At 39.4% G+C, this 72,089-nt stretch overlaps 2 protein-coding genes and 1 long non-coding RNA gene across 6 annotated transcripts; all 3 read left to right on the forward strand.

Annotated features, from left to right (window-relative positions):
- Positions 1-46,489: 46,489 nt before the first annotated feature.
- On the forward strand, positions 46,490-49,754 carry LOC110714808. The gene is made up of 2 exons (XM_021893361.1): positions 46,490-46,611; positions 47,185-49,754. The coding sequence occupies exon 2, from the start codon at positions 47,193-47,195 to the stop codon at positions 49,752-49,754; it is 2,562 nt and encodes an 853-aa protein (XP_021749053.1). The 5' UTR covers positions 46,490-46,611; positions 47,185-47,192.
- LOC110714858 (serine/threonine-protein phosphatase 7 long form homolog) lies at positions 49,630-52,044 on the forward strand. Of its 2 annotated transcripts, XM_021893408.1 has the most exons (5): positions 49,630-49,750; positions 49,838-50,744; positions 50,818-50,905; positions 50,996-51,427; positions 51,509-52,044. In XM_021893408.1, exons 2-5 carry the CDS (start codon positions 49,843-49,845, stop codon positions 51,950-51,952), a joined length of 1,866 nt encoding a protein of 621 aa, XP_021749100.1. In that variant the 5' UTR covers positions 49,630-49,750; positions 49,838-49,842; the 3' UTR covers positions 51,953-52,044. The 2 variants fall into 2 exon arrangements, with proteins under 2 accessions (XP_021749100.1, XP_021749106.1); XM_021893414.1 differs by lacking the exon at positions 49,630-49,750 and having other exon boundaries at positions 49,811-50,744.
- A 407-nt stretch (positions 52,045-52,451) lies between these two features.
- LOC110714869 lies at positions 52,452-59,088 on the forward strand. 3 transcript variants are annotated; one of them, XR_002510166.1, is made up of 4 exons: positions 52,452-52,673; positions 53,472-53,862; positions 56,643-56,699; positions 58,384-59,088. It is a non-coding gene; the product is annotated as an uncharacterized LOC110714869 (long non-coding RNA). The 3 variants fall into 3 exon arrangements; XR_002510165.1 differs by having other exon boundaries at positions 58,752-59,088; XR_002510164.1 differs by having other exon boundaries at positions 56,643-59,088.
- Positions 59,089-72,089: the final 13,001 nt, after the last annotated feature.

Consider the following 72,089-nt stretch of genomic DNA (forward strand, 5'->3'; position numbering starts at 1 on the left):
GTTTATTCAGACGACTCAATAAGAGTGCCTCGAAGTGAGCTGTCGGAACACCCTGACAGCCCTTCCTATCTTCCTCCTACCCCCACCTATTACCATTCGCCCACCTCTAGTAGAACTCCCAGTGATGGAATCCTGGGGGAGGCGGATGAAGAATATCAACCCGGGCCTTCTGGACAGGCGCCGGAAGAGAGTCTAGGGGAGGACCCCACTGGCACCAGTCGGCGATCCCTAGCTCTAATGAGAGCTCTGATGATGAGTCGGCCTCGTCATCTTCTTCAGAGAATGCCTCCATAACTTCAGAGGAGGCTAGATCAAAAATATATTCTGCCAGAGAGTCCCTGGCAGTGGATAGGGGGGAAAGCTAGGCCGAGCCGAGCGCTTACAGGCGCTTGGAGAGAGACCCCTACTATCAGCATGTTCCGCCAGGCAGGCAGAGCGCCATGGCATCCGGCCTTGCCAATTTTAGGCGCAAGGTCGTCATAGGCTATGGCTACACTTTGTCGGTCCCTAACGAGGGCGACACCATAACCTGGCCGAGCCTGGCCAACTATCAGGACAAAGCATTCGGCTGCTATGAAGCGGCCTTCCAGGCTGGCCTCCGCTTCCCTCTCCATCCGGCCGTGGAGAGGATCTTGGACGGATACCAACTGGGTATCTGACAACTTGTACCCAACTCCTGGATCAATATTCTGGGGTACGTTGCCGCCTGTGAGATGCTGCAGGTGGAGGCGAGCTTTGAAGCGTTCGCCCACATGCATTATCTGAGCAGGGCGCCTGCTAGGGGCGGTGAGGGCTGGTACACCTTGACCACTTGCAAGGGGTACATGATGGCTGTTGGCAAAGAGAACAAGTGGAAAGACTGGAGGACTAAGTTTTACATAGTCAAGTCTGCCGACAGCTGCCTGAACCAAAATTATAACAGGTGGAATAAGGATCCACCTCTCCTAGCAGGCAGGAGCGCATTGCCGCCTATTCCCAGGCGGGCAAAGGAGGAGATCATGGACGCGGGGTTGTTTACCGTGTCCGTGTGGACAAATGATGAGGGGGACAAGGAGGTCACCCCTCAATGCTATCTCCCTTTGTACAAGTGGTTTGAAGAAGGAACATTCTTAGCCGCCTGTGGGATAAGTTCTGAAATGCCAAGAGGTAGTCGGCCGTCTGTTTTATATGCAATTTACTTTTTCTCTTCAGTACCTGTTTAATGGTGCTAACACTTGTTCATTTTTGCAGACAAAGCAATGGAAAATCTCTCGGCCACAAGGAAGCCGGTTGTATCTGCTGCTCGATACAGGTCGAATGTCCTAAACAGGGCAGAAGCAACCACTCACACCAAAGTGGATGAGCAGAGGACTGGCGGCACCTCCAAGGTAGGAAATTGTTATACTTTCATTTCTGACCAATATTAAATTTGCCCAAATGATTTCTAATTTGCCTTTATCTTGTGTTGATGTAGGGTGCGCCTTCCAAATCTCCTTCAAAACCATCCGACCCTAAGGTCCAAAAGACAAGGGCGGGTGATGTGAGCGCATCCGGCAAGGGCGGCCGGAAGCACATTGTTCATAAGCCCAAGAAGGGCCCAGACGCCTCTTCTCTCGAAGCTGAAAAGGAGATCAGCAAACCGGATGCCCAGAGGGCATCGAAGGGTGGCTTCAAGCAACCCACCGCTGCTGTCGGCTCAGCAGGAGAGAAGAGGAGTCTGGGGACAGTGAAGGAACCGAAGGACGACGGTAAAAACCATTCTTCTTTATTGTTCTTCCATTTAGATATACTTGTGTTATTTTTCTAACTTTCTTTCCTTCTCAGTTCCTGTGCAGAGGCCGACTGCAATCCAGATAGCCAAGTCCATGCTGAGGGAGGTTGATCCTGATGACAAGGCGTCTGTCAGAAGAGTCGGAACCCTGGACTTGGATGGCATCCTAGGGAACCTCTGCGAGGTATGAGTCTTAACTTAAGCAATTCTCTCTTTTTTTTAATATCTTTTTTTTTTGCTCAAGTCTTTATCCGCCTGGTTTTAACCATTCGGCTATTTTTGCAGGCCATGATGCGCGTCCAAGGGCTTAGGCAACCCCTCAAGGAGAAATCCAAAGAGGTAACAGCCGCTAAAGCTCGGGCCGAGTCCGCTTTGGATCGAGCTCAATTTGATATTGCTCAGAATGAGTATCTGACGCTTGATATGATGTATTCGCAGGCGGAAGCCAATATGCAGGTGAAGAAGGACCTGGACTCGGCCCGCCTGCGCATCACTTCCCTTAAGAAAGAGATTACAACTCTTAAGGAGAACCTCGAGCCTCTTTAAGATGCCAAAGAAGAGGCCGAGAGAGCCAAGCAGAAGGTGGGCCGCCTGGAGCAGCGCCTCAGCAACCAGGAGCACCAGCTGAAGTCCAAGTTTGAGTCTGTGGCTGAGTAAGAGAGAGAGGCTCTTGTTAAGCAGATGATGAGTGACTATGATTCCATCATGCGGGACACTTGGGCGGCTGTGCAGCCGGACTCGGACTATCAGACTTGGAAATCCAAGTTTGATGAAGCCAGCAAAGCATTCGACGCTCGCCTGATTGAGGAGGCTGAGAATGCTGCGGCCGAGGAAAGTTCTGGGTCCGACTCTTCTGGGGGGTCGTCCTCTGGTGGCGAGGAGGAGGATCAGGCGGAGGAGCAAGAGAAAAATGATGAAGAGCAGCCGAGGGACAACAGGCCGGCTTCCAATGAAGAGGCTCTCCCTTGATCACTTGAGCTTATTATGTTTTCTGTTTCTACGGCCGAATGGCCAAGTACTTTGTTTTTCCGGCCTGCGTGCCGAGTATTTGTATTTTTATCGACCGAGGGGTCGGGTAATTTGACAATCTTTTTGGCTTTTCCAAATAACAATCTTAACCAATCGTCTGGTGACGATTGGTCTTTTTAATTTGAATCATTCGGCCATTTGGCTGAAGTTATTCATATTGTTGTCCTTTATGTTTTTGAATTTTTATTTTTCATTGCATGTTTTTGGCCAAGTATTATAACCTGTATACCATGCGAATGTCCTTGCCCCTGGACGGATGTCGAGTGGTTTCGGTTTATTGGATTGATTGACTTAGAAATTGTTGATACTTAGAAGAGTATTTATGGTTTCTAAGTCAATCAATCACTATGGTGATTGCCCCAAACCACGCGGCAGACGTCCATCCAGAATTGGCAAACATAAGTGTTCATTCGGCCATTGGCTCGAACTAAACTCAAATTTCCAACTTAGATAATTTGCTAAGGGGAAATCTCCGCCTGATCTGCCCCATAAGCAAAAACAGGCGCCTCCGGCCATAGTCCTCTTTCAGATTAAATGCTAAGTTTGTAACTTAACCAATTTTCTTTAAAAATAATTGTCCGCCTGTCTTGCCCCATGGGCAAGGATCAGGCGTCATCCGGCCAATAACCTCAATAAGTGCTAAGTAGTTAACTTAACTCGTATATTAATAAAATATTCCGCCTGTTTTGCCCCTGAGCAATAACAGGCGCATCCGGCTTCATGCCTCGCTTAGCCTCTACTTATGAAACAGTGACCATTTCTGAACTGCGCTAGGACAGATAGAAAATTCGGGTCTGTTAGATTTCACTTTCGATTAAAATAAACGACTGTGAATGTTGCCTTAGCATTCGGTAGGGCCGCTTGATATATTCTTAGAGCAATGTGCCACCCAAATGGGAGATGCTTCTCCTTGACGAATTCGCCCGAATGGACGTCGCCTGTTATCTGACTCATGTTGGAGCAGACTGTGACCATTCGGTCTCTTTTTGTTTATTAACATCCGGCCATGGGCCTCATCATGATTTTATCTGGCCTTAGGCCTCTTAAATGATTAAGTCAAGTGTAGGTATAAACTTAATGAATTTCGTAGGAACGACTGTTCTAAAACAATCGGCTCCTTCAGAAGGATTGGAGCGTCTCCTGTTGGGACAGACGCTCTACAAACGTATTGGTCGTCTATATTCAGGCGACACTAAAAAACTTAAATAAAAAGATAAGTTGGGAAATGAAGGCATATTCTCATTAACAAAACTTGAGATTACAAAATTGAGGTCTTTACATTCGTACTTAGAAGTAGTACTTTTTCAAGTTGTCTACATTCCTAGTTCTGGGCAACTGCCTTCCGTCTGGGTCTTCTAGGTGGTAGGTGCCGTCTCTTACTTCCTCATAGATTTGGTAGGGGCCTTCCCAATTTGGGGTTAGCTTTCCCTGTTCATTCGCCCTACCGACTGCCTCCATTTTCCGTAGCACAAAGTCCCCCACTTTGAGAGGACGCTTGTGTACTCTTTTGTTGTAAACCCGAGTCATTCTCAGACGGAATATCTCATGGCGCAAGGCAGCATTGCCCCTGCGCTCTGGTAGTGAGTCCAATGCTAGGCGCATGGCCTCCCAGTTCGCCTCTTCATCATACAACATGATTCGAAGAGTCAGCTCATAGTGCTCAATGGGCAGAATAGCTTCTGCTCCATACACCATAAGGAATGGGGTTTCTCCAGTTGCCCCTTTAGCATTCGTTTTGATGGACCAGAGGACGTGTGGTAATTCATCCGCCCAAAGGCCACCAGCCCGCTCAATTTTCTTTTTAATCCCGTCTGAGATTAACTTGTTGAAGGCTTCGACCTGGCCGTTTGCTTGCGGTCGGCCGACTGATGCAAAGAAACTTGAGACCCCCTGGTCTCCCAGCCAAGTCTTGATTTGAGGCGTCTCAAATTGAGGACCATTGTCAAAAACCATAGACATGGGCACCCCGAAACGAGTGATTATATTCCTCCAGATGAAGGAAATGACGTCTTTAGTCTTGATGTTTTTGACTGCCTCCGCCTCTACCCACTTGGTAAAGTAATCCACAGCCACCAATATATAGCGCTTGCCGCCTGGTGCAGTCGTATATGGCCCAATAATGTCCATGCCCCATTTGGCAAAGGGTATTGGGCTGTGGATGACCGTCAGGTTTGTAGCCGGACGATGGATGAGCTTTCCAAACTTTTGGCACTTGTCACATTTTTTTCACCATTTCCATGGCATCCGACTCCAGGGTTGGCCAGAAGTAAAGCCGCCTGGCCTTGGCCGCGAGGGATCTGCCGCCTATATGGGAGGCGCAGAATCCCGAATGCAACTCTTCGAGGACTTCCTTACCCTTTTCAGGGGTAACACACTTCAACAGGGGTTTAAAAAAGCCAGCCCTGAAGAGTTCTCCTTGTCGCAACTCGAAGTTAGCTGCTCGCTTTTTCAGAACAGCTGCCTCTTGTGGTGAGTCAGGGAGCGTGCCGTCTGCAAGATAGGCCCGGATGTTGTCCATCCAGGTTGAGCTTCGGTCAAGAATTCCAATGGGGTCTTCCTTAGATATACTTCTTTTTTCCATGACCTCCCAGAAAACTTACCGAGGCGTTTCACAGGAGGCGGATGATGCCAGCTTGGACAGAACATCCGCCTGATTGTTTGAAGACCTGGGCACTTGGGTTAGATGAAATTCTTTAAGTGACCCAACTTCACTCTTGACTGCGTGCAAATATTTTATCATGGTCGGATGAGTGGCCTCGTACATTCCATTAACCTGGAGTACGACCAGTTGAGAATCAGAGCAGACGGATATCTTCTTTGCCCCTGCCGCCTTGCAGTACCGGATGCCGGCCAGCAGGGCCTCATACTCGGCCTCATTGTTAGAGACCTGAAACTTGAGCCGTAGTGCGTATTCGTACTTATCTCCTTCAGGAGACTGACAGATAATCCCTGCACCACAGCCGTTCACAGTGGAGCTCCCATCCACAAACACTTTCAAAACCTGGTCTGTATTGTCCGGAACAACCGGCCTTGTCATTTTGACAATAAAGTCAGCGAATGCGTGTCCCTTTTATTGCCTTCCTTGGTTCGTAAGTGATTTCTAGTCCTTGCATTTCAATCGCCCATTTGAGCATTCGTCTAGAAGACTCCAAGGTTGTGAGTGGCCGCTTGATCGGCTGGTCAGTATAGACCACTACCGCATGTACCAAGAAGTAGGGTTTCAATTTCTTGATGGCCATGTAAAGGGCGAGACCAAATTTTTCAACCATGGGGTACCGAAGCTCAGCGTTCTTGAGAACATGGCTGATGAAATAGACCGGGAGCTCAGTGTCGTCTCTTTCAGCTAGGAGAACAGCGCTGAGGGCATGATCGGAGACGGCCAAGTACATGAAGAGCGTTTCTTTGGACAGAGGGCTAACAAGCCTCGGCAAAGAGTGCAAATGAGTCTTTATCTTTTGAAAGGCCGCCTCTGTGTCATCCCCCCATTCAAAGTTTGTCTTCTTTTTTATTGCCTGGAAAAAGTAGAGGCACTTGTCGCCTGACCGACTGAGGAATCTCCCCAGGGTCACCAAACAACCTGTTAGTTTTTGCACTTCCTTCACAGTACGGGGCGACTGCATGTCAATCACCGCTTGTATTTTCTCAAGGTTGGCCTCTATTCCCCTTTGGTCAATCAAAAATCCGAGAAACTTCCCAGACTCAACACCAAAGACACACTTTTTTGGGTTAAGCATGACCTTGTGCCGCCTGAGTGTGGCGAATGTTTCTAGGAGATCAGTAAGGTGATCCGCCTGTTGTTTGGATTTCACTATCATGTCATCGATGTACGCCTCTACATTACTTCCGATTTGATTAATGAAGACCGTATTAATCATTCGTTGGAAGGTAGCAGGCGCATTCTTCAAACCAAACGGCATCACCGTATAACAGAACAACCCCTGATCAGTGACGAATGTCGTCTTTTCTTGATCTGTTTTCCACAGGGGGATCTGATGGAAACCTGAATAGGCGTCCATGAAACTCATCAGGGCATGTCCGGCTGTTGAGTCGACCAGACTGTCGATCTTTGGCAATGGATAGCTATCCTTTGGACATGCCTTGTTGAGGTCTGTGTAGTCAACACACATCCGCCAAGTTCCATTCGGCTTTTTTACTAACACAACGTTAGCTACCCACTCAGGGAAATTGCACGGCCGAATGAACTTGGCATCTAACAGCTTTTTTACTCGGCAGCTGCCGCCTGACTTCTTTCTTCGCCGTGGTTTCTTTTCTTTTGCCGGATGGGCTTCTTTTTAGGATCCACGGCGAGTTTGTGGACAGCGAGATCCGGGCTGATGCCTGTCATCTCTTCCACTTTAAAGGCAAAGATGTCTTTGAATTCCCTCAGCAGCTGGTGAAGGCTTTCACCCAGCTTTGTAAAAGCAATCATCCCCACCTTAACAGTCCGCTCTAGACGGCTGTCGTCTAGAGGGATATCAATGTGTTCACCAGCAGGCTGGGGACGAAGATCATCCGACCGTTCCCTGGTAAGTGATTGCTATTGCTTTACTTTTTTTACCACCACCAGCTGATCAGTCTTTCTTTTCTTTCCGGCTGGTGGGGCCGACTAATATTCCTCGACATCGTCGAGGTTGATTGTTTGCTTGCCCCGACCGGATGCTACGGCCGCGGGCTTGACGTCCGAGAGGTAACACTCTCGAGCCGTCTTTTGGTCCCCATTAAGGGAACTGACTGTTCCATCATCCTTCTCATAATTGAGTAGCATGAGATCAGGGATGATGAGGGCCTTACACTCATTAAGAGTGGGACGGCCAAAGATGAGGTTGTAAGCCGTGAGCTCCTCAACCACTAGGAAACGGATGGTCATGTGCCGACCGTCTCCCCTGCTTCCCAGGCGGACAGGTAGGTCAATTCGTCCGACTGGGTGCACAAGTCCTCCCCCAAACCCAACTAGGGTGTGGGTGACCTCCATCATGCTATCCGGTTTGTACTTGAGATTGGATAAGCATTTGAGGCTGATGAGGTCAGAGGAGCTTCCTGTGTCAATCAGAATTCGGCCCACCAACTGGTTGGCGACCTTGCACTCAATGACAACAGGGTTATCATGCGGCCGACGGAGTTTGCCTCCGTCCTGCTCGGTGATGACAACTTTAGGGAAGGTGGATGCGCTTGATGCATCCCCCGTCCTCAACAGAATTGACCATCTTTCTTAGATGGTCCTTGGTACCCCGAATGGTTGGGCCACCACCGCCAAATCCGCCTGCTATGGTGTACACCGGCTCTTCATTAGTTTAGGCACTCACAGCAGGCTGGGGAGTCTTTTTCTTGGACTGCCCCGGATTTGCTTTTAAAGTCACTTTGGACTTCACATAGGACTTCAGTTGTCCTTTGTCGGCCAGACGGCCGAGCTCCCGCTTGAGACTAAAGCAGTCGTTCGTGTCATGGCCAACATCCTCATGGAAATGGCAATGCTTGTTCTTGTTCCGATTGAGCGGAACCTTTCATAGGAGTCGGCTTTTCAAGAGTTAGCCGATCCTTAATTTCCAAGAGGATGGAGCAGCAGTCCTTGTGGAATTCATACCTTGGGACGTACGGTTTCCACTCCTTTTTCTTCTTCTTGGCCGGTTGATCAGAGTTATCAATGGCCCAGACTTGCTTTTTTTTTTTCTCTCTTCTGGCTTAGGAGCCGGTTGAGCAAGCCGACGCTCTTTCTGCCGGTCGGACTTCTTATGGTCCGACTGCTTATTGGAGGAGCAGAGTTCGGTCGCCTGTATATAGGCTTCCGCCTCTCGCAAGGCTCCTTGCAGAGTAAAGATTTGTTTGCGGACGAGTTCGTACTTAAAAGTAGACCCGTCCTTCAGACCCTTGAAGAAGTCTGTGAAGGCGACCTCATCAGACAGCCCATGAATCAGGATTCGGACCAGATTGAACCGCCTGACGTAGGAACGCAAACCTTCTCTATCTCCTTGCTGTACATTGCCCAAGTCAAGACTTGTCTTTTTGGCAGGGATGTTCATAGAGAAGTTTGATGCAAGCAAGAACGCAAGCGTTTTGAAGTTATTTATGCATCCAGCCGGCAGGTTGCCAAACCACTGCTGGGCTATGCCCTTCAGGGTGGCTGGAAAGCAACGACACCATGCGGCATCATCCAACCTCAGTAAATACAATGAGGTGGGTGTATGCTAGCAAGTGGTCTTCTGGGTTGGAGGTCCTGTCATAGGCTCTAACCAGAACGTTTTTAACTTTAGCCGGCTGTACGGCTTCAGTTATTTCCCTAGAGAAAGCAGAGGGTTGATCTCCAAGGTGTTGCAGCCTAAGCTGCTAGTCCATCAGCTGATAGCCGTATGCCGTCTGTCCTCCATAGAGGGTAGGTTGCATGTAAGGTACAACTGGCGCCTAGTACAGTGGTTGTACCATGTACTGGGCGGACTGAATCACATGCGGCCCAGACTGAACCCTTTGGCTGCTTGCTGGGGTCTCATGTACAGACTGTGAACACCGCACAGAGGTATTCCGAAAGCTGTCATGATAATTCGACGTTGAAGCCGACTCTGATTGCTGGGTTCTCCTCTCCTCAATGTATTGCCGAGCGTCAGAGAACGTTTTCTTGCTACCATCCGGCTGTATGTGCCGGATGGGTTTTCTTGCGCCCGTTTCTGGGAAACGGAGCCAATTAAGGTCAAATTGAGGCCTGGCCTTCTCCTTAGGAGCAGGATGAGGAGTCGGCTGACGGTCCCTGACCGACTTCTGTTTCCCAGCTTGGGCTGGCTTCTTGGCCGACTGCTCCTTTCTAGGAGTAGGCGACTTCTTTTAGGCGAGCTGCTTGATTTCACCCCTGAGGCTGCTCAGGAGTGACATTAGCTCATCCTGAGTGACGGGAGTTGATCCTGCCGCCTGGGAAGGATCAACCGGCCGCCCCGAGGGCTTCTTTGGCTGACCAGCAGTTTTGCTTGGCCCTGCCTGGTCATGGTGGCGCTCCCGCCTCTCCTTACTGCAGATGTGCTTAGAGATGAGGGATCCATTTGGATCCACATAGGTTTCGACGTCAGCGTCGTCCCCTGAGTCATGGTCCGTTTGGACCAGTATATCATCTGGAGGCCGAATGGCCTATGGATTTGGTACAGGTTCTTGTGAAGCCATTTCAGAGGTACTCTCCCCACATTCGGCGCTAAATGTTTCGGGGGTTTTTGTCCCTTGGGAGAGTTACAACCCTGAAGCTGGATTCAACTTAGGATGCATGTACCTGCAAAGCAAACGGACTGCCGGATGGTCGGGGGTCCGCCTCCGAAGATTAAGTTAGTAAACGTTCGATAATAAAACGTGCGGAAATAAAGTTATCTGCTCGGATTCCAAGCTCAGGTAAAGTGTGATAAGTGACGTATTGTCTCGTATTGCGGATAAAGTTCTCTCTCTGTCTCTGTCCCGTCATAAATGACAGAATGTCCCTATTTATAGGGTCTTTTTGAAAAGTGTGCCCTCCTAGGATCTGGTGACCTAAGAATTAGGTCACGTCGTTTTGCGGCGCCTCGGGATTTGGGCCTTAGAAGGCCGCCATCCCAGGGCCAATACCTGAGTGACACGTGTCACTGTGCCCAAAAGGATTCTAAAGCACCTTTTGAGTGACACGTGTCGCCACTTGAATGGTCCCTGCTGGACCTTCAGTCCACGTAGGACGGAGAAGAGTCCAGCCTCCACGTGTCATCATTCCATAGGTCCAATTGGCACCTATGTGGAGGACACGTGGAGCTATCTGATTGGGCCACCTGGCCGGGTATAAAATACCCAAATCAGCTATTTACCATTTTTTAAAGAGGCCTAAGGCCGAATATTATTTTAAAAGAGGCCAATGGCCGGATATTATTAAATCAATAGAGGCCGACGGCCACAGTCTGCTCCAACATGAGTATGACCGTCTGCTCCAACATGAGTTAGATAACCGACGACGTCCAATTGGGCGAATTCGTCGAGGAGAAGCATCTCCTATTTGGGTGTCACATTACTCTTCTAATACATCAAACGGCCCTACGGAATTCTAAGGCAGCATTCGTAGTTGTTTGATTTAATCTAAAGAGAAATCCAAAAGGCCAAGAGTTTTTCAACTGTTCTAGTACAATTGGAAAAAGGTCAATGTTTCATGATAGAGGCTATCGAGGCATAAGGCCGGATGTGCCTGTTTTTGCTCTGGGGCAAGACAGGCGGAAAATTCTTTTTCAATCAAAAAGCTAAGTCTAAAAACTTAGCATTCTACGTATACGAGGCTTATGGACGGATGCGCCTTCTTTTGCTCTAAGGCAGGACAGGCAGACCATTTTCTTATTAAGAAAGCGAGCAAAAATACTTAGCAGATTATTTATACAAAAGAGAGGCCTCAAGCCGGTTGCGCCCGTTCTTTGTTCTAGAGCAAACCAGGCGGAATATTTTTCTTTAACAAATGAGCTAAGTTAAAAACTTAGCATCTTATTTTAACAAGGCCTATGGCCGGATGAAATCAGAGGATCGACTGCTCTTCATAGCCTTCTATCGCTTGGTTTAGGGAAATCACCATAGTGATTGATTGACTTAGAAACCATGCATATTTATCTAAGTATCAATCATTTCTAAGTCAATCAATCCAATCAACCGAAATCAGTCGACATCCGTCCAGGGGCAAGGATATTCGCATGGTATACAGGTTATAATTACTTAGCCAAAAACATGCAAAAACTAATTTTAAATAGAGCAAATATAAATAGAATCGGCCATACAGCCGGATGCTTCTTTAAAATTAAAACCAACCGCCACATGGGCGGCTAGGAATGTTAACTGGCAGAGCCAGAAAATTGTCAACTAACCCGACCCCTCGGTCGGTAAAGAAACATACAAATACTCGGCTCACATGCCGGAAGATCAAATACATGGCCATTTGGCCACAGAAGAAATTCATAAAAAGCTTAAGTAGCAGGGGAGAGGTTCTCAGCGTTGGCAGCCGTATCATCCGTATTTCCACCCGCCAACTGCTCAGCATTTTCACCATCCTCCTCGTCTCCCTGCTCGTCCCCAGATGTGCCCGATGAGGAGTTCGACTCTTCACCGTCAGCATCAGCCTTGGTCGCCTCCTCCTGAGCTTGTCGAAGAAGGTCAGCATTGAAATCCTTGTTGGCTTGAAAAAAATTGGATTTCCAAGTGCCATAATCGGCACCCGGCTGTACTGCCTCCCATGCCATTTGCATGATGGCTTCATAATCTTCCATCATTTGTTTGACAAGGGCCTCATTCTTCTCCTTGGCCCGGGACTCAAACTTGGCCTTCAGCTGCCACTCCTGGTTCGTCAGACGCTTCTCCAGGCGGCCAACATGCTCCTTGGCCCTCACGGCCTCTTGTAGAGGCTTAAGTTTTTCCTTAAGGCCTCTACTTTCGGCCTTAAGATCATTGGTTTTGGAGCGAGCCGAATCCAAGTCCTTCTTCACCTGTAGGCTGGCGTCCGCATGGGAATACATCATATCAAGGGTCAGTAGCTCATTTTGAGCAATTTCAAATTGAACTCGGTCTAAGGTGGACTCAGCTCGAGCATTAGCGACTGTTACCTCTTTGTACTTCTCTTGGAGAGGCTTCCTTAGCCTCTGAATGCGCAACATGGCTTGCATTGAAGTAGAGAGCCGAATGGTCAGGACCAGACGGATATGTACTTGAAAATAAATAAATTAAGCTAATTCTTTACCTCACATAGGTTCCCCAAGATGGCATCCAAGTTAAGGGTGCCGACTCCTCTCACGGACGCCTTGTCTTCCGGATCAAGCGCCCTCAACATCTCCTTGGCCATTTGGATGACTATCGGCCTTTGCGCAGGAACTACAAGATGAAAATTAGTTAAGAAAATTTTAAGGATCTATCTATGTGATAGTATTAAAGATAGAGGTGGTTTATACCATCCGGCTAAGCCTCCTCCTCTTTCCCGAGACGCCTCTTCTCTCCTGTTGAGCTGACACCAGTGGTGAGTTGCTTAAATCCACCCTTTGATGCCAGGTTGACATCCGGTTTGTTGACCTCCCTGTCAGCTTCGAGAGTAGAGTCGTCTCCTGTTTTCTTAGGTTTGTGAGCAATGTGCTTCTGGGAGTTGTCGGATGCACTCACATCACCCGCCTCAATCATTTGGATTTTTGGTTGGGATTGCTTAGAGGGAGAAGTTCTGGTGGAGCCACCCTGCATCAGCAAAAATAAAAGGCGTCAGAAAACATGCGGGTAAAATTGACCTTGCTAAAAAATACCAAGTATGACAAACAACTACCTTGCGTGCCCCGCCTGTTTTCTTCTCATCATTCGTTCGATTAAGGACGTTCAAGCGTTATTTTGCCGCAGAGACGGCAGTCGGCTTCCTTGATGCGGGGACTTTTTCCATAGCTTTGTCTGCACAAAAAGAAAGAGTGAGAATCTGCAAACAAGTATCGAAAAGCAATTTAAAGTTGCATAAATATCATACGGCCGACTACCTCTCGGCTTCTCAGAACTTAGCCCACAAGCGGCAAAGAACTCCCCGTCCTCTAACCATTTGTATAAGGGGATGTAGCTCTGAGGGAATACCTCTTTCTCCCCCTGCTCATTTGTCCGGACGGACACCTTGAACAACCCCCTATCAAAGATTTCCTCCTTGGCTCGCCTAGGGAGAGGCGGTAGAGCACTTTTGCCAGCCAGGAGGGGCGGATCCTTGTTCCACCTATTGTATTTCTGATTCAATCGGCTATCAGAGGAGTGGACTATGTAGAATTTTGTTCTCCAGTCCTTCCACTTGTTTTCCTTGCCGACTGCCATCATGTACCCCTTGCAGTGGACAAGGTGTACCAGCCTTCGCCGCCTTTAGCCGGCGCTCGGCTGAGTAGTGCATGTGGGCGAATGCCTCAAAGATGGGCTCCACCTCCAGCATTTCACATGAGGCAACATACCCGATGATATTAATCTAGGAATTCGGGACAAGTTCCCAGATACCTAGTTGGTATCCGTCCAATATTCTCTCTACGGCCGGATGGAGAGGGAAGCGTAGGCTGGCTTGTAGGTTCGCCTCATAGCAGCAGAATGCTTGGTCCTTATAGCTGCCCATGCTTGGCTAGGTTATGGTATCATCCTTGTTTAGCACAGACAAGGAAAAGCAATGGCCCATGACAGTCTTGCGCTTAAAATTAGCAAGGCCGGATGTCATAGAGGTCCGCTTGCTTAGCGAAACATGATGATAGTAGGGAGCACGTTCCAGGCGCCAAGAAGCACTCGGCTCGGCCCAACCTTCTCCCTTCTCCACTAACAAGAACTCCCTTGAAGTGCTTATCTTTGTTCTGGCCTCCTCTTAAGTAATGGAGGCATTCTCATAAGATGACGAGGCCAAATCGTCATCTGAACTCTCATTAGAGCTCGGGGACTCCCGACTGATGCCAGCAAGGTCCTCGCCCAATCTCTCTTCCGACGCCTGTTCTGAAGGCTCGGGTCTGTATTGGTTGTCGGCTTCCCACAATATGGTATCACTGGGGGTGCCGCATGAAGAAGGGGAAGAGTGATAACTTGGAGTTGGGGGAGGGTCAGATGAAGAGCTAGGGGGTTTTCAAAGACTTCATCGACAGGCACCCTAATGGAGCCGTCAGAATAAATAGTCGACCCCTCCGAATGGTAATAAGTGTCATCCGAATTATAAACCCTTGTTGTTTTCTTCGTTCTGGCCATAATGTCCTGCACAAACATAGAAACGGTCGGATTCGGGGAAGTTCGCAAAGCAGGATCTCTGACCAAGCAGTCGGCACCGCTAGTTCTAGATTCAACCGTCCTCGGTGACCGGCTGATCACTACCCTATGCCATGCCGCGTGCGTTTGGGAAACCATTTTTCAAAAAAAAACAAAGGAAAAATGTAAAGTAAGAGAAAAGAGCAGGCGATTACCTTAAAAGAAGGTAATAGGAGACGCTTGGTTTGCTGGAACAGACGGACAGAAAGCCGAGTTTCGGATGCTTGAAAAGTTAAGTCTTTGAGAGTCTTTGAAAGTCAGAAGTCCAGGGATTCTCCAAAGATTCCCAAAGGTGTGAATCCAATGGGGGGTCAAACCTTTCTATTTATAGAGGAGGTAAAACCCTAATTTTTCCCTCAATAGTAAATTTGAAATCCGGCCAGTCGGATCCTGACACCTGTCACAGGCGACACGTGGCAAGCGCGTATCCGCTGTGAGGGGTAAATGATTTGGGTATTTTTACCTTGCTAAATGGCCTAATCCGAGCCAACCACGTGCCACTGGAAGGGACGCCACCTTGGACCTCCAGATGGTGACACGTGGCATGCAGATTTAATCCCCTAGGAATGGCGACTTTCAAGGCCCAAATCCCAAGGGGCCCCTGCAAAAAACGGCGTTCCCTTTCCTAGGGCACGAAACCCTAGAAAGAGCACATATTCCTAGGACCCTATAAATAGGGAACATTCCCCTCATTTATGGGGATCTGATCTTTTGGACAACTTTTATGACATAACCTTGATTGAATACCAATCATTGTCTGAACTGTCACTCTCAAGAAATAGTACTAACTTAATCTTCGGAGGCGGACCACCGACCATCCGGCGGTCAGTTTATTTAGCAGGTACAGGCGCCCCTTGCTGGATCCAATCTTAGTGTTTTAACTCTTCCGGGGGACAAAAACCCCCGAAACACTAGGGGTATTTTTGGAAATATTGGCAATTTATTATTATTTGCGCGTCTCGTCATTTATTATTTTTGACTTGAATTCCGACGCTCGGTTTCGATGTTCTAAGCTCGAATTTCCGACGTCTAAATATTTAATACTCGGGCGACGAAGTAATTTCTTCTGAATTTATTCGTCGAGTCGGTTAGTTTACTGCAAAGGGTGTGACCCGAAGGGTTCAGTCAAGATTAAGCTAGAATATTAATTATACAATAATATTACTGATCGGAAGCGGCCTCCACCTAGACATTTTGAGCACTTGACCTTACTGAATATATTAGTTTTCTAATAATTCGAAACCCACTAACGGAATAGTACACTTGTTTGAAGGACACCATTCCTTTCATATCTTTTCTCGGTTTCAGGCTTGGGGATACTCGTACCTGCCTTTCTTAGCCCCTAAGGTGCTTGGGGCTACTCGTTTTCCTATGGTCGAGATTAAGAAGAGACGAGCTACTTTTGCCGATGACTTTTTCCAGAGGATTCAAACTACATGTTCTCTTTTCGTTTTTTTTTAATTGTACTCATTTTCTAACGATTTTTCATGTGGTTGTGTTTTATAGCTCGATCTCCGTCCTTGGAGTTTGATCGTCAGAGTCCCTGAGGCTATCCAGTCTAGCATGGTTCGTTGCCGTTTTCGGGCCCTCTATACGGGAATCTCAGTGTTCTAGAGGACCGACGCTTGGTTCTTAGGCGAGCGTGTTCTCTGGCAACTTTTGACCGAGGAAACTTTGGTTCATGCAGATCCCCCGATCTAGATGCTGCGTCCGGACCTGCTATCTATCGAGGATCGAGCTCAGGCGATCCTTGGTTATCCAGCGGAGCAGCTGGTGCTGCCGGATGCTTCTTATCCGACTCTCATAGCATCCAGGATAACTCCTTTTCCGGCTTTTGTTCTGGTTAGTACTCTAACTCTTTTTTCGCGTTTCAATTTATTTTTCGGAACTTTGACCCTTTTACCTTTTTTGTCACATGTATTTTTAGCGGGTCGAGCTAGGTGGTTGGGTGCCTCCTACATCAGAGATCACGTATACTGATGCTGTCAGATCGGTAATTCGTGAGACCCTTCCAGCGACCGAGAATGACGAGGGGATACTGTTTGTACCTGAGACGGTTGAGTCGGTATGCCTTTTTATATATATGTAATTAAATATTTCTATTAATACATTTGTTTACTAACTGTCCTTGTATTCTTGGAACAGGTTCTGCGGGAGACAGTGAACGTCATGGTGAGGACTTTACGTGCTTTCCGAGCTGCTTATCGGAGAGCCCTCGTGACTTTATCATGTCGTGATCATCAGATGGTCGCGGTAAGTTTTATTATATATATTTTTTTTTTTGCAACGAAGTTATTACATTTTATGTATTAATCTTCGTTTTGGATTTTGCAGGATGTGCAACAACCGTCTAGTAGTCGCCGAGCACTCTGATTCCTTTTGTACACATATATATATATTTTTTACAAATGTATATATGTTTTTTATATTTTTTTTTGTATCTATGTCATTATTATTATTTTTTTTGTTTCCATGTGTACATCAATGCGAAAAATTTTCGATGGAGAGAAAGGGTTCCCGACTTACCCCCCTCGAAAAAAAAACTAACTAAAAAAAAGGCAAAAAGAAGGAAAAAGAAAATAAGAAAATAAAAAAAAATAAAAAAAGAAAATAATGAAGTAGGAAAATAATAATAAAGAAAAGGAAAGGAAAGTAGGAAAATAATGAGGAAACAAGAAAATAAAAAGAAAATAAGAAAATAATAAAAGAAAATAGGAAAGTAGGCAAGAAAAGGGACACAAAGTGTTAGAAGGAAAGCGTATGATTCGTCTTAAGATCTCGTGAAGATTCCGTCATTATATGAGCCAAAACACGGAAATTAACCAAACTTACATGCCGAGTCAAGGGAGTCGCGCGCAACTTCGTGAGTTGCGCGCGCCACCTTTCAGTGAACTTTCCTTTAAGACGAATTTGCCAAAAATTTGCCCCTCTTGGGTCTATTTAAACATGGTTTTGTGTAGGCTTTTGATCATCTCGCATTCATTTGCTTAGTATCATATGAAATTAAAAAAAATTAATCTCTCTAAAATCTTATTCTCTCTCTTTTAATTTGAATAATGGTAAAGACCTTTGAACAACGTTTGAACTAGTGGGTCACTTCCCTTTCAACCGAGGACAAACTAGCTTTCAAAATTTACCACTTAGACCCTTTATTGAATTATATGCAACTAGTGGTTAACTATGATTTTCTTCATGCCGCAGTTAATCATGGGGACTCTAACCACCATCTTTTCTTGTTTAGAGGAAACGAAATTGTCCCCCTTCTTGGTGAGTTCGAGGCCTTGCTAGGTTTCCCTACAAACACTCTCCCTGTGACTTATTCGCCTACCTTGTCGGATCCCAAACCTATATTCCAAAGATTTTTTGGTTTGTCCGACAATGATATGACCACTATAGGAACTGAAGAAGGCGTGAAATTAATTCAATTTATTGAACACTTCATCTCCCCTCGTGACAACATGACTAAACAACTCTTTAAAATTCGTGCTTTATGTTATTGTCTTGTTGTTAATTGTTTACTTAGGACAGGCAAAAAGTACGGAGATTATTCGATGGTGTCCATAGTAGAGCAAATAGAGGGATGTCATTCACCCGCTCCTTTAGTTTTGGCGGAAACCGTTCTGTGCTTGAATCGCCTTAGAGGAGATCCTAACGAAAACGGTTTCACGGGAAGTCCACTCCTATTACACGTACGTTTTTTTTATTATTATTTTTTTAAATTTTCGGCGTTTATCAGCGTGTAGACACCCAAAAATGTCTCCCCAAAACCAAACCTAGTGATGAATACCTTTCATGTCATTTGATTATCGAACAAAGCGAAAGTGTGAAAAGTCTAGTGATGAGGATGTTTTTATTCAAATATCTTTATAATTTTGAAAATGTTTCTTTCTTACCCTATTTTTGAAAAACGTGTATTCCAATTTAGTTTGGTTCACGATATGGGTCCAATAATGATGTAGTTGGATGGGGCTTGAAAAGACCTTTCCAATAATATATTATAAGCCTAATTCCGATGAATAATGAGGAAGTTATGGCCAAAATACTAAACTGGGCTCGAACCGGATCTTACTTACGGCCCAATGATCACGTGAAGGGTCCAAAGGTCTAATCCTATTCCTAAACTAATTAGGATTAATTATAAGTTTCTATAAGTTTCTAAAAGATCTTAATTATCCTTTTTGAAAAGATAAGATTAGAATTTGAGTTAAATAAAAACTTTCCTTTTTTAAAACTTTCCTTTTTCTTAAATCCTAATTCTATTCGAATTTAAATATGTTCAAAGACAATTAGATATTATTTTCGTGCCTCATAATATTTATAAAAATTTTATATGGTTGGATAGATCTTGAAATTATTTTTCCAATGATATATTATAATATTAAATCTGAGCTATAACGAAAAAGATATGAATGAGATATGAAACTTTATCCAAAACTGACACCCTTCCACTATTTCGGCCATATCTTTTTATATACATAATATTTTAATCTGATTCTAATTGTGTTGGAAATTAGACTTCTGGATCAAAAGATATGATAAAAACAAAATCCGTAAAAACTGTTGTCCATCGAGTTTATTTCGATTCGAATTCGGATTGTTTTCTTATTCTTCAACCCTCTTTTTTCTCTATAAATAGAGGTCATACCTCCTCTTTTTCAATCATCAACTCTCGTCATGAATTTCTTGATTCTCTCTCTCTTTTTTAAGCCTAGCCTTTTACAAACACAATTCCTCAAACATTAGCACTAGACAGACCTAGCATAATTTGAAGTTGCCTTCGCCCTAGACGTGAAAGGTTTGATTTCTGAGGGTTTGGTCTTAAATCTAGACTAAATTTTCTTTAATTCCTTATTTCAATTATTTAATTTAATTCTTTGATTTTATATTTTCCTTGAAGTTACTAACGCGTGTATTTTGTTATTATAAAGAGATACGAGGCATCCAAGTAAGTGCTTTAATTGATTTATTGATATTATTCGTCATCAGGTGGCGCGCGCAACTTCTGGAGTTGCGCGAGCCTTTCGCACGCAACAAAATCAGTTGCGCGTGACATCCGCGTGCAACTTTTCCAGTTGAGCGCGACACCTGTGCTACGAGTTTCTCGAAAAAAAATTTCTTTCAAAAAATCGTATTGTTACCCCCCCAAGTGTGAAGATTTTTTCGTGATGTTCGAAAAAATTTGAACACTTAGAACAGTTTATTATTTCTAAATTACTCCCCCAAGTGTTATGTATTTTACCGTGTTATTCGGTAAAATACATAACACTTAGAATCTTTCAATTAAATGCTTAATTAAAAATGGTTGTATGAGTGAACGAGTTTTATCCGGATTTCATATGTAATATTTCTTTAGGCGATCAATGTTTATTAATTGGCAAATTTCATCTCCTCTATATCCATTAATCTGATGGCTCCTCCTGATAGGATTTCAATTACGCGGTAGGGACCTATCCAATTAGGTTTGAATTTCCCTCTTGGATCGGTTGGTGGACCCCTAACCTCCTTTAGTACAAAGTCTCCTTCTTTTATATTTCTAGGTTTAACTCTTTTATTGAAATGACGCGCAATGCACCTTTGGTAGACTTGTACATGATGCAAGTCTCTTAATCGTCGTCCATCGAGGAATAAATGCTCTTCATACCTTGCTCTTACCCATTCAACTACTGGTAGCTTACTTCAAGTACGATGTGTAGGGATGATATTTCCAGTTCGACTGGTTGAACTGCGCCCATTCCGAAAACTAAGGAATATGGATTTACTCCTATTGATGTCTGTATAGACGTTCTATAACCCCATAATGCGAAGTGTAGTTTATTCGACCAGTCTTTGTAATTTTCTGCCATTTTCTTAATGATGACTGTTAAATTTTTATTTGTCGACTCTACAGCTCTATTCATTTGAGGTCTGTATGGGGATGAGTGATGATGTTTTACTTTATAAAGAGTTAAGAGGGTCTCGACTTCAGCTTTGAATTGAGATCCCTGATCACTAATTAGTTCATGTGGAACTCCATATCTACAAAATATATTTCGTTCGAGAAACTTTGCGACATTTTTAGAAGTGATATTCACGTAAGAAGCAGCCTCAATCCACTTAGTAAAGTAATCAATGGAAACTAATACGTACTCGTGCCCTCCTGATCTTGTTGGAGAGACTTTTCCAATTATGTCAATTCCCCAAGTCGAAAAAGGCCAAGGGGAAGTGAGATTGTATAGTTCGGATGGTGGAAGGTGTTGTAAATTAGCAAACATTTGGCACTATGGACATTTTTTGACATATTGTATGCAATCATGTTCCATAGTGAACCAACAGTACCCTTGTCGTGAAATTATTTTTGAAAGCGTTTTACCATTCATGTGAGGTCCACAAACACCTTTGTGAGTATTTCCATAAGGTGTGTGGCTTCCGGTTGGCCTATACATAGTAAGATTTGACCATTGGGTCCTTTTTGGCATAATTGGCCATTTATTGGACCATATTGGGCCGCAAGTGTTCATAAGGCTCGGTTGTCTTTCGATGAAGTATTTTCAGGATATGTGCCATGAGTAATATATTGAAGTATATGATCATACCAAGGATTGTCTCCTTCAATGTCATTTATATCCTCTATTGCGTTGCAATACGCTGGTTCTTCTCTTCTATCAACGCATAATGACATCATATTTAAGTGATTTGGAATGTTGATAATTGAGGCTAATTTTGCTAGCGCATCGGCAAATTGATTGTCATCCCTTTTTTATTAGACGCACCGTCGAAGGACATTACCCATTTGTCATCTTGTGTCATGAGAATCTCTTTATCCGAAAGATGAGTAGTTTCTGCACGACTTGTTTAAATTGGATGCTGCGCCAGAAAGTCGGAAATCACTTTTCCTTTCATTGATTTTTCAGGAATATATTTTAGCTCAAATTCAACCAACATCACTAACCACTTAGATACCCTCCTTGTATGGGTGGTTGTTCAAACAAATACTTTATTGGATTTTGTTAAGAAATCACATGAGTATTGTGTGGTAACATATAATGTCGTAACTTTTTGGTTTCCCACACTAATGCTAGGCTTGTCTTTTCCAAGGTGCTATATTTTGTTTCGTATTGGATGGATTTCTTACTTATATAATATATTGCACGTTCGAATTTTTCTACCTCTTGTGCTAACATGGCCCCTGTGGTTGTGTCTGTAACTGTAATGTATAGCTTAAGAGGTAGTTTGGGTACTGGTGGTGCTAAAATTGGTGGACTTTTGAGATAATCTTTGATTTTCTCAAAGGCCACTTGGCATTGATCGTCCCATTCATGTTTCTCCTCGTTTTTCAATTTTTTAAATATTGGCTCACAAGTCATAGCCAATTTGTTGATAAATCGATTAATGTATTGTAATTTGCCAAGGAATCCTCTAATTTCTTTTATTGTTTGAGGGGGAGGCATGTCAACAATTGCCTTTATTTTAGAGGGATCGATCTCAATGTCATGTGTGCTTACTATGTATCCGAGTAACTTACCAGAAGTTACTCCGAAGGCGCATTTTTGTGGATTCAATCGCATTTTATATTCTTTTATGCGACTGACAAATTTGCGTAAAGCTTTTATATGTCCCATTCTATCTTTGGACTTCACGATCATATCATCCACATACACTTCTATTTTTGTATGCATCATATCATGCAAGAGAGTCGTAGCCGTTCTTTGGTAAGTAGCTCCTGCATTTTTTAAACCAAATGGCATGACTGTGTAGCACTACGTACCCCAAGTGGTAATAAAGCATGTCTTTTCTTCATCTTCTTTTGCCATTAAAAATTTGTTTGTAACCTGCATATCCATCCATAAAGGATAACATCGCATGTTCAGCCGTGTTATCTACCAATATATCAATATGTGGTAGAGGAAAATCGTCTTTAGGGCTAGCTTTATTAAGATCTCTGAAGTTGACACACATACGAACTCAACCATCCTTTTTAAGGACTGGAACGATGTTCGCTACCCATTCTAGGTAATTACATACACGAATAAAACCGACGTCCAACTATTTTTGTACTTCTTCTTTTATTTTTAATGCGACATCAGGTTTCATTCGTCGAAGTTTTTGTTTTACAGGTTTAGAAGTAGGGTTCAAGGGAATGGTATGTTTCGCGGTTTCCCTATCTATTCCAGGCATGTCCTTGTATGACCAAGCAAACACGTCTTCAAATTATTTGAGCGTCGATATGAGGGTCGATCTCTCTTCTAGATTTAGAGTTAAGCCAATTTTGACTTCTCTCTTTTTTTCGTTAGTTCCTATATTAACTATATCAGTTTCTTCAACGATAGAGTTCTTTTGTTCTCATTCATTCATTAATTCAACCAATTTATTAATGTTATCATCTTCATTAGATTGATTGTTATAGCATTCAAAAGATTCAAGAGAAGGCAAATACTCGGAAATAGAGCTCATATTATTAAAATCAAAAGAGAGTACATCAAGAGAAGAATCCTTTTTGGGATCATCGTCCTTAGAACTAGAAAATAAAGACTCACAAGGCCTAAATTTTAAGCTTCCCTAGAGTCTATAATAGATTCATCGTCCGATTCTTCAAACATCTTCCCTTCGCCTGTGACGATCTCCAGTTTATCGCCTTTGTGATTGATCCATTTGAAAGATTTCCTCCATCCATGCTCAAAAGTTTCGTTTGAAGGGGTGATCAACGAGGTTGGGTCTAAGGCTTCATCTTGAATGGCGTTTTGATTGGTCATTGTTGCGATATGATTTTGCTCTATTCCAAGTAGCAAGTTAAATGCTTGCCTATCATAGCACCCTAGAGTTGGGTGTTTTGATTTAACAATACTAAGATCGTCATCCAAGAAGTAGCAATCATGAAATATTTCAAATTCAGGCTTCTTGATTCCTTCCAAAACTAAGGGTTCCGGAAAGTCGTAGCATGGGTAATCTTCTCCCTCCCTAATGAATTGTCCATTAAGGGTTTGTTGATAGGATGGGAGTAAAGTGATTATCCCTTTCTTATTATTGTCTCTACGTGCTTTGTTTTTTGCATCGTGAGACTCCAATTCTTCTTTGGTTGGTTTATACCCCAATCCAAAGGAGAAGCTTTTCTTTGGGATAGGAAGTAAGAGAGATTTCTTCATTCCTATTCCAAGTCTTCTTCCATTTCAATTGTGAATATTGGCTCCACGGCAAATCCCCCCATGTCCTCTTCATCATTATCATGGTTTATTTCTAAGAGCGATTGATCATTTATTGCTATTTTGAGTAGAGAAGCATGTATAGTCATAGGAAGCCCTTGATAGTTCAACCTAATCATTTCATGAAGTGAGGATGGTATTGCACTAAGCTCATGTATCCAAGGACGTCTAAGTAAAAGGTTGAATGTAGGTTTTATGTCCATAACATGTAATTCAACCATCTTTTGAATTGGGCCTGTGGTAATTGATAGCTTATCAGTTCCACACACCGATTTTCTCGAACTGTCATAGGCCCTAATGCTTTATTTTGTTGATTGGAAATATTTTTTGGATTTAGGCCTAAGTATTTTGCCGTTCGTAATGGGCATACGTTTACAGCCGACACATTGTCTACCAAAGTTAGAGGGATATTGTATCCCTTGCATCCCACAGTTAAGTATAACGCATTGTTGTGGGTAGTGTCTTTTAAAGGCAAATCATCATTAATGAAAACGATTAACTTGTCGGATTTCTCGCTAGTAAGAAAGCTAACGAGGTCCTAAGAGTTTATGTCTGTGCTTACAGCCAAAGCTGTTAGAGCGTTCATAAGAGAATTCCTATGTTCTTTAGAAGTACTTAGGAGTTCCCAAATGCTAACATTCGCCTTGGATTGGAAAATTTGTTTGACCAATGGATCTTCCACCTCAAGTGGAGGTGGTATTGTATTTTGTGTTTGACCTTGAGTTTGATTTTGTATGGTCGAAGATCCATTTGGTGGTGGTGCTTGGTAGACTCGCCCAGAACGAGTTAAATGATCTATCTCATTTGGGGTTAGTCGTAGGACTCATAAACCAACTTTCTTCTAGAGGCTTTGGATGTGCCTCCATTTCAAGATGTTCCATGAGTTGTGCTTGATGCCATTGTTCATCCAAGGAGAGATTCGATAAATCTTGCGATTTCCCCAAGAAATGACCCAATCAAGCACTCCATTTGTTCCATTTTGTAAACAAGATGGAGGTGGGACGGCGGCATACTTAGAGACATATAAGTCTTGAAAGTCGTTGTCCCATAGTCCACATACTTCATTAGTTGCCCCTATGAGTATTGTGGATAGAGGTTGTCCTATGGGTGTGATATAGTCCAAAGGATTGAACGTATCACTTCCCATATGGTCTTCATGAATGTGAAACACCCCTAAGGGGGATGCATTATTGTTAGGTTTAGGCGTGGGAATTCTCCCATCGTCTACTAAATCTTGTATTTTGTGCTTTTAAATACAGCAACGTTTAGTATCGTGTCCAACGCCTCTATGATAAGCACAATAAGCACTACCATTCCATTGAGGAAACCTCCTTTCTAGTGGAATGGGTGGTGTTGGCCCTGTTGAGGCAAGTAAGCCTTTTTCATTTAAATTTTCTAACAATTCTTTATAACTTACAGGAAATGGAGTATATTTTCTCTCTTTTATCCATCTTTTTCTAGGATCATCATATCGATTTGTGTTATTGTATTGAGTGGAAGTCGCAAATACGTCAATAAAGGATGATGCATTATTATTCCCTTTCTTGTAGTTATTCTTAGGTTGATGATGATAATGAGGTTTGTTTTCTTTTTCTTTAGCAATATCATCTTCAATCCTTGTAGACACAGAATAGAGCATTTGAAAATTGTCTAGACCAAGGTAATTTTGTACTTTTCATGATAGTTGTCAATGAATTTTTGTACTAACTCGAGTTCAGGAGGTCTTTGAGCATGGTGGGCCGCCTTTTCTCGCCATCTACCATAGAAAGCAAGGAAACCTTCATCGTCACCTTCCTTAAGCATCTCGAGTTCACGTAAAGTTGACTTAAACTCTACGTTACTCTCGTATTTGGTGCTGAAAGCCGAAACTACATCTTCCCATGTTGCTTTAAATTTTGGATCTAGCCCATAGTACCACTCTCTCGCAGTTGGTTCTAGTGAAAAAGGGAAAGTCAAAGCATAAAGCTTAGTATCAACTCCCTTTAGTGCCATAGTGCCAGTAAAACACATTAAATGATTTTGTGGATTATTGGTCACCTTAAATATTGGCAAGTTCGTAGCTACGAACTTTTCTGGTAAAGCAAGTCTTGGGGGAGGAGCAAACTTTTCTGCGTCAAAGGTATGCAATGTCGTTCTAAGGTCAAAAAAGGCTTGGGTGTCCAAAGGTACCATACCTTAAGAAACGACGCATAAATCAATCACTCAACGTGTTGACCCATGACATCGCCCTCCCAACATTTTGTTGGTGATATGGGTGGGATGATTGTTATTGATTTTGGGATAGACGCCTAGTGTTGGCGACCCCTAGTCAATGAGCCAATCCCCAATGGTTAAAGTGTGTTATGCTTATGCGTGATGCAATGTTGCTTGTTTGGTTTTTACTCTTGTGCAAAAGGAAGATATTATGCGTTCAAGTTTCGCTCTCTAACTAGAGATTATCCAAGTTAATTCTCGTTACAACCCATAGGCAACCTAGTGTTGGATATCTTGGACCATAACTACGAATTAATCATGTAACCTCCAAATCCCCAGCGGAGTCGCCACTGTAAGGAGGGTGATCCTATTGTAAGGGGTACTCTCCTTAAATGCCCTTGGCCGCTTAAAAGCCTAGGACTTTACACTTGTTAGGGTGTAGTAGGATTTGAATTCCTGACTGTTTGGGGGACCTTAAATTAGAATTGATTCTATCATCACGCTTTTTTGTAAGAAACAAGTAGGAGTCGCCAATGAGTTTTAGGAAAAACTCATAAATCTCGTTCATGCCTTTCTTCCATGTGGAGTTCATGGAATAATTAGCACAAATCATAAGTTTACCCATGCCCAAATTGGTCTATAAACCAGAAATGAGTTCGGGAGCGAGGGTACTAAGATAACGTTCCTTTTAGAGGGGAATCGTCATCCTAGCCCTAGTACGGCCTCTACTAGCTCTTACTTTTTTACAATTTCATCACCAAACAATATATGCAACGCGATACCTAAAACTATGTTAGTCGATTTTATTTACAAACATTAATTCACGTAGGAATTATATTGCAAAGTCGTTATTCGTATTTAATAATATTTGTGAAAGAACAATAAATAAACAAGATTCGCCTTGGCTTTAGTGATCAACCAACAATTATTTGATTCAATTCTAATATTTATTTAACACAAGATACTATGTGGAATTGATTAACTAATTGTTTTAAAGGTGATCAAATAACACTAATTAATTAATTAAAGTCCTTTTAAACAAGAAAATGAAGGTGATTTAACTAAGTGCTCGGGAATTTACCACTTCTCTTTGCTAGATCTCCGTTTAGAACACTTATGGACACCTTCTTGTTGGGGAACCTCCACCGTAGTAACAAAGTAACGAAAGGGTGCGTGTTTAGGACAAGAAGGCTAGGTTCTACAAGTTCATAAGTTATTTTGCCAGAGTTTTAGGTTAATTTCTGTCTGTTGAAGCCTCGGTTTAAGCTCGTATTTATAGGGAATGATTAGGTTTAGGGTTTCGAGCATTCTACCGCAGTAGGTGTCGCGCGCAACAGAGAGAGTTGCGCGGTAACCTAGCGCAAGTTATAGAGTTGCGCTGCTATGTGTAGCGCAACTAAATGTCTTGCGCGCGACTTTATGTTAACATTCGATTTTATATTTTCCGTATAATTTCCAAATAATTACAAATCTTCCGCGGCGCAACTCTGGGTTGCGCTGGGTGTCACGCACAACCTAATTAGTTGCACGCGGCATCCCAGTGCGACTTTGTGAGATGCGCGCGGCTTTTTCTGCGGAAGCACTAAGTTTTAACCTAGGCGCTCCTAAATCCGTCATTATTAGGGTTTTAGCACGGGATTAAGCCTAATTATGATCAGGTTTAGTTAATTGGACCTTTGTTTTGGCTTTTCCTTCAATTTGGGATAGTCTTTTCTGTTTTGTGGCTTAACCAGTTATCCATAAGCATTCTTCACTTCTATCCAACATGAAGATGGTTTTATTTATCGTCATTGCACTTCCTGTCGGGACAAGAGGCCAAAAGTAGATGTCTACAGAACCCTAAAAAGATAAAAACCCTACAAATAACACCGCGACACGGCAAAAGCATGCCGCAAAACGGAAAGGATTCCCGTGACGCGGCAATACTTCCTGTGGTGTGGCACTTTTTCCCGTGACATGGTGGGGTTTTTGCGTCCAGATTCTTAAGCGTGTGGGAATGAAATGCGGAAAAGACATGGGAAAGCACCGTGACACGGTGAAAAATCCCATTTCACGGTACCATGCCCCGGTGCCACATCATCATCTCTTGTAATGTGGCAGTTTTAGTTAATTTGCGATAATTCCAGTTTTTTATGCATTTTTAAAATTATCATTACTTTTGATTCATAACTCGGAATAAGGCATATAATACATCATTGGAAATATTATCAAGTCTTCTTTCCAACCCAATTAGAATCAAGTCAAAATCATTTGTAGATTTTATGATATGGCCGTATTAGTAGAAGGGTGTTGGTTTTAGGACGAGTTTATTGTTTTGCTCATATCTTCTTCGTTTTAAATCGGAATTGGGCTTATTAAATATGTTGGAAATCTTATTTCAAGGCCTATACAAAAATAATAATTGGATTAAAATTATTAGGCCACTAAATCAGTTTCTCTCGGTTTTGTGATGCAGACACGAAAAGAGGAAAACATGGTATGGTTTAGGGAAATGGCTAGGAAATGGATTGGTTTGAAATGTATTGAATGAAAACATGGATTTAAGCACTCTAAAGGTTAAATACTCAACCTGACCAATAATGGCGGTGAAAGGTTATTCATCATCGGGTTTGGTTTCGGAGAGACATTTTTAGGTGTCTACATGCTCCCTCCATCTGGGTTTAAAATAGTCACATTGATAGTGTAAATTGAATTAGTAATGCGACAACTAAGTTTTGAAAGTTGAAATAGAAAGCATACCTTGGTCTTAATCGTCAGGTGGACCAACCCTTCTCCCTTTCAATGTCGACCAAACGTTCAATAGAGCTTGAGTTGAAAGTCCAGAATATTTGTCTTCTATGTATGTTTAATCTATTGGTGGTAAAAGTGGAGCTTCAAAGTTCTTCTGTTGATTTTTTTTTTAAAAAAAAGTAAACAATACTAAGTATTTAGGTTTCTTCAAAAAAAAAAAAGTAAGTATTTAGGTAAAAGATTTTTAATTAAAAGATACAAGTACATTTGGTTCATTGCCTTACGTTTTACCTTATCTAGTTTCAAAATCTAGGCAAAATATGATGTATTGTTCCAATGGTTCTATGCTAAGCTATGATGAATTGGTGATTGAGAACATTCTCATTTATATGAAAGGGTAAAAAATGAAAAGTGTAACTTCATGACTTTTAAAGAGGAGGACCCCAATTAATCACATTGGTAAAAAAAATTCGTGTATCAAGTTGCAAAAGAATACAGTCAACACGATTTTTCGTAATTATTTTAACAATTGTGGACCTATAATTAAAAAAATGTTATTGATTTTTTACAGTTTTGTCATTTGATGAGGTGATAACTTGTATTTTCTCCTTTTGCACCCCTAAATTATTTTTCCTCAATTTTTTTCAACTCACTAGTATTTAATTGGCTCCCTCTAGGATTTCTCCCGGTTTTCCTAGAATACCTTGTTAGGTTAATATTTTTTTTCCCTAATTACTGATTTTTAGGCTCAAGTGATGCCCCGAGTTATTATTACATTAATTCCATATCAAAATATTATTTATATTTAATTCTAGTAAAGTAACATATAATATAATTATATTTTTTTGAATAGTCATATAATTTAGTTAAAGCTTATTGACTAATACTTTAAATTTTAAACTTAATGGTGTGAGTTCAAATCTTGTGTAATTCATATTTATAAGCACATGAAATGAAAGACTCGATTAATCGAGTAGGACGCCACATGACATGTTGACTTGTTTAAGAACGCCTTTTAATATATTATCTAGATATAGATTGTAACAAGGACATTGATAACACACAAATATGTACCTTTAGCTTTGTCGTCCAAGGGAGTAGTGTAGAAAAGGATACACCAAAAAAAAATCCAAATACAAACCCAAGAAAAATTAGTAAGAACAATCCTCAACGTCTTATTTGGTTTTCTTACGTGACCATTGTACAAAGCAATAACACAAAAATTAATGGCTTACTAATAACGATTAAATTGGCTTTCATATACACTTAATAAGATTAATAAATAAAGTTACATGAAAAATCAACCTGCGCAAAATACTTTTCATTTTAATTTTAAGAAGTATAAATGATAGAATTGCAATTATAAATCCTTGACCCTCCCAACAATATATCCATGCTCATCCACCCAGCCCTGTAATTCACAAGGAAACCATTGTAATACATGATTTTGATATCATAAAAATAATTTGTATCACACTTTGATTATAACTTTTGCTCATATAATTTGATCAATAATATCTTGGAAAAATTGTCACCATTAATCCCAACTTTGCTCCATCCACCAATATTAATCCCAACTTCAGTTTATTCTCTATCACTTCCAACTTTGAAGCTTATTAATTTTTATTACCCCCAACTGGCCATCCAACCTGATGTAGGAGGTTACTAGACACGTTTCAACATGTAATAAATCCATTTTTTAAAAAAAAAATTAAATAAATAAAAATGCAAAAACAAAAAAATATTAAAAAAAAATTTACAAAAATAATTAAAACCCTAAACCGTACCCCAGCAGGTGGAAGCCCCTATTATCCTTGGCATGCGGCAGCCCCTATCATTTCCGGCGAGCAGCAACCCTTGCTATTTCCGGCAAGCCTCCTTTCTTCCCCACCGTTTCCGCTCCCTTCCCCCTCCCCTTTGTCTCTGCCTCCTTCCGCTCTAATATCGCCACCTTTCCCTTCGTTTTCGCCCTCTAATCCCTTCCCCGTCAGAATCTAACCATGTCTCTCCGATCCCTGCCAATTTTTGCCGCTTCGAATTTGATTTTCACTGCTTCCCCGTCGAAATCCGACCATAACCTCCCATCCCTTCCCATTCCGACATCCCCCACCCTTTCCCCACTGTTTTCACTCCTTGCATTCACTTCCTCGTTCAATTTCGACCACCCTAATGCCTTCTCCGTCGAATTCCGGCCTCCCCTCCTTTCCCCTCCCCGATTTTGGCCGCCTTTAAGGGTGGTTGATAATTTAATTGAGAATTTTATGAAAGATTCCTATAAAAGGTTTCATTAGGGCCTAATTTATGTCGAGTAGACCTTGTTGCTTTGTTGTAAAAATTAAAAATTGAATTTATAGGGAGGGACTTATGTCACCACAAACAGAGACTAAAGCAAGCGTTGGATTTAAAGCTTGTGTTAAAGATTGCAAATTGACTTATTATACTCTTGAGTATGAAACCAAAGAAACTGATATCTTGGCAGCATTTCGAGTAAGTCCTCAACCGGAAGTTCCACCTGAAGAAGCGAGGGATGCAGTAGCTGCTGAATCTTCTACTGGTACATCGATAACAGCATAGACCGATGGACTTACCAATATTGATCATTATAAAGGACGATGCTACCACATCGAGCCTGTTGCTGGAAAAGAAAATCAATATATTTGTTACGTAGCGTATCCCTTAGACCTTTTTAAAGAAGGTTCTGTTACTAACATGTTTACTTACATTGTGGGTAATGTATTTGGGTTCAAAGCTCTACGTGCTCTACGTTTGGAGGATTTACGAATCCCTGTTGCTTATTGTAGACATCTAAAAATGTTTCCCCAAAACCAAACCCGATGATGAACAACCTTTCACCGCCATTATTGGTCGGGTTGAGTATTTAATCTTTGGACTGCTTAAATCCATGTTTCCATTCAATACATTTCCGTGGGGAATATTTCAAGCATCCTACACTTGAGCCTCACTGTGATCATACACTTAAGCATGGTGACGTCCAAAGGGAAGGAAGCTAGAGTGAAAGAGTTGCCAACAAGTTTTAGGACTTGTAAACCGTTCACAGGGTGAAGGTTACTCCCCTTCACGATCCATGAGATCGCTAACTCCATAGTGGTCTGGAACCATGACTGGATATTCGGGGATGAAGGTACAAATCCAACCTAAAAGAGATTGAACTTGACCTAATAATAGGCCTCTACTTTATTCTTCTCGTATTCATGTGCGCTTTCTGACTAACATACAATCATTAGGTTAACCCTCAACCTGTTTAATCTATGTTGGTTAAATATTAATGCACAAACATGGTGATCGCTTGAATTATAATCATATTAGCCTAAACAAGATTATTAATTATCTTATTAAGCATGATTACAAGTACAAATTCCTTGTAAACATGCATAAAAGGTGTGATCAAGAAATAACAATAATATGTATCAAGCAACATAATAACAATCATCATAATAATATTCAATCTCAATAAAGATCAAACTTGATATAAGAAAGAATGTCGCTAAACAAGATTAATAACAAACCCTAGCATTTCTCTAAACATAAAGATCAAAGCTTTATCCCTTACATTATACTAACATGATATGAGAAAGAATAAGAGGCATCATAGAAACATGCATGATATTAGAAATATTATATTATTACTCTAAACATGATACTAGAAAGCAATAAAACATCCTAACATGATATTAGGAATCAAAATAATAAAAGCATGATTTCTATATCAAAAGAATAATAATTAAATTTTTTACTTGGATGCCTCATATCTCTTTCTAATAACAAAATACACGCGTTAGTAACTTCAAGGAAAATATTAAATCAAACAACTAACTTAAATAATTGAAATAGGGATTTGGGACCAAACTCTTAGAAATTATCAACATTTCATGTCTAGGGTGAAGGAAACTTCGAACTTGGCTAGGTGTATCTAGAACTAATGTATGTGGAATTTTGTAAGAGGGCAGGTTAATAGAGAGAGAAAGAGAGAGAGAGAGAGAGAGAGAGAGAGAGAGAGAGAGAAGCTTCTAGCTTTTAGAGAGAGAATAAAGAGAGATGATGATTGTGAATGAATAAAAACGGGGAGATTCGACCCCTATTTATAGAAAAATAGTCTGGAAATAAAATCAAGTCCCATTCGGAATAAAATACCTCATGTCGCCAACGATAGGAGTTAGCTCCAGGCGATAGCTATCAGCGCCAGGCGACAGAGTTGTCTTGCGCCGAGTCAGAAGTAAAATGCGCTTTCCACGCGGAATCTTCTTCTTAATATGATTAAGCAGCAATCCCGCGTTAAACAGCTTTCAGATTTATCATAAAACACTTATTTTATTCTAAATAAAACTCTTTAAAATACAATTATCAATCCTAATCCCATTAGAATTTGAAAGAACCTTCTAGATTATTCTATAAGATTAAAGTCAATCCTGCTTACTTTAGGAATAATAATTAATAGGCCCTCCTCTAGATCATTGGGCCGCATATAAAATTCATTTTGGGCCCAATTTAGTATTTTGGACATAACTTCCTCATTATTCATTGGAATTGGGCTTATAATATATATTGGAAATCTCTTTCCGAGCCTAATCCAACTACATCATTGTTGGACCCTTATCATGGACCAAACAAAACTAGACTGGCTATTTTCATAAATAGAAAGAGAGATATTTTAATAAAAACAACCACATCACTAGACTTTTCCCACTTTCACTTCGTTCGATAATCAAATGACGTGAAAGGTATTCATCACTGGGTTCGGTTTTGGGGAGACACATTTGAGTGTCTAAAATTTCATAAACCAATCTAATTCCTAGCTCATTTCCCTAAATCATAACTTACTTTCCACTTTTCGTGTTCACATCACAAAACCGAGAGGAACTGATTTTGTGGTCCTATAATTTTGATCCAATTATTATTTGTTTGGATAGTTCTTTCAATAAGATTTCCAACAATATATCATAAGCCCAATTCCAATTTAAAATGAAGAAGATAAGAGCAAAGTACTAAACTCGGCCCAAAACTGATACCCTTTTGCTAAACCCTCCATATCATAAAATCTACAAATGATTTTGTCCTTATTCTGATTGGGTCGGAAAGTAGACTTGATAAGATTTCCAATGATATATTATATGCCTTACTCCAAGTTATGGATCAAACGTTATCGTAGTTTTAAAAACGCGTAAAAACTAGAATTACTGCGCAGAAGCTAAAATGTCGCGCCGCACTGCAGCTAAAATGCCGCGACGCGGAAAAAGATAATGTGGCACGTTGCATATTTCCATGACATGGTATTCTACACCGTGTCACGGTACATCGTGTCACAGTGCTTTTTTTGTGAATTTTTCGCGTTAACTCACGCGTTTATGAAAAAACTGCACACCGTGTCACAATACATGTTCCGTGTCACAGATTTTTTTGCGGAGGGGTTTGGACAAAATGAACTCTCCTTTTTAGTTTAATTGTTTCAATTAAATTTATATTTTTATTAAAGTTACTAACAATTTATTCATGATGTAGCAATTTAAAGGAGCGCGCGAAATGTGAGTAATAAGTTAATTTAATTACTTATTTTATTTTAATATTGCTAGCATCATGATTAGGTTTATTATTATTATTATTATTATTATTATTATTATTATTATTATTATTATTATTATTATTTGATTTGACTAACAAATTATTGTTGAATTGCTTCCAATATTAGTGTTGATTTTATTATATTTTTTATGATCACCATATTTCATGTTAAAGGGAATATGTAATTGAAAATCACGCCTAATAAGATAATTTAGACAACCGGTTTAGGTTCCTTTTTAATATTGTTGTTTAATCAAGTGATCACGATATTTTAGAATTATGTGTTGCATTAATATTCAACCAATTTAGCCTAATAATAGTTTGGAGTGAATTGAATATTTGTTTGCATGCCTTTGAGATCGCAGAAATCACTTTTCACTATAAGAATCGAGTAGAGGTCAATATGGGCGAATGTAATTCCATGACTGACTTCGTACCATCATCCTCGATCCTCCTTTCGTGGTTCTAAACCATATGAAGTTTGTAATCTCATGGATTAAGAATGGGGTGTAACCTTCACGGGTCAATCGTTGTTGCATATCGTTGTCCCTTTATCCTGGTTGCCTTTTATGATTCGTGAACGATTTACAAGTTTCTTAAAAACTTGTTGCTGGCGGCTCCCTACTTTCTTTGCACCTAATCATATATGTCAATTCCCACTTCCTATGAGTGCCAAACATATTCACCACATGTTTAACGTAGGTGCACTTCAAACGACACCTACAATTTCGCAACTCCCCTGGGGAGGATTCTTGGTTATTTATCGATTTGAGTGATCGGTATTTAATTAAGATGAGTGGATGAGAATTAAAAGATTCTTGAAAATAGTCCTGTGATTAAATTGGAATTTTTGCATAAGCACAGACGTTTTAACGTCATATTTCAAGTCTTCCCCGTAGGAAAAATTGGATAACTGGTTGTGAATGAAGAAAATAGGGGCACTAGTTGGATTTACTGAATGTCGCGCCACGGCAGAGCTTGCCGTGTCATGACGCTGGGCACTGTCACGTAGTGTTTAGAACTGTGACACGGTATATTCTTCCGTGTCGCGACAATCTTGAAAAAACGTGTGTGTTCTACATATGTCTTAGCCCCGGGGGATTAAAAGTCTATCAACCTAAAAACGCTCATGGCAATAAGAGTTCATCCGAGTTATTAAATCCACCCAAACCATGGAGTTGAGTTAGATTTCATCACAAACTCGCGGAAGTGCCCGGTGGCATACACACTCAAGGGAGCCTGCCTTGCAAATGCGTCAAAACTCTTAACTATGGTACCCTTTGACACCAAATAAACTTGACCATAGTTGAACATAGAACTTGACCTTAGGTTGCGAACTCTTCTTTGCATCATTGTGCTTAGGAGCCCTATATGTGATCATTTTAATCTTAACGTTAATGAGTTTTCTTTGTCAGTGGTGGTTTATTTTATGACTTACTAATGCCAATGGACTGTACTCACTTAGTAATTAGCGCAAACACTTAAATAAAATAAAACTGAAAAAAGTATAAAAACACCTGGAACTGATCACAGCGCCACGACAGAAATGTCACGTCGCGACAATCAGTGCCGCGTCACGGAAATTGGTGTCGTGTCACGGCAGGTTGTACCGCGACACAGTACAATACCCGTGTCACGGTGCCTAGGGAATACCAGTCAGGTCTTTTTTAGTCTTCCGTGCTAAATTTGTCCTCGCATCAGTCATTTTGGTTACTGTTCACATGTGTTGCTTTACGATCATACCACGAGTCTTATAACATCACTTTATCACTCACGAGCCAAGTATAGTCCACACACTTTCTTTATTTTCCAACTCGAGTCGTGCACCATGTCATTTATGATCGTATACTAGGTTCATGCACCCCTTTTTTCATCATAATATATAAACGAGTGGAGTTTTTTTTCTCACATGTTTTCAAATGTCCATTTTTCCCCCTTCCTTTCCTATCTTGAGCAATGAGTTAAACAATTAAGTGAATTGTTTTATTTCCATACTAGAACAAGGAGCACCGGTAGATTAATACAGTTCGAGTCATCACAACAAAATCTCTTAGATCTAAGAGGCGTTCACCTTCAAACTATTTTCATTTTGTTCCAATGCCCACTAAGGAAGATATTGAGAACATCAACAACTCCATCGAGGCACTTTCTACCATGATGAAAACCCTTACCACTAGGGTCACTACCATGGAACAAAACAAGGTCACTGTTTTTACCTTTGACAAATTGAAGGAACAGATGAGTAAGAATTATGAGGATTTCACTTATGTGGAACAGCCTCCCACCCATTTGGATGTGAAAGACAGGTTCCTTGAAAAGTTCTCCACTGCTGATATTCCAAAGTTTAAGCATACTAACAATCCAATATTCCATTTGAAGGCGTTACCTGCAACCATGACTCTTAAGGGATTGGACGTAACACTCTTCCCTACAGTGTTCCCTCTCTCCTTAGAGCATGATTTCCCACAATGGTTTTGTTCCCTAGATTCCAAGCGTACCGTGACTTGGCAAGATGTCACCGATAGTTTCATGAATCATTTAAAGTGTAACATTCAAACCAAAACTTCCAAACGTGAACTCTCTATTCTAAAACAAAATGAGAATAAAGGCTTTACCACTTATCTGAATAGGTGGAGGGAAACGACTTCACTCTTGGTAGATCCTCCCAAAGAAAGAGAGATGGTTCTTCTCTTTATCCAAAATTAGACTCACAAGTATAGGGAACATCTCAAATTTCTTCCACTGAACACTTTTGAAGCTGTATATGACATCGACATCAATATCAAGGATGAGCCAATAAAGACTGCAAGTAGTAACAATAATAACACTTGCAAAAACAAGAAGAATGACCTTCCTTCTTCTTCGTCTTCTAAGCATGAAATGCTACCAACAATATAAGCCAATTTGATCTAAATGAAGTGTTATCTCTTGATGCTCCATTGCCCATGAAAAGGATAACTTACACTCCTTTAGGAATGACTTATGATGCGGCCTTTGATCGCCACTACAGTCAAGGATTGATCGTACCTATTGGGTCATTTCCAGAGCCAAAACCTGAATAAAGGGGCACCAAACGAAATCCCAATGCCCATTGCAAGTACCATCAAGGAAGGGGTCACTCTACCAAACAATGCTTGAATTTGAAGGACGCCATTCAAGACTTAGTAGATTCCAACAAAATTCTCGTCCCTCCAGGTGGTAAGAAGTGACAAGCAATAATGAAGACAAGGCGCACAACGAGCCCTTCGCGAGAGATTTCATGATTTCTTCTTTTTATTAGTTTTCCTTTCCCCAATTCAAGTCTAGCATAGGTTTCCCATTCTATAATTTGATAATTTTGTTAGCTTATTCACTATTTTCATCAAAAAATTTAGTATTCTTTACATCTCAATCATTTTAACAAAAAAAAAAAAAAAAAAATTTATCGAACTAAACATAAGGTACACCAATTACTTGAGGCACCTTTTCAACCCTATCATTCTTTATTAACCATTCAATTACATATCCATTTCTTTGTCAACCACTATGAGCCTCGTCTAACAATTGACCTTATTTATTCAACCCACATTCACTTAACCCTGGGATGGGAAGGCATGCAGTTTGTGTAACAGTCAGAAAGCAAGTTCAAATAATAATAAAATAAGAATAAGTAAATAAAAAAACAATGTCTTTAAGAAAGTGTTCCAATGTCTTCGATATAAAAACGTCTCAAATTGCGTCTCTCATCGAGTGCTTGGTACCGTGCCTGAGAAACATGAATGCTAAGTGAGTGATGGACTGCATGATCCGAGATTGTCTACATTGATTCAAAAGAATGAAAAAAAAAGAAAAGAAATTCAAATAAAAAAATATATGAAAAATAAAACTTGCAAAGTCCAAATTTTTAAATACACAATTGCATATCTTAGGGGCTTCGCTCGGGTCCTTAGCCTTTTACCCCTTTCTTCCTTAAACCTTCAAGTTAACCACATTACAACCCTTGAAAGACCTCTTTGAGGTGTACATACATTGGTGAAAAGTTCGGTTAGAGCTAAGTTCGGCCTAATTCCTAATGAATACGTAAGCAACCTGACATTGAGGTGCGGCCACATTCATATGCATGATTGAGTTGAAGAATATCCAATGCTTATCCCTATGACCCTATCCATCTAAAGCTAGACTTGGAGACTTGAACCCACATCATGGCTTGAACCCACATCATTTATCCTACTTAGCCTAAAGGGTCACCATTTCCACTCTTCTGACATTTGTTTCCATCACCATAGCCATTGCAGCCCCACCTTAGTATCACTTCCACACACTTCTTTCACACATACATAGCCATATCATATTTCCCTTAGGAACCCTCTATCATGAAATCTTGTTTCCTTACCGCGCATGCTTCATCATCTTTCAAAACAACATTCATTAAAAGAAACATTATATACTTGCTTAGATTACTGACCTGAGCAATATTCATTGTTTCACGCATCGCAGAATGTGCTGAGAAACATTTTTATATCAATGATTTGTAATCATACAAAGAATATCGTGCTTAGCTCCTTGACCTAAGCAACGTTCATTGTGCAATAATCACTTCATCTATACACGTGCTAAGCTTCTTGACCTAAGTTACGTTCAAGATCTTTTCTTTACACCATAAATGATGCTTAGCTCCATCACCTAAGTTCATTCATCTATCGTGTCACATGATGTAATTGTCCTTAGCCTCCTGGCCTAAGAAATTGCATCATGCATACATTATTTTCAAGACAAGCAATTCAATCCATACGATTCATTTTGTCTTGCTCAACGAGGAAGTTCAAAACTTCTTCCCCTTTTTATCTTTTTCTTTTGATGAAGTTCAAACACTTTCAAAAAATTATCATCAAGGGAAAGTAAAAATCAAAACTTTTTTTCACGTCTTTCTTTTTCAGTAGAAAGTCGGTAGCCTCCACTTGACAAAAATGACGGAAATTTTTTGCTTACTTGTGTCTGCACACACACTCAAATCATACACATACACACACACACTCTCACAAGTCATACACATGTCATGTCATGTCAAGTTAAGTTTGGTCAAGTCAATTGGTCAAGTCAATCGCAGTCTATACGGGTCCTTTGGCAAATTTTATTTTGTAAGTCTCACCTACAACCCATGTTCGGGGATAAGCGAACCATCTACAACCCACGTTTGGGGACAAGCGAACCATTTACAACCCACGTTAGGAGACAAGCGAACCATTTACAGCCCACGTTTGGGGAGAAGCAAACCATCTACAACCCACGTTCGAGGACAAGGGAACTATTTACAGTTCACGTTCGGGGACAAGCAAACAATTTATAGCCCACATTTGGGGACAAGCGAACCATATATAGCCCACGTTCGGGAACAATCGAACCATCATCATTTTAGTGATCATCTCCAAAGCGAAGACGATTCACGATGCAAGGTTCTCGATACACAAAGACTTTCAATCTCATCATGAAAAAAGTTTTTCCTCAAGCATGGAAAATTATCGGTCGTTGCCACCTCTCCAGGCGATGAAGTCATCGATTATATCATTTGTCGACTTTCCTCAAGCATGGAAAGTATCTCAACAAACATCATTTGGTGGATTTCTTCAAGAATAGAAACCTACAAAACTCATTTGTCACCGATAAACTGGTGTCAAATACTATCGAACATATTTGCCACCGATACACTGGTGTCAGATAAGCATTCTATCCCTTTACTCTTTTATCTGTAGAACTAACATTTTTCTACAGGAATGGCATATAAATAGTGATATAGGATCGCAGAACGTCTTAAATCATTCTTCCTCCCTATCGACTACTTTTACTAGTCATTTTTGAAACTAACGTTTCTACAAACTCAGTCAAAGTGGGGGCTTCTGTAGACACCTAAAAATGTCTCCCCCTAAAAACAAACCTGATGATGAACAACCTTTCACTGCCATTATTGGACGGGTTGAGTATTTAATATTTGGAGTGCTTAAATCCATGTTTCCCTTCAATACATTTCATAAACCAATCCAATTCCTACCTCAGTTCCCTAAACCGTAACTTACATTCCACTTTTCGTGTTCACATCACAAAACCGAGAGAAACTAATTTTGTGGCCCTTTAATTGTTATCTAATTATTATTTGGTTGGATAGGATTTTAAATAATCTTTCCAACAATATATCATAAGACCAATTCTTGTTTAAAACAAAGAAGATATGAGCAAAGTACTAAACTAGGCCCAAAACCGACACTATTTCCCTAAAACCGCCATATCTTAAAATATACAAATGATTTTCACCTTATTCTAATTGGGTTGGAAAGTAGAATTCATAAGCTTTCCAATGATATATTATAATTTATTTTGAATAACGGATTAAAAGTTATCTTAGTTTTAAAAACGCGTAAAAAACTAGAAATACTGCGTAGTAGCTAAAATGTTGTGACGCGGCAAAAGCTGACGTTGCACAATGCACATTGCCGTGACACGATCGCGGTGCTTTTTTCGTGTATTTTGTGTATTAACTCACGTGTTTATGAAAAATTAATTTCCGCGTTAACTCACGTGTTTATGAAAAAAGTACACCGTGACACGATGGACTTTGCCGCGTCCCGGCATTTTCTGCCGTGTCACGGGATTTTCTCGCGTTTTCTCTGCATAGACCCTGCACGCGTTTTATCATTTTAGGGCAGTTATTACACAGCGACACTGTATTATGTACCGTGTCACGACACGTTTTGTCGTGTCGCAGAAACCTCTGCCGTGTCACGACACCCCAATACTAGGATTTTATCTTTTTAGAGTTCTGTGTGTTCCATCTACTCACTTTCTCTATAAATACCCCCTCCTTTCTACAATTCAGGGCACCAAAATCATTCTCTAATCATTATCTTCTCTCTTTCTCTCTTGCTTTAGCCTAAACCCTAGTAACTTTATTCTTCCATAATACTTTCTTTAAGCACACTAATGAATTTACTTACATAAGTGTCTTAATCATACATTTTTCACCTCTCAAAATAATGATATACTACTTTTAAATGGGGGATTTTCCGCGTGGCTAGTCACACTATGTGGCCTCGGTCAGGGGTTACTCGAGTTAGTCTTCACCAGGTAACCTCTCAAATAACTCCTGATCAAACCCCTCGAGTAACCCTGATCGAGTAAACCCTTTAGTAACCCCTAACCAAAGTAAGCCCTCTAGTACCCCCTGATTGAGTAAACCCTTTAGTAACCCCTGACCGAGTAACCTCTCAAGTAATTCCTAACTGAATAACCTCTCAAGTAACCTCTAAATAAGTAACTGTTGACGAACCCCTAAAATAACCCTTGACTGAACCTCTCAAATAACCCTTGACCAGATAAACCCTAGAGTAACCATTGACTGAGTAACCCCTCAAGTAATACCAGACCAAGTAACCCCTTAAGTATAAAACCCCTAACTGAGTAACCCCTGCCCGAACCCCTCAAATAAACCCTAGTCAAACCCCTCAAATAAACCCTGATCGCGTAACTTGAGTAACCCCTGATTGAGTAACTCGAGTAACCTTAGTCGTGTGGCCTGTCACATATAAAAAATTGTGCTTTAAAATAACTTTTTTATTCTTAAATTGAATCTGAAATTTTTAAAAATAATTCAATTTAATGAACTGATAATCAATACCTACCTTAAGTTATTATTTTTCTCATTTCTACATGAGTCACTGGCCACCTCATATTTAAAATGATTAAAACTAAATACAATGCTTTTTTGTGTGGTCGAATGACACACACCAAAGTATGAGTAACCCCTGACAACTAATAATCATTGACTGAGTAACCTAGACTTACTAAGTTATCCTTGATCAATCGAGTAACCCTTGTCAAAGTAACCCCTGACCAAACGAGTAACTCTTGACCAATTAACCCCTAACCGACCGAGTAACCCTTGACTAAGTAATCAGCCACACAGAGTGACCAGCCACATATGAAACTTTGTGAACTCTATATATCAATCAAAGCCTTAATCCCATAAGCGGGGTCAGCTAACATGAACCAAAATCGATTGTTCTGTCTAGTCATCGACATAAATCTTCCTTCTCTATCCTTTATGATTTAATGTTTCATCCTCATGCAAATCCATACAATTCCTATCCTTCCTAACTTTTTCCAAAAAAGTCATTTTCGGTCTCCCTCTCCCTCGTTTAACCCTTCCAATGTCCTACTATTTGACACTTCAAATCGGTGCACCCTCAGGTCTTCATCTTACATGCCCACACCAACGCAAGTGATTTTCCCTTTGTTTATTTGCCTGCCACACCTACTTTCCTGCGAACTCCATCTATATTTGGAAAATTTTACTATTATAATAACAACGTGATCATTGTATATATAATATTGTACTTCATATATCATAAATAATATCATATCTTTTTTCTCTTTTATATCCTCTAAATACACTTCAAAATTTAGTATGAATTGAAACTTCTAAAAATAGGATTTTTAATATTCTCGGATAGCATGAATAAAAGTCATATTTTTTTTATAAACATTTGATATATAATATATTATTTCTTATATTTTTCTTTCACTCGTGGAGGATAAAAAAACATTTGATAACGTGTCACAATTAACATATTTTTTTACTGGATAAATAATTGGTCGAATTGAGTTTGATAGTATTAGCGAGGTTTACAACAATGAGACCACGGTTAGGTTCAACATCATAGTTTTAAAAAAAAAAGGTTCAACATCATAAGAAATGGTGTTGGCAGACATAGGAATAATGTGGGGAGAAAAATATAAATTATGTTGAAGGAACAACCTGCTCTAGTGCCTTGAAAGGGTTTTATTCCTCCGCAATTAGGTGTTTAGGTTTTTGTTTTCTTTTAGTTTTATTGGTTTTTTTTTTGTTTGATTTTTGCTTTTCTTGGTTATTTGTAGTCTCATTTGGAATAAAAAAAAGGTCTAGAGCATATAGAATAGTTGTACGTTTGGTAATAAGAATAACAAAAATATACTCTACAAAATAAGAATATATACTCTCTTTGAATTAAGCAATGTAAAGGTAAATTAACATAGATTAAATATATGCTGAATATATGTGAATAATATTGATTGAGAAATAATATTAAGCAGTCAAGGATATATAAAGTGTACTATACAAAAAAAAAAAAAAAAAAAAAAAGAGTCTAGAGCATATAATATAATATAATAGTTATATGTGTGTTAATCAGAATAGCAAAAATATACTCTACAAAATAAGAACATATACTCTCTTTGAATTAAGCAATCTAAAGTCAACTAATATGAACTAAATAATAACTAACATGAACATAAGAACATAAACTCTCTTTTGATTGAAAAAGTTATGATATTTTTTCTAAATTTGTGGTTTACATATCTTTATTATTGCAGAGGATGTATGGCTATTATTTAATAATATTATTTCTTTCCTTTAAAAAAAAAAAAAACTAATACGAACTAATTATATGTTGAATACCCGTGAATAAAAGTGATTGAGAAACAATATTAAGAAGTCTATGTTATATATATATATATATATATATATATATATACATACGGGGTGGTTCCACTGAAAACAATGCTTATGCTGAAAACAAGGCTTATGCTGAAAACAACAAATCTCAACCATTCATTATTAGCACAAAAGATCAGACGGTTTAAAAGCCCTAAGATCTTTCCAACCTTACATATAATCAATTCAACCTTTTAAAGGTCACTACATACTAAATTAAGGTAACTTTATCTAAATTGACGACATATACATGTAATCACTATATATAAAAATTACGTAACTATATCAATTTTGACGATATTTACACAAGGTCATTATATACAAAAATAAGGTAATTATATCAATCTTAACAACATTTACATAAAGGGCACTATGTACAGAAATAAGGTAACTATATTGACTTTGAGTTTTTGACACCATTTATATAAAGGTCACTATATATAAAAATAAGGTGTCTACATCAATTTTAACGACATTTTCATAAAGATTGCTATATAAAAAAATAAGGTCACTGAAACAAATTTTACAAATTTTCATGATGCTAAGGTCATTATATACAAAAATAAGGTAATTATGTCAAATTTTGACAACATTTTCATGATAAAGGTCACCAAACATAAAAAATGGTAACTATATTAGTGATAATTATATACAAATAAAAGTCAATATATAAGCCTATATAGGATTTGAACCTACATCCTGTCATTACACAGTGCTCAACCAATTGAGCTAATAGGCTTCCAAGAGTTCCAACATAGTAAAACTGCAATATTGAGTAGATAGAACTAGATACATTACGGTTGTACCAATTATCAAACTAATATCCAAATATAATAATTAAGATTGATTTCAAATTCCAATAAAATAATAATTAACTCCTAATATAATGAAAGAATATACAAAAATTTGAGCCACAGGCAGCTTTCTACAATATTACTTTACAAAAAATACCCAATTTGTTGATGGTTTTTGGCAACATAATAGCTAAATACTCATTTAGCATACATCCTCCCCGGGGTATGTAGAAGAGGACATATGAATCAAGCAAAACTAAACATAACATCATCTCCTATGCCAAATGGGTATGGGATGGTAAGGTTGCCAGATTTTTTTCGGGGCAGTTCGAAAGGGCTATTTGTGAGTGACAAGGACCAGAGGCAACTGATGATATTCTTTCTAATTTTTGTACACCTATTAAATTAGCTACAATTGCCACTATAGAACAAATTTATGTAGCAACATTCTTGTAACTAACTCTATGGATTAATTAGCTTAGTTATGTACAATGAGGCGGAGTGGATAATGATCAAAGTAACTTACATCAAGACAAAATTAAACAATTACTTCATAGCTCACAGATAATATTCATTCAATTGATAATTTAAATACAATATCTAACATGGTGAAGCACCAAGCCTTATTCCCTCTCCATCCAAGTCGGCAACCATCAAAAGCATGAATATTGGAAACAACACAAATTAATCTTTCAATTAATATTCAAACTATCAACGAACCTTGTTCCTTCATCTACAACAAGGTCAAGTTATAGCAGAGCATGCATAGTTCTATACTCATCTACCAAATTAGAAGAGAGATTACTTAACAATTCAATCAAATCCAATCATATATATCAAAATTAGTTTTATAATTAAATATTAGAAACTCATAACATCCTTCGATACAATTAAACAAGTACACACAAATTTACTACTCCGTAAAATCAAGCAACATTAAACAAAAACAGCTCAAAACAAAGAAGGTGAAGGAAAACAAAGAAAGTGAGGAACTAAGAGTACATATTCGGCAATAAATCCACATAAATTGAACCAAAAAAAAACTCAAAACAACTATATTCAACCGAAATCGAAAATTTCTAAATAAAAAACAAGAAAAAAAATCAGAAAATTAAAATAAAATTCAGAAATCAAAAGATTAATTAACATATCTTAATTTCCAGCTAAACTTTAAAATTTTTTAAAAAAAAAGGTTAACATGAAATTCAGAAGAAATAACTTCATAATCTAACCTAGGTATTTCAAATTAAGAAAAATAACAAAATTACTAATATAATGCAAGAATAAAGATGGATAACTCACTTGATAGATCGTTGATAAAGAAATTAATGAAGAATCGAAGAAACTTCACCTCGATCTAAGAAATTAACATCAAATATGGTAGAATGATCGAGAAATTAGGAGAGAGAAACTAAGAACAAGAAGAGAGGAGAGAGAAATAACGCGTGATCATAAAACAGGAGAGAGAAACTAAGAGCTTTTGTCCGAAAATTAGGGGGAAATCCCAGCCGTCGAATGTGATCTACGGCTCTGATTCAGCGTTTTTAATTTTCAGTTTACCACTTGTTTTCACGTGATCCTATCCCTATATATATATATATATATATATATAGGACCGAGTTATAAGAGCTCTTTCCCAAATTAAAGTCAAGAAGAACCGCAATTCCCAAATTGCAGCCAAAGTTTTAAGAATTCCCAAAGTACCGTCCACGTCACCGGTTCAGGGGGAAGAAATTTTAAATCCGGTCTACAGCAAAACCGCTACCTGAAGTAGCGGTTTTTACTAATAAACCGCTACTTCAGGTAGCGGTTTCTTTTTAATAAACCGCTACTTCAAGTAGCGGTTTTTGTTTAATAAACCGCTACTTCAAGTAGCGGTTTTCTAGCAGGTATAATTTCCTGATTTCACTTTCCTCTTTCATTTTCGTCTTCTCACCAAAATCCCATCCACGCCTTCCACCAAAATCACACCTCCTTCAACGGAAGCCGGCGCAGCCAAGGAATCCACCGACACCGCCGGAGCATTCCTCAGCAACGAAGGCCGCCGCTGTTGACGCCGAGGGTTCGACTTTAGTGGTCGGCTTCGCTAATTTCAGAAGAAACGTGCTGATCTTCTTGTTTGTGGTAAGTGCCCTAATTATTTTTTGTATTCAGTTATTGGGTTTGTTGTTGTTATTGAGTTTGTTGTTGTTATTGAGTTTCAGAATTGTATGTATGTGTTGTTGTTGTTGGTTTTGGTTGTGTTGTTGTTGTTAGTGTTCTTGTTTATTGTTGTTGTTATTGAGTTTCGGTTTTGGTTGTGTTGTTGTTGTTAGTGTTCTTGTTTATTGTTGTTGTTATTGAGTTTCAGAATTGTATGTATGTTTGTGGTTGGTTTTGGTTGTTGTTGTTGATTTACTTACCTTACATATAACCCTTGTAGAATTATTAATGGTTTCGATCACATTACTCAGTTTAGGTTGCTATAATTGCTGATTTTGAAAGTGAAAATAGAGCTTCTATACACAAAGTACATGAACTCAAAGTACATGTAGTCATGACTTATGCCCATGTTGAGCTTCAAGAGGTATTAAGACCTTCATAGCTCAGTTTAGGTTGCTATAATTGTGTAGTTTGCTTGCTTGATGTTAGGACATTGCCACACTGTTAATGAATTTTTGCAATCTAATATCTTTGATTAATAATGGTCTTTTCTAGAATGAAACATGGAGGTTCCGAACTACCCTCTATATTGCTATTGGGGTGGAGAAATTGTCCACAAAGATAGCGATATAACGTATAGGGGTGGGAATCAAAAATTTGTGTTTGTACATTCTGCGATGACATATTCACAAGTTCTGAACAAGCTATATGAAGAATTGAGTGTTGATCCTAGAGGTGTGGAGTTGAAGGTGGTTATGCGTTATCCTATGGCTGGGGCATATGTTGCAATTCCGTTAAATGACGACAACGCTGTTAGAGCTATGTGGATTGCTGTGACTCAGAGTTCTTCTGTTGCAATGCAATTGTTCATTGAACAAGTTCCAAAGGAGCCAGTTGTGCAAACTAACACTGGTTCCTTTCCGGGGATGGATTTTTTTGGTAGTGTGGATCAACCGTTTTCCACTGGTGTTCAAAGTGTGGGCATAGGGTCATTCACAAGAATGCTTGTTGATCCACATTATGTCAATGACCATCTCTCACAGTTTAGGTCTCCGGCCTCATCGCCTAATGTTGGAACCTCGACAAGCACACAACCACAAGGCATTCTTGATTCTCTTGACCCAAACAATGTTGATGTATTTGGCGATGCAGAGATGAATGACACTGATGAAGATGATGATGAAGAGGTAATTGAAGCTCGTGATAAGGCAATTAAAGGAAGCGCCCCCACTTCAGACTTCAATGAAGTGGCGCAAGTTGATCCTCGTTTGAATAACTCATGGATGTCTTGGTTAGGAAATGAGACATATAACAATGGGGGAGAATTTGAGGTTGGTCAGCAGTTTGACTCATTGCAACAACTGAAAGATGCTGTGAAATCTTACTCCATAGCTAGAAATCAAACAATTCGAGTTGTGGAGGCAGAGCCAGAGAAATATGTTGTTGAGTGCAAGAGGAAAGAACAACGTAGTTGTTCGTGGAGGCTTAGAGGAGTGAAAGATCCAACACTCTCTACGTTTAAAATTGTGAGGTACAACGGCCCTCATGCAAGTAACTGTGTTGGTGACATCGACTCAGGAGATCATAAGCTACTGACTTCCGAGTTCGTTTGCAATGCTCTTCTAGATGTCATTCGCGTTGATCCTTCATTGAAAATCAAGACAATGGTGCAACTTGTGAAAGAGAAATTTGATGGATTCCAAATAACCTACAAGAGAGCATGGCTAGCGAAACAAAAGGCAATAAAACTCATTTATGGGGATTGGGAGGGTTCATATGAACAGTTGCCTAAGTACATGCAAGCTCTCAAGGAATCAAATCCTGGAACTGTTGTTGAGTGGAGGTTGTTAGAGTGTACGGTTCCTGGAACACATGTTTTTCAACGAGTCTTTTGGGCATTCAAGCCATGTATTGATGGATTCCGTCACTGCAGACCCCTTATCACCATTGATGGCACTCATTTATATGGCAAATACAAAGGCACTCTACTCATTGCTATGGGAACGGATGCCAATTTTCAACTATTCCCCCTTGCTTTTGCGGTTGTCGAAGGAGAGAACAATGATAGTTGGTCTTGGTTCATGGCTTGTATTCGTGCTCGAGTTACAGATAGGAAAGGGCTATGTGTGATATCTGACAGACATGCTGGTATTTTAGCAGCAATGGAAGAAGTTGGAAGTGGTTGGGAGGAGCCCAATGCCTACCACAAGTACTGTACACGACACTTGGCTTCTAATGTGAACTCAAAATTTAAAAGTGTCGTCATAAAGAACCTCTTTGGCAAAGCAGCTACTGCAAGGCAGAAGAAGAAGTTTGATTACTACATCAACAAAATTGGTGACTTGAATGTAGAGGCCCGTAGGTACTTGATGGAAATTCCGTACAGTAAGTGGTCCATTCATCATGATGGTGGTTTCAGGTTTGGTGTGAAGACTACAAACATGTCGGAAGTTTTCAACGGAGTCTTAAAGGGGGCTCGATGTCTCCCGATAACCGCTTTAGTGCAAATGACCTTTTTCCGGGTTAACTCCTATTTTGCAACTAGAAGAAGTTGGAGTAAAAGAAGACTTGAAGAGGGCCATGAGTTATCGGAAAAGACTAAGAACACAATAGAAGCCAACATGGAGAAAGCCACGCACCATGAGGTTGTTGCTTTTGACTATGATGCCATCGGGTTGTATCAGGTTAGGACCGGTTGTGGAAGAAGAAAAGCTGGTAAAGGTGGTAACTCCCACACTGTGAATCTGTTGAGCAAGACATGTACTTGTGAGAAATTGAGAATATACAAGCTCCCATGCTCTCATGTACTAGCAGTTTGTCGTCATAGAAGCCTATCACATGCAGACTTTGTGGATTCTTTTTTCATGACCGCCGAATATAGGCGTTCATACGCGAAGTGTTTCGCACCAGTTCCTGATCCTTGCCACTGGTCAGCTTACAATGGTCCTACTACTATTGCCAACCCAGATTTGAAAAGAGGCCCAGGCCGACGGTCCACTAGAATTCGAAATGAAATGGATGAGCGTCCCAATCGTGTGAAGAAGGCATGCAGTGTTTGTCGGCGACCTGGGCATAACAAGAAGACATGTCCTACTCTTATTGGTGGATTTGGATCATCTGGGTAACATGATTAATTATATATTCTTGTTTAATATTTATGTTTTTTCTCGAACGCTTAACATTAATTCAATTTTTTGTTATCGTGTAGGTCCCATGGAGCCGGTGATTCGTCCAGGCCCAGTTGATCCATCTGTTCTACGCTTGCAGACTTCCCATAGGAGCCACGATGTTTGGAGTGGCGTAGCTGATAGAGTTCTCTCAGTTAGGGAGCATATGGTCAGCGTGGGACGTGAGTGGAGGGTAGATGGCGGAGTACTAGAGTACGTTAGGCTTGCTGGGTTTTACGGTGTACATAAGATTTTGGGAGGAGGGTTTTTGCTTGATCGATCTCTTCTTACGGCGTTGGTTGACAGGTGGAGGCAGGAGACACATACTTTCCACCTAGTGGTAGGTGAGGCCACCATTACTTTACAGGATGTCTCCGTCCTGTTAGGTCTGAGAGTGCACGGCCCTCCTGTCATTGGACCTCCATTTGAGGGATGGCATGACCTAGTTGAGGAGTTGCTGGGAGTTCGACCTGGCCATGATGATAACGGTAAGCCGTTTCTGGAGGGATCTACTTTGAAGTTGACGTGGCTCAGACGTCACTTCTCACAGATGCCAGAGGGAGCTGATGACTTGACAGTTCAGCGCCATAGCCGTGCTTACATTCTCACTCTCATGGGATCTATTCTGTTCGCCGACAAGAGTGGCGATGCTGTGTCACTCTACTACTTGCCGTTCCTTCGAGACTGGGAGACAGCTTCGACCTACAGCTGGGGGAGTGCGGCTCTTGGTTTTTTGTATCGGCAGCTATGTCGAGCATGTCAGCGAGATTCAAGACAGATTGGAGGCCCGCTCATCCTACTACAGTTGTGGTCGTGGGAGCATATTACTATTGGCCGACCATACATTAGGAGGCCTCGAGATCCGCCACAGGAGGACCCTGAGGCTGAGGATGAGGATGACATTTTGGGGACTCAGCATCAGCGAGGTGTTGACCCTTTGGCGTGCAGGTACAATGTTTGCTTCAAGTTCATGTTCTTACAATTCTATCTTTCAAGAATTATTATTAACATGTCTTTACAGGTGGTTACGTGTCCATCTATCGTGTGCGCATACTGCTTCTGGACTACCATACTACAGAGATGCGTTTGACCATCAGCGCGAGGACCAGGTACAATCGGTGTTTCTTTTTTTTTTGTGCATTGTATTTCTTCCATTATGTTAGTCATATACATGTTGACATACTTGTTTTGGGAATTAGATGATTTGGCAGCCATATACTGAGGCGGTGATGGATCGACTTCCGGAGATTTGTCGCTCAGACATGCACATTTGGCGTTCACGGGCACCTCTGATATGCTTTGACGTCGTTGAGTTCCACCTCCCAGACCGAGTCCTTCGTCAGTTCGGGTTAGACCAGCCGATCCCACAGGATGTAGACACGGACGTTGCTCTACACAGGAAGGATCGAAGGGGACAACGTAATTGGGAGATTCGGCATTCGGACCATGTACACGAGTGGAGTCGACGAGAGGCATTAGTCGTCCAGGGATACCCGTTCACTGGGACTTCTTCCCCGGCCATGACAGAGTACATGGCTTGGTACCGTCGCATCACGAGACTGGTCATTACTCCACCTTCGCAGGAGCGCCCCCCGAGTCATTACCAGCCAGCTACCTCTGACCTCCTGCTTGTATGAACTTCACTTCATTTCAATCTAGTTCTTACGTTTTTGATTTCATTTTACTAACATTAAAACTACACTTAAATGTAGGCACATGCATTTGCTGATTTGCACGTCCAGCTATCGGGAGCTACTGAGACCATCTCCCACTTGCCACCAGAGACGGCTATACCATTTGCCATACAGACGATGCAGGGTTTTACATCATTTTGTGGCCAAACCTTGTCTAGGGTGGGGCAGTCACACCTTATTCAGCAGCCTCGACCGTCCACGTCTTCATCTTCTACTGTGCACACTATGCCGATCAGACCACCACCTCATCGTGGAGGCCATTCAGCACGTGCCTTCCGTCCACCGACTCCTTCTCAGCATACTATCATGACATCTCCTCCACTAGTGCATCGCCAGTATCAGAGAAACCGACGGCGTAGCAACACTACGTCTGGGGTTGGAGTTGGCCTGGATGACATTCCAGAGGAGACAACTGCATCATCTTCATCGTCACCTCATGGGAAGAAGCAACGCCCGAGCTAAGTGTATATTTTGGAACTAAACTAATTTTTTTGTAAATGCTTAGAATTGGATTTTGTTATATTTAATCAATTGAAAAATATTCGACTTTGCAATTTCGACTTCCTTAGATCTTCATAAACTTGTTATTTATGGTGGTTGTGTTGAAAATATGCTATATATCTCATGTTTTACAGGTACACAACTTGCAGGTTTTTTTTTTTGAGTGATTATGCAAGTTTGAAAAAAAAAACCAGTCCAGGGTAAACCGCTACTTCAAGTAGCGGTTTTTCAAAGTAAACCGCTACTTGAAGTAGCGGTTTTCCAAAATAAACCGCTACATAAAATAGCGGTTTTTTGTAAACAAACCGCTACTTCAAGTAGCGGTTTTAAACTAAGAAACCGCTACTTGAAGTGGCGGTTTATTGCAAAGAAACCGCTACTTCAAGTAGCGGTTTACCCTGGACCGGAAAAAAAAAACCGGTTTTTTAACCAGTGCTTACGTGGACGGTAGAACGGGAATTCTTAAAACTTTGGCTGCAATTTGGGAATTGCGGTTCTTCTTGACTTTAATTTGGGAAAGAGTGAGAACCATTCGTTTCCCAACCATCGAGCATTCGAGCGCACATCCTATCATTTCTCTCTCCTCAAGCATTTTCTCTCTCCTCCATAGCAATGAGTGCCTCTGAATTTTCCATTGAAGCGGCTTTTGAGCTAGCTCTACTCCAATGAAGCAGCTCCTGAGGTAAGATGTTTAATTTTCTCTTTTTTTTGTTTTGTTTTTTTGTTTTGTTTTTGTGAATCACGAATTTCAATTTAATGGTTTATCATTAATTTTTGTCAATTTAGGGTTCTTTATAGTGAAATTCAACCTTTTATTTATAATTTCTGAAGTTATGAATGGTATATCGATTGATTTTGTCAATTTTGGTTAAATTCCCCAATGAAATTTGTGCTTAAATTTTGATGCACATTAACTGTTTGATTAAATTCCCCAATGAAATTTGCAGGTTGATCAAACCTAACTACTTGAATTCATTTTTAGATTTAGATACATATTCAGCTAGTAGCAATAATTCTCATAAAAAAATTGTTATATGTTGTTTTGCGCTTTCATATTAGTAAGTAATGGATTGTTTGATATTATATGCAAAAGGATGTTCATGGGAAGTGGTATAGAGTAATGAAGAGAATTCGTCTTAAGTAAATACTTGCACAATAATATATATACAACAGTAAGAAATCAGTGCAGCTGTTGAAGATTCTACATTTTTAGGTTTGACAAGATCATACTTGGCGTTTTTAGCCTTATAAAGATGCTTAAAATCCTACAATTGAGTTGTATGAAAAGCATAGAGTATATGATTTCTAGTTTGAACTTTACTGCATGGGTTAAGTGTATATAACCCATATGTTTTTTAGATGTTTATTTGATAAAATGCCCCAATGAATCAAATTATTTTATCAATTTCACATGTAGATAGAAATCAAGTTATAGTAAACCAATTATATTTTAGAGTAACTAAATTATTTATGATATCAGGCATGTTCTGCCAGTAAGAGCCAAGAGTCAAGTTGGTCTCCTTCCACTCTTGGCTGAGTATAGAATGAGAATGGGCATTCTACCAGCAAGAGTCAGGTGAGGCCGGAAAATGTGGGGAGGAATGATGGCTGAGCCTCCACGTTATATGCTCAGTGGGTTGGGGGGTGTTGTTCGTGACAATGCTAGGGATGCTCTGGCAGCAACTTGTTGTAACCTTGCAAAATATTTGATTTTGATGTGGATGTTTTTGAAGCAATGGCTGCTAGACACATTCTCATTATGGCAATAGAAGCGGGGTTAACCGACAACCTGAAGCTATATCAACATTTGAAGAACAAAAGGCATGAGAACACAAGCTTCGGACTTAAAGTGTGGGATATCCTTCAGCTAGGTAGTTTTTGTTTGCTTTTGACATTTCAAGCTTATAATATTTCTCTTTTGCTTTCTATTAAATAAAATAAAATAAGGAAGACTATAAAGTGAATAAAAAAGACTTTAAAGTAAACCTATTAGCTCACGTGCTAGAGCACTATACGGAATTGCGGATGCATAGTGGTGTAGGTTCAATTCCTACATAGGTTATATCAATCAATCAATTAATCAATACCTTAATCCCATAAGTGAATTCAGCTAACATGAACCAAATTTGATTATTCCGTGTAGTCATGGACATAAATTTTTCTCCTCCATCATAAAACACTCTAAAGTTATTCAAATTGTATTAAAAGTGAATCAAATCGACTAAGAAGTAAAACAAATTAGCTCTAAAGTGCATGAATATCTTAATACATTATGTTGGTTTCTCAAGGTGTATACAGATGGGGAGATCATGGAAGTGGCTAAAGGGGTTTGGATTGTGATTAAATTTCATATCCTTACAAGATGAGTCAAGTTATATGAAAGTGGTATATAAATATTAATGTAAATGTTTTTTTCAAATTAAAAGTAAATAAAATAATACCAAAAGTAAATTAAAAATTCCAAGAATGTATGTATAATGAAATCATTTAATGGGATATACAAATATAGATACTTAGTTATGACTGATGTCTCCCTATAAGATGAGCCAAATCATAACCTACTTTACAAAATTGAAAATTAATCACATAAAGAAGCATATCAAATTAAAATAAATGTTTTGAAATAAAAAGTGAATACAATAATGTATAAATTAAATTACAAATCATATAAAAAAGTTGTTATTATTGGTCCAAGTGTGTGGAGCTATTAGGGTAAGGGTGGGGGTGGGGGGAGTGTTTCAGCTGCTAGCCATGCTGGAGCTGCTACTGTAAGAGGGAGGGTCGTGTTCTTGTTGCTGCTCGTTACAATGCTACCATTGCATTCGACCATTTGGGTGCGCTGTTTATAGGGGTTGGAGTCTGTGTGCTGCTACTCGTGTGGGTGTTGCTGCTCTAAGTAGGGGAAATAAGGCAACTGCTTCTCACTCTTGTGCTATTCACACATAATGGCGGTGCCCTCCTACAAGAAGGTGGATATGGATGCATATGTTTGAGTGGGGCAAGCTATTAGGTTTGGGATAGTGATCATGGATGAGTTAGATAAGGTTGTAGCTGCTGAAAAACTATTCTCATACTACACTTCTCCTGCAATTGCTGAAGTTCTCGCATTAAGATACGACCTCCAACTAGCAAGAAGATTGGGGTATTTAAAAGTAAATAAAAAAGAATCTAAAGTGAATAAAAAGACTTTACAGTAAACTGAATGAAATACAGACAAATAATTGAAAGAAATAATTTCATCTCATAAATAAACCAATAAAACAATATCCCTACCTTATAAAAAGTGAGAAGTTGCTCGTATGAATAGTGCACGGACCTTTTTGCCCTTCAAAATGTTTATTTACATTCTTACCCCTTTTTAATCCCTACCCATTAATGAGTTCTGCACTTTAATTTCTATCTCCTCAATCTTTATTCACCATCGCTGAAGAAAACCCAAAGAAGATGAAGCACAACCCAAAAGTAATAATTGACCAGCAATAAAGATGATGAATGTGAAAAAGCTTTTCATTAGCTCAATGGAGGCTATATTTTTAATTTGTTGCACAACATTTTACGTTATCAATCTGTCATAGGAAGATTAAAATAGTACTCCGTACTTAAAAATAATTTGCAATAATTATTCCCATAAATAATAATTGTAACTCTTTTCAAATTCCGTGCATTCATTTCCTATTATCAATTCAATTCTAATTAAAACCAAGCTCAAGAATGGCTAGAGTTTGTAACTATTTTTTTTAGGAAACTGATAGTTCTTTTATAATTCTAACAATTTATATACTTGGCTTTCCTATTTCTCCTTCATCTTAATACCTCCTTCACATTTAAAAAATAGAGGTTAGTATTCTTCAATGCACTATTTCACAGGGCGACTAACAAGAATTTGAAGTAATAACTACCACTTGGTAAGCTACTGTACGTTTAGATTGCATCAACATCCCTAACTAGACTTCGGGTTCTAAAGTGGACTATCAAAGCCATTTCCTTTTCCTAGACTCTACTAGAACAACTTAGCTACAACATGAATAAGTACACAGTGTTTCTTCATACAAGAACACTACCACATACAACATATTATGCTCAATGTTTGGTTGTAATTGTTGCTTTTGAACCTTTTGTTTGTAACATTTTCAAGGTTATGGTTGAAGAATATTATGCGTTTGGTTAGATGCTTTAGTTGTTCCAATAAACCTTAAAACTATGGTCTAAATTCGAAAGGCTTTATTAAAAAAAACACTTATTTTAAACACATAATGTAAAACAGTAATCGTCCACAACTAAAGTAATCGTTGTTCCACCCAAACACTGCCAAGTTTTAGCTACACTTGTGATAATTACGTATACATGTGATAAATGGATATTGCCATTCCTAAACACAAGCTGAAAAAAGCTAACTCGAAATGGCTAGCCGCGCGCGTTAGCTGCCCTAGTCAAAAGAAAATTTGATACAGTGTTAAAAAGAGGATTGTTGTAAATTATACCTGAGCTCTGGTACTAAGTAGTCCTGATTTCTGTCTAATTACGTAGTAGGCTTGGCATGTTAATACTTCGCGATCTTTTTCCTTTGGGCGGGAGGGGACTAATTTTGAATAATTTGATATATATGATTATGAAAGGAGTTGTATTTATCTTGGAACTCAATTTCTTGCAGACTCAATACTACCTCACTTGTTTAGGTTGTTCCTGAAGGATTCTGTGGTGCTGTAAGGTAAGCTTTGGTTTGTTTCCCTTGCTTTCGGAAATATAGTAATTACTTATCTTCATTTATGTTGATTACTTGTTTGTCTATCATAAACACTGCCAAAACTCCTTTGAACTTTCTTAGCCATCAACTGATTTGGCTATGGTAGACCAGCCATTCACTGGTAATTCATATCCCCAATCTGTTAGTGTATATATATATATGAGTATGGATTGACTTCTCGTGTAATGAATGATGTTATGCTAGATTATGCTAGCATTTCTTAATCAAAATCTGCTGCTGCTTTCTTTCAACAACAACAAAAAAATGTTCTCATTGATGAGAAATACATATGTTGTCTCTAAGAGTAAATAAAAAAGAATAAAAAGTAAATAAAAAGGACTTTAAAGTAAACCTATTAACTCATGTGGTAGAGCACTATGCGGAAGCATAGAGGTGTAGGTTCGATTCCTACATAGGTTATATTAAAAAGTAATTACAAAACACTCTAAAATTATTCAAAATATGTCAAACGTAAATCAAAATCTCTTAAAAGTAAGAAGAAAATCTTACGAAAATAATAATATATGTCAAAAGTAAATCATAATTCTCTAAAGTAAATAAATAATGCTAAAAAGTAAACCAAGGTATCATTGAAGTAAATCAAATTAGCTCTAAAGTATATGAATAATAAATATCTTGAAATGAGAAATGGCTATGGGAACATTGTTATAGCACAAAAACTCCGAGTCATTGACTTTCATATCCTTACAAGGCGAGTCAGATTATAAGAAACAAATATATTGAGTTCGATATGACGTAGAGGTTTTCATATTAAAAGTAAATAAAACTATATCAAAAGTAAACAAAAAAAAAAAAAAAAATCTAATAAAACATTAGGAATTCTAATCTAGAGATTACACACATAAACCTACATGGGATTCGAACCCACATCTTCTTTGCACTTGCACAATGCTCTACCTATTGAGCTAGTAGGCTATTGTAGAGTAAGAATAATTCGTTAACACAATCATTAGTTTTTAGTTTTTTTATATAAAAAAAAAGTAAATATAATATACTCAAAAGTAAATAAGAAAAGCTTAATCACAAAAAATGCATCTCCTTCCAACCGTATTCGCTTCACACCCAATCTACGTGCCACAAGTAACCTGAATCTTGCTCTGCTGCATATTTAATTTCTAACCTTCCAAAGATAGCTACTACTCATCAGGCATAATGAATTAAAAAATCAAATTATTTATCATCATAAAAAGGAAGCAAATTAATCGCAATTATACTAACCAATCAATTATAGAAACTAGTTAAGAAGAATATTCCTGTTCTTTATGTCCTTGTGAACATATGGTGGGCTTGTATATCTATGTAGGTAGTTCAGTCATGTGGCAACATCACAAGCCACCTGCATTCTTTATCCCCAACTCAAGGTTTTCTTATCGGGGCTGTCTTGGTATATCCAATCACAAAGGTCTGTTACCTGCATATCATAAACTTAGTACCAATTCCATCCTAAAAGCAAACCCCCTACAATATGATGAGAATTAAATGGTTGATCTTGTTTGGTACATTAATCTCTTTGCTGACATCTCCATCCATCTTTTTTTATTACCACCTGATTGTCATTTACATTTCCCTTATACATTGATCTCTTGATCCAATGATTAGTACTACAATTTACTGTCGCTGCTTGCAGGTCCTTGAAACTGTACACTTTCAGGGAAACCATTTTCCCTTATACACAGATCCCTTGATCCAATGATCAGTACGTATGTAGACTGCACTCTTGTTCATAGCAGCATCCCGTTTTGCTCAACTCTAAGAACTTCTGAGCAAAGCACCTACAAATATGGCACTATCAATTCAAAAATAAATAGAAATAAGTCAAAAGTAAATAAAAATATCTTATAAACATTACCAAAACAACTATGCAAAACTAGTAACCATTTGGGCAGACAACTAGGCTAATCACAGTTTTTCAAATTATTTGTAATGCTAAGCGCACCTAATCTAGCAGCCTAGTATAAGATTCATTCCATTAACTCTATGCATCGGCTGTCTCAGGGGAGCTGGGTATGTTCAGGTGAGTACAGGGGAGAGATTGGTTTTATCTCATGAAAAATGGGTGCACCCGGCTGATGGGCGGGTGAGAGTGAACACAGATGCTGCAGTTATGGAGGGGATTGGCATGGGGATGGGGTCCGCATTTGGGATTTGGAGGGGAAGCTGGTTGCTGTGGAAGATCTGCTGTTGAATCTGTGAAGCTCGCTGAGGCTCTAGCAGCAAGGATGGGAGTGAGGCTTGCTAAGAGGATTGGATTTATGATATTTATATGCATGATTCAAGAAGTATATGAATGAAATTGGACTGAGTTATATGATTTCATTTGATTTAATGACGAGAAATACGAGACCAAGTGTTCAATCAAAAGAATAACACGGTGACAATCACTGTGGTTTGTTGTAGTCTTGAGAAGATTAGAAACAAGCTTTGCTGCAAAGCTGGCAAATCCATTAAGAGCATCGAGATCAAGCCTACATCCAAGCCTGCTCCTCCCTCAACTGCCCAACCCGACAAACCTAAGCCTCTCTTGCTCCAGCATGTGAGACTCATAAATCCAAGTCCGCTCCTGCTCCAGCACCTACGCTTGAAAAGCCTAAGCCATTTATTTCAGACATGGTAATAACATAACAACTCTATATATATCCTATTCTAAAAGATGATCCTACATAAAAATACAGAAGATGAATAAGGTTGAATAAGGTAATTCCTACATCAATTATCTCTAAAGTAAAAGTAAATTAAATCTATCTAAAGTAAAATAAAAAAGATTTTAAAGTAAACCTATTAGTATATCTCCTGACCACATATAGCCATAACAATCACACAAAGGCAGCGCTCAAGGGCACAACAAAAATTGGATTTTTAAATATTAATCATCATTTCCATACTACCTGAATGAACTAGAAACAAACTTCAGAGTTTTGAGTTCTGACATTCCATACTATATCCATACTATATGAAAGCAAAGATTGGATTTTTAAATATTAATCATCATTTCCTCCCGCAAATACCCCCCAATGGCCCTGAATTTCGGTTCTGCTATACTTTTAACTAAAAATATGACCTTGTTAACCACAAGAATGGATAAAAACACAGTAAACACAAGCAGAAACACATGAAAGAATAAGCTCAAATTACACGAAATGTGAGAAACAAAATAAATTATATTGATTGATTGATCGATAACAAGTTTTCGAAGAAAAGAAAATAACAAATCAGCTCTAGTTATACTCCCCAACTGGAAAACTATACAACAGAATTATAAACTCTTGTATCTGAAACCCCTGTCCACAAATACTTCTACACTATAATTCCAATTCCAATTCCAATACAATTACAATAGAACTAGTCTACTTGTATCATAACCTACCATCAACGAACAACAACGAACCTCAAAACTCTCGCGACACCACCCATCGATTATCTCATTGCTGATTCTAAATCAAATTTTTAAACAAAAACCTAAACTGAGCAATCAAAATTGCAAAGAATAATTGAAGAATCCCTAAAATAAAAATCAAAATTACCAATACACGAACAAATAATCAAGAAAACCCTAATTTTCGCAATCAAAATCACACAAAAAAAAACTTGTTACAAAATCAAATCAAAGATCCTAATTATATATAAAATAGAAACAAAAACGACATCGAAAAAAATAACAATAGGAAACAACCAAAAGCAATAACAATAGAAATCGACTACGAAATCGAACAAAGACTAAGCAAAAACCCTAATTATAAGATGAATCAATAAAAAAACATACACAAGACCAAAAAAATCTGAAATTATCTCTCAAGAATGTTTGAATCACAACAAAAAAAGGGAGAATCATAGAAGAACAACGAAGAAGTTGCGAAATATAAGAAGAAAATCAATGAAATCGAAGAGTGATGTCGAACCGCCTTTACAGAGATCGAAGGTAGAGAGAGAAAATAAGAACGTAGAGAGAGAAAGTAAGAGAAAGAGAGAAAGTTAGAACGAAGGTCATTCAATGATCAAAATTACGAAAAATGCCTGTATAATATATATATATATATATATATATATATATATATATATATATATTTATATATAAAGGGGGATTTTTTTTATCGAGTTTTTAGAGAGCCACGAATGATTTAATTTTTTCAGCGCGCCAAGTAGGATAATAAATTTTATTGATAGCCAATTAAATTTGAGATTATTAATTTCTTTTTGAATAAAAAAATTTGAATGACATGTAAGCAAAATTGGCGAATGAGATTTTCCATTTTAAATTAATTAAATATAAAATATTATATCTTGATATCAGGAATTTTATCTAATGATATACCCGTAAAAAAAAACTAATGATATAACGAATTTTAACATATATATATATTTTAAAATATTCAAATAAACCGTGGTTTATCCATCTATATCTATACTAAAATAACAACCGTTGATGTCATTATTTCCTACATGTCACTTATTTATTTAAATTTTTCCCTTCAAAATACAAGGATGATGTCATTTTTTTTCCTTTTAAAGCTACCCTATTTAATATAGTTTTGAAAATATATTCCATTTGAATTTTTAAATTTTAAAATTTGAGTTTTGTACACATTATTATGCTATTAGTTATTTATGAGTTGTTAACAATAGTTAATAATATAATTTAATTAAAATTTCTCAATTAAATATGAAAATTATGCACTTTCAGAGATTGTATATTTATATTTAATTAGAAATTAGTTAATAAAAATGAGGAAGTTATTTTCTTTCATTACGTGATAAAAGTCTATAATTCAATTAGTTAAGAAATTAGTAGAAAAATATAAAAAGCTAGCGGTTCAAAACCCCTTTATGCCAACGGTTTTGAACCTCTGGGCATTTCGGGGGTGGTAATATTTCCTTTAAAAGCCACTGGTTCAAAACCGGTGGTAAAAACTATTATTCCCAACGGTTAACCGGTGACAATACTCACTTCCCGCTTCTTTATTTGGAAAAATAGCTCCCATTAATCTGAACTTTACCTCATCCGCCGAAATTAATCCCAACTTTCGTTTATTATCTATCATTCCCAACTTTAGGGGGTATTAATTTCTATTGCACCCAACAGGTAATCCAACCTGATGTAGCAGGTTACCTAGACACGTGTCAACACGTGATAGGTCCAAAAAAAATTAAAAAAAAAAGAAAAAAATACAATTTTTTTTTTTTAAAAACTACCAAACCCAGCCACCACCCCCCATTCTCGGAAAACACTCCATCACCACCCCACCCCGCCGGAAATTCGCGCCCACCCCCCAAACCCCTTCTTCGCTGTCGGAAACCGCCGCCCAGCCACCCCTTTCCTCCCCCCACCCCCGAAAACCCTCCCCCACCCCCAAAAACCCCTCCCTTACATCGAACAACCACCCTAAGAACCCCAGATCCGCCGCCTAGCACTCCCCCTTCCCTTCCCCCACCCCCAAAAACCCCTCCCCCGTTGTCGGATAACGGCGCCCATCCCTCCCTCACCCTCGAAATCCATCCCTTTCCCTTTCATCACCCTCAATTTCACCCCTTCCCCGACAATTAACCACGAAAACGACACCCCTTCCCCGTCAATTAGCCACGAAAATAGCTATGCTAATGTTGTTTCCAGGATCTGGGATGGGTGGTGGAGGAAGGCCGGTGGTTTTTAGTGGAAGTCGGAGGTTGTCCGACCGTTTTCTGGTGAATTGAGGGCTGGGGTTAGGGTTTTGGCGATTGAGGGTGGTGGTGGTGGTGGAGGTGGCTGTGCGTGGGTTTATTATTTTTTTTTAATTTGTTTTTTTTTTATTAAACCTATCATGATGCGGCACGTGTGCAATTAATCACAAGTCAGCAATGTTTACCAGATTAACCGCTTGGGAGTGATAGATAATAAACGAAAGTTGGGATTATTTTTGGCGGACGAGGCAAAGTTTAGATAATAGGAGCAATTTTTCCTTTTTATTTTTAATGTTAAATTTAATGCTACCGGTTAACCGGTGGCAATACTCCATGTAATTTTTTTTTTTGTTTTATTCACTTGAAATATAATAAAACTTTGGTGGATATTAATTGCTATTAATATGAGTGATTGTTATTGTTCAATAAAAAGCAAAAATTACAATCAAACAATTAAACAACATCATAATCAACTGAAATATAATTATCATTAAATTGTTATGGTACAATAACAAAAAAAAAAAAATTAAAACATAAAAAAAAAAAAAAAAATTAGAACATGAAAATCAAAAAACAAAATTACAACATCAACAACTTGATTCCAAAACTCAAAATTAAGATCTTGATTCTTCTATGTGGAGTCATAAACTAATACCCGAATCAATTAAAACACCAAATTAAAATTAATAAAACTCACAAGGAGTCTATACTCGGCCCGAGGTTCCGTCCTTAAACAAGGGCGTGAAAGGTATAAATAACTGAGAGTTTGGACCAAATCAACTCTATATTTATTTTTTATTTTTTTTGAAATAAATGTATATTTATTTAATTTAATTTCCATTTGATTTATATTTTTTATTGATGTTACTAACGATTTATTCATAATGTAGCAATTTAAAGGAACGTGCGTAATGTGAGTAATTAATTTAATTACTTATTTTATTTTAATATTGCTAGTATCATGATTAGGTTATTTTATATTTGATTTGACTAACGCTATTATTGTTAAATTTCTTCCAATATTAATTTGTGTTCTATTATTATGATCACCATATTGCATGTTTATAGGGAATATGTAATTTAAAATCACGCCTAATAAGATAATTTGGACAACCGGTTTAGGTTCCTTAGCTTTTTAATTTTGTTGTTTAATCAAGTGATCACGATATTTTATAATTATGTGTTGCATTAATATTACACCAATTTAGCATAATAATAGTTTGGAGCAAATTGAATCTTTGTTTGCATGCCTTTGAAATCGCAGGAATCACTTTTCACTATAAGAATCGAGTAGAGGCCAAAACGGGCCAATACAGGAATCACTCACTTCGTACCATACGGAGTTATTAATCTCATGGATTATGAATGAGGTGCAACTTTTACGGGTCAATCGTTGTTGTCTATCGTTGTCCTTTTCTCGTGGTTGCCTTTTATGATCCGTGAACGGTTTACAAGTTCCTTAAAAACTTGTTGGCGGCTCCCTACTATCTGTGTCCCTAGTCGTTGTCCCTAATCGTATATGTTAATTCCCACTTCCTATGAGTGCCAAGCATATTCACAAATGCTTTAACGTAGGCGCACTTTAAACGACGCCTACAAGAACAGGCGATTTTAGTAACTTCAATGCATCCGGCCAAAGGCCTGATGATATATAGTTAAGCCGCTAAGTTTTTAACTTAGCTTATTTTTTGAGAAAATAATTGTCCGCTTGCCTTGCCGCAAAGCAAGGACTGGCGACTTTATAGCCTCTAAAATGAAACTGTAGCTACTTTCCGCCTGTACTAGAACAGTCCGAAAAACTCAACGCTTTTTAGATTTCAAGTTAGATTATCAAGCGACTGCGAGCGTTTCCTTAACGCATTCGGTATGGCCGCTTGTTTTTTGTTCATAGAACAATGTGCCACCCAAATGGAAGATGCTTCTCTTCAACGAATTCGCCTGAATGGACGTCGTTGGTTGTCTGACTCATGTTGGAGCAGACAGTCGTACTCATGTTGGAGCAGACAGTAGTTTAAATAACGTATCTCTGGCCATTGGCCTCTTTTGGAGAGTAAATAGCCACTAAGTCATTGACTTAGCTCAAAAATTGAATAAAGTTTTGGACGACTAGCTGCTTTGGTGTAGTCGGGTCCCCTAGTAAAGATTTGGGATTCTACTTTTGGGTCAGATGATCCCTTTATAAAATAAATTAAACTAAGTATAAAGCATGCAAGGCCGTCTGCATATTGTGCAGGCAGTACTTCATAGGATCTTGACGTTGTCCGCCGCCTGCACAATGTGCAGGTGATGTTCAAGCATCTTTAGTAGTTTAAAATTGGTTCGTCGGTACATTATGTAGTCGGAGTTATAAAATACAAATAGGATCCGTCGGAACACTGTGCAGGCAGCATCCTGCGAGATTGTGAGCATGACCCTTTTGCACTTTGTGTAGTCGGTACTCAAAATAAAGAAATTAAAGACAAGTCTAGAAATGGAGGCAAATTTTCATTAACAAGTCAAAAAATTTACAAAATTTCAGAAGTAGTACATTTTTAAGTTATCTACATTCCAAGTTCTAGGTAGCTTCCTTCCGTTTGGTGTTTCTAGGCTGTAGGTGCCGCCTCTTACTTCTTCATAGATTCGGTAGGGACCTTCCCAATTTGGGGTTAGCTTCCCTTATTCATTCGCCCTACCGAATGCCTCCATTTTCCGCAGCACAAAGTCCCCAACTTTCAAAGGGCGCTTGTGTACTATTTTGTTGTAGGCCCGAGTCATTCTCAGGTGGTAGATCTCATGGCGCAAGGCAGCATTGCCCCTACGTTTTGGAAGTGAGTCCAATGCCAAACACATAGCCTTCCAGTTTGCCTCTTCATCATATAGCATAATCCGAAGAGTTGACTCATAATGTTCAATGGGCAAGACGGCTTATGACCCATACACCATGAGAAATGAGGTTTCTCCAGTTACCCCTTTCGCTGTTAAACTGATGGCCCATAGGTAATGTGGTAATTCATCCGCCCATAGGCCGCCAACTCTTTCAATTTTCTTTTTTATGCCGTCTGAGATTAACTTGTTGAAGGCTTTGACCTGGCCATTTGCTTAGGGTCGGCCGACTAATGCGAAATAATTGGAGATCCCTTGATCTCCCAACCAAGTCTTTAATTGAGGGTTCTCAAACTGAGGACCATTGTAAAAAACCATAGACATAGGTACCTCAATACGGGTGATGATATTCTTCTAGATGAAGGAAATGACATCCTTTGTCTTGATGTTTTTGACCGCCTCCGCCTCTACCCATTTGGTAAAGTAGTTCACAGCCACTTGGATGTAGCGTTTGCCGCCTGGAGCAGCCGTGTATGGGCCCATGATGTCCATGCCCCATTTAGGAAATGACACTGGACTGTGGATTGCCGTTAGGTTGGTGGCCGGACGATGGATTAGCTTGCCAAAATTTTGACACTTGTCGCATTTTTTAACCATCTCAAGAGCATCCTCCTCAAGGGTTGGCCAGAAGTAATGCCGCTTGGCCCTGACGGCTAAGGATCTGCCGCCTATATGAGAGGCGGAGTATCCGACATGTAAATTTCGAGAACCTCTTGTCCCTTTTCTAGGGTCACACACTTCAAAAGAGGCTTCAAGAAACCTGCTTTGAAGAGCTCTCCTTGACTTATCTCAAAGTTTGTAGCCCGTTTTTTCAGCACGACCGCCTCTTAGGGTGAATCTGGGAGTGTGTTGTCTGTAAGATATGCCTGGATGCTATCTATCCAGGTAGAGCTTTGGTCAAGTACTCCAATGGGCTCTTCATCAGATATACTTCTTTTTTACATAACTTCTCAGAAGACTGACCGAGGCGTATCATAGGAGGCGGATGATGCCAGTTTTGACAGAGCATCCGCCACATTGTTTTCAGATCCGGGCACATGACTTAGATGAAAGTCTTCAAGTGTCCCAGCCTTAGCTTTTACTGCCTGCAGGTATTTGATCATAGCCGGATGAGTGGCCTCATAGTCACCATGGTATTGGCTTACGACCAATTGGGAGTTAGAGCTGTCGTTAATCTTAGTTTCCCCTACGGCTAGCAAGGCTTCGTACTCGGCCTCATTATTTGAGGCCTGGAGCTTGAACTGTAGTGCATATTCATATTTGTCCCCCTTAGGAGACTAACAAATTACGCTTGTACCAAAACCGTTCGTCGTAAAACTCCCATCCACATACACTTTCCAAACCTGATCGATGTTATCCGGCTCAACCGGCCTTGTCGTTTTGACAATAAAGTCGGCAAATGCCTGCCCCTTTATTGCCTTCCTTGGTTCGAAAGTGATTCCAGTCCCTACAACTCAATAGCCCATTTGAGCATTCGGCCAGAGGATTCCAGGTTTGTCATAAGCCGCTTAATTAGTTAGTTAGTGTAGACCACAACCGGATGTGCGAAGAAGTAAGGCTTTAACTTCTTGACAACCATGTAAAGGACGAGACCAAAATTTTCGACCATATAGCACCAAAGCTCTGCGTTTCTAAGAACGTGGCTAATAAAGTAGACCGGGAGCTGGATGCCGTCTCTTTCAGCTAAGAGAACGGCAAAGAGGGCATGATTAGAAATAACCAGATACATATATAGCGCCTCTTTGGGAAAAGGGCTAACCAACCATTCCAAAGAGTGCAGATGTGCTTTCAGCTTTTGGAAGGCCGCCTCAGCATCATCCCCCCATTCAAATCTATTCTTCTTCCTGATCGCCTGGAATAAGTAGAGGCACTTGTCGACTGACCGACTGAGGAATCTCCCTAGAGCTGCCAGATAACCTATTAGCCATTTGAATTCCTTCATAGTACGAGGCGACTGCATGTCGATTACCGCCTGTATTTTTTCACGGTTGGCCTCTATCCCCCTTTGGTCAATCAAGAATCTGAGGAACTTCCAAGACTTAACACCAAAGACACATTTTTTAGGATTAAGCATGATCTTGTGCCGCATGAGTGTGGCAAATATTTCTCGGAGGTCAGCAAGGTGATCCGCTTGCTGCTTGGATTTGACTATCATGTCATCAATATACACCTCTACATTCCTCCCAATCTGATTAATGAAGACTTTGTTAATCATTTTTCGGAAAGTAGCAGGCGCATTCTTCAAGCCAAACGACATTACAGTATAACACAACAACCTTTGACCAGTGACAAATGTCGTCTTTTCTTGATCTTTCTTCCACAGGGGAATCTGATGGAAGCCTGAATAGGCATCCATGAAGCTCATCATGGCGTGCTCGGCTGTAGAGTCGACTAGACTGTCGATCTTTGGAAGTGAATAACTATCCTTCGGACATGCTCTGTTTTAGTTAGTGTAATCCACGCACATGCGCCAGGTACCATTCGACTTCTTTACAAGCACAACATTTGCAATCTAATTAGGGAAGTTATAAGGCCGAATGAACCCAGCGTCTTGCAGCTTTTTTACTTTGGCGGGTGCCGACAGACTTCTGTCCTCGCCGTGGTTTCTTTTCTTTTGCCGGATGGTCTTCTTTTTGGGATCCACGGTGTTTTTGTGGATAGCAAGATCCGGGCTGATGCCTAGCATCTCTTCCATTTCATAGGCAAAAATGTCTTTGAATTCTTTCAGCAGTTGGTGCAAGTTTGCACCTAACTTAGCAAAAGCTACCGTCCCCACCTTAACAATTCGCTCTGGCTGATTTTCGTCCAAAGGAATATCAATGTGCTCTCAAGCTAGTTGGGGATGGAGGTCGTCTAACCGCTCCCCGGTCTGTGATTGCTATTACTTTTCTTTCATGACCGCCACCATTTGATCATGTTTTCTCTTCTTGGCGGTTGGTGAGGTTTGATGGTCATCCTTGATATCATCAAGTTCTATTGGTTCTTGCCCTGACCGGCTGCAGTTGCCGCAGGCTTAACGTTCGAGAGATAGCATTCCCGACCGTCTTCTGGTCCCTGTTTAGGGAGCCAACAGTTCCATCATCCTTCTCATACTTGACGAGCATGAGAGCGGGGATGATGACGGCCTTGCACTCGTTAAGAGTGGGTCGGCCAAGGATGAAATTGTAGGCGGTCAGCTCTTCAACCACCAGGAACCGGATCGTCATGTGCCGACCACTACCTTTCTGTCCCAGTCGGATGGGCAGATCAATGCGTCCGACAGGGTGCACAACTCCTCCCCCAAAACCCACAAGGGGATGGGAGACATCCATCATGCTATCCGGCCTGTACTTGAGGTTAGATAGACATTTTCCGCTGATGATGTCTGAGGAGCTTTCTATGTCTATCAAGATGCGACCAACTAACTGGTTGGCCACTTTGCATTCTATGACAATAGGGTCATCATGTGGCCGGTGGACTTTGCCTCTGTCCTTTTTGGTAATGATGACTTCGGGGAAGGTGGATGTGCTAGCCGCCTGTCCTTCTTCAACGAAATGGACTATCTTTCTTAGATGGTCTTTGGTGCCCCGGATGGTTGGGCCACCTCCGGCAAATCCGCCTGCTATCGTATAGATCAGATCTACATCGGTTTTGGAGTTGTAGACATCCATTTATGTCTCCCCAAAACCAAACCCGTTGATGAATACTTTTCACGTCGAATCATAATCGAATGAAGTGAAAGTGTGGAAAGGCTAGTGTTGCGGTTAGTTTTATTTCTCTTCTTTCTCTATGTTTTTGAAAACCTATTTTATGAAAATATCCAATTCAGTTTAGTTTGGTCCATAGAAGGATCCAATAATAGTGTAGTTTGATTGGGTTCGAAAAGAGCTTTCCAACGATCTATTATAAGCCCAATTCCGATGAATAATGAGGAAGTTATGGCAAAATTACTAAACTAGGCCCGGTTTGATTCTTATATGCGGCCCAATGATCTAGAGGAGGGCCTATTATGATTTATCATTCTAATGCAATTAGGATTGATTATAGTCTTCTAGAATCTTCTAAAAGGTTCTTTTGAATCCTAATGTGATTAGTATTGATAATTGAGTTTTAAGAGTTTTATTTAGAATAAAACAAGTGTTTTAAAGGAAATTACAGTTTTACCCCTCGTACGCTTAAATTTTATCAAAATATGAAAACGTGTGAAAAAACTTCTTGCAGCGCTGCACCACAGGTTGTCGCTTGGCGACAGAGGCTTGTGTGGCGATAGCGTCGTGTTTTATTCTTCTCAAAACTCTGATTCTTTTTTATCATATTATGGCTGATTTTTGTTATAAATAGCCTCCTAAAACCTTCGTTTTTAATCACCAACTCTCATCAAGAAATTCTTGATACTCTCTCTCTCTCTTTTCTAAACCAATCTTTTTACAAACAAAATTCCGCATTCGCAAGATCTAGACACACCTTGCCCAATTCGAAGTTGTCTTCGCCCTAGACGTGAAAGGTTTGATATTTATGAGGGTTTGGTCCCAAATCTCTCTTTCAATTATTTAATTTAATTCTTTAGGACTTGTTTGGCATCATTTTTGGTTTTCTGTTTCCTGTTTCTTTGAAAACCAAAAACCAAAAAACAGGAAACAAGAAAAAGGTGTTTCCACTTTTCTATTGTCATTTTTCATATTTGTTATGATTCTAATAAGTTTAAATCATTTTTCATTCATTATGTGACATATATCATATACTTTTATACAACAAAAAACAAAAAACCGAAAACCACAACAATGCCAAACGAACCCTTAATTTTATTATTTTCCTTGAACTTACTAACGTGTGTATTTTGTTATTAGAAAGAGGTACGAGGCTTCCAAGTAAGTATTTTAATTTTTTAATTAATATTTTGATACAAAAATCATGTTTATGTTGTTATTTTAATTAATTTGATTCCTAGAAATCATGTTCGGATGTTTTATTGCTTCCTAGTATGATATTTAGGGTGATTTGCTTATAACAATTATGATTTTTATGATGCTGTTTATTTTCTTTCCAAATATCATGTTAGTATTATGTTAAGGCTAAAGCTTTGATCTTTAATGTTTGGTGACATGCTAGGATTTGTTATTAATCTTGTTAGTATCATGCCTAGGATCTTGTTAATATTATGCTTTAACATGATTATTTCAATTATGATTTTTTTTTTATAATTGTTGTTATAATTATGATTATTATTATGTTGCTTGATTATATTTATTGTTATTTCTTGATCACGCCTTTTATGCATGTTTAAAGGGAATTGGTGCTTGTAATCACGCTTAATAAGATAATTAATAATCTTATTTAGGGTTAATTTGATTATAATTCAAGTGATTGCCAATAATAGATTTATTTGTGCATTAATATTCAACCAACATAGATTAAACAGGTTTAGGGTTAACCTAATGATTGCATGTTAGTCAGAAAGCGCACATGAATACGAGAAGAATAAAGGAGAGGCCTATTACTAAGGCAGGTTCAATCTCTTTTAGGTTGGGTTTGTACCTTTTTCCCCAAACTTTCAGTCTTGGTTCCAGATCTATTGGAGACAACGATCTCCTGGATTGTTAAGGGGTGTAACCTTCACCCTGGGAACGATTTACAAGTTCTTAAAACTTGTTGGCGACTCTTTTGCTCTAGCTTCCTTCTCTTTGGACGCCACCGTACTTTAGTGTATGATCATAGTGGGGTTCAAGTTTGGGGTAATGCTTGAAATATTCCCTACAGTTTTTTGCGACTCAACTGGGGAGGAATTCTATTTTAATTCCTGAAATTTATTTCGGCAATGATTTAGAATGAGTAGATGAGACTCGAAAAGTTATAAGTATTTCATGTGCGTAATTTTGATTAACATTATTGTCATATACATAAAAAAGGTTCTCATTGGAAAGACCATCCATAATGAGTCAAAAACATAAGATCTTTTTTACACGTTGGAAATTTGAGGAATATCTTTCACAACTAGGATCAAAATAATGCTGCGAAAAACTGGGAAATTTTACGAACACAAAAAGCTACTGAGGCATGTAGAAACTGGCGTCTAGCAAACAGAGCCTGTCGCCGAAGATATGGCTCTGACGCCGAGCAACAATTCTGTCGCCAGGCAACAGGGCTATATCGCGGCGACAATCTCTATTTGCTGGCGTTGCGTTCTTCCAATACCGAGCCAAAAATATGAGTTCTAATTTTGACAAGTTCTAGCACTGTTGGCTCGATTCTACTTCCTAATTGAGTTTTTTTTTTTCTTTTTTCTGAAACCCATATGTGTTCTACATATGGACATAATCCTCTGGGATTTCATGCTTCATCTACCTAATTGAACGCTCTGAGCAACAAAGGGTACATCCGAGAATGTTGAATTCACCAAATCATGGAAGCGAGTTTAACTCGCGGGGTCCCATCCACTCGCGCCAACCCTTCCAAAGGTAAGGCTTCTGCGCGGTGCATTCGGACTCATAACCATGGACCCTCTTTGACTAACCCATATCCCGAACTTTAGAGAACTTCAGCCATGGTTAGGTTGCAAACTCGTTGCATCGTATCGTGCCTACTTGACTATTTGTGCATTATTTGAAGTGCATACTCTATGTGTTTTTCCTAACCGTTTGTTTGACTTGTGTTTAATCCTTAAATAAACTAATTAATGGATAAAAGGACTTTGCCTAATTAATTAATTAATTAATTTGAGTAATTAAAGTCTAATAATTTAATCAGAATTGACTTAGTACGACTTTAGGCCTGTCCCGTCGAGTAAAAATAATGAAAGCAATCCCAGATTAATGCTCCAGTAATGGCGCAAAAATTTGGGCT

The sequence above is a fragment of the Chenopodium quinoa genome, unplaced genomic scaffold (genome assembly GCF_001683475.1).
Source record: "Chenopodium quinoa cultivar QQ74 unplaced genomic scaffold, ASM168347v1, whole genome shotgun sequence".
NCBI lineage: Eukaryota > Viridiplantae > Streptophyta > Magnoliopsida > Caryophyllales > Amaranthaceae > Chenopodium > Chenopodium quinoa.

Bases quoted from the DNA above. Each gene is read 5' to 3' on its own strand.
- LOC110714858 (XM_021893408.1), top strand. From the start codon at position 49,843: ATGGAGCCGGTGATTCGTCCAGGCCCAGTTGATCCATCTGTTCTACGC. The intron at 50,745-50,817 runs GTACAATGTTTG...ATGTCTTTACAG, and splicing joins GTTGACCCTTTGGCGTGCAG to GTGGTTACGTGTCCATCTAT. The intron at 51,428-51,508 runs GTATGAACTTCA...ACTTAAATGTAG, and splicing joins CTACCTCTGACCTCCTGCTT to GCACATGCATTTGCTGATTT.
- LOC110714808 (XM_021893361.1), top strand. From the start codon at position 47,193: ATGGAGGTTCCGAACTACCCTCTATATTGCTATTGGGGTGGAGAAATT.